Below are 53,639 nucleotides of genomic sequence, written 5' to 3'. Positions count from 1 at the left end.
GGTACATTGCTGTGGATTCTTCATTGAGGATCTAAGGTCCTGTACAAGACACAGGTCCACAGGAGCTACCTGAACAAGTATTGAGTATCACTGCCACCTTAGTATAAAGGCTTTCTGTGGTAGTGTGAAGCCAGCCTTACGCAGACCTTGGAAATATTTTTAGGTTGTAATCAGGTAAAGAATATATTAGTTTTATTTCTTTCATCAATTCAATGCCAGAAAGAGCCCTTTGTGCCAGATAGGGTCAAAGGAACCAAAAACAAATTTAGAGAATCAAATTATTGAATCCTCAGTTCTACATCTCCATGTTAAACACCCTCTTTTTTTGTGAATACCACAAAGTTGCTTAATATGACCACTGCATGAACCTGTAATAGTCAAAATCACATTGTAATGCCAGTCCCTGTGTTCCTTTATATTTTCATCTTAACTTCTTTGCTCTAGTGATCCTCAGGTCACCTTTCACTCTCCTGACAGAGACTAATATTATGGTGATCTATGTTTTATCCAAACAGTTTCTCCTCAGTATTTCCAATCCAGCCCACATCCCTGTTCATGGAGCAGCATTGACAACTTTAATGTTCTATTTCAGACCCTTTTAGAAGGAAGCAGGGGAGGCTTATGGGACAGTGTTTATAAAGTCTATAGTAGTATGCAGCAATGTCCTAGGCCTTCAAATTCACACACCACTCACTTATTGTCTCATCCAGAAAAACTTCTAGTCCTGTAAGCTCCGTTCGTGGTTAAGTGCCTTATACAGATATACCACTTTTTATCTTTTTAACCATATTTTACTGTACCTTCTCCATGTTTAGATATGTTTAGATGCAAAAATACTTACCATTTGTGCTTATAGTATTCATTACAATAACTTGCTGTACAAGTTTGTAGCCTAGGAGCAATAGGCTAGACCATAGAGCCGAAATGTATAAGGAAGCTATACAATCTATCTTTGTGTAAGTGCACTCTGTGATGTTTGCCTGATTAAATCACCTAACAATGAATTTTTTGAACATATCCCCATTGTTAAATGACACATGACTGTGTATGATTTGTAAAATTATCTCCCGGCCCAATATTTGACAATCATATCAATAACTATGATTTTTAATGTTTTTCATATGCTGGAAATTGTTCTAGGTACTTTGCATTTACTTAATTCTCACACCTACCCTGCAAGGTAGGTATTATACTTATTTACACATGAAGAAATCACAGCTCAGAAGAAGCTAATAGCATGCTCAAGGTCACAAGGTAGGAAATGGTAGAAGCAGGATGTTAGTCTAAGTTTATCAATACAAACATATGCTACTTTCATTATATCATGCTGCCTCTCCCTGCTTTTGTCTTAGGGCAATAACTAAAGTCTAAACAAACCTTCAGATTTCTAGGCAGCACTTGCCTACATCATTCATTCAGAAGCTTTCCCAAACAGCCTAGCAAACACTGATGAATCAGACAAAGTAAGCTGCATATGACTTTGGTGACTTAGAAAAAAGATTTTGAACCACTGAAATTATTGGTATCCTCAAGTGTCCACAAAAAGTCTGCTTTCAGAGCAATGAAATCAGGATGTCTTATTATTCATTTATTTGACAAATATTTACTGATCACCTATTATGTGGTAAGTACTAGGGTTTATAGTAATAAATAAAACATACATATAGTTCCTTCTTCATGTAGTTTAGAGTCTAGTAAAAATAGAAAACAAAAATATAAATAAATTTTAATTACAGATGGTGACAAATGCTGTGAAAGAAGACAGTAGGATGCTGTTAGAGAGTTAAAGAGCTGTCTTTACAAGGAGTGGTCTAGAAGAGCCTCTCTGGGGAAATGACACTTAAACTAAGATCTGAAAGATGAAAAGGAGCCAACCATAAGAAAAGGGAGGTGGTGAACATTCTAGGCAAAGGAAATGGCAGGTGTGAAGACCTATGCTGTGAAAGACCTTGGCTTAGTTCAAGAAGTTGAAGACCAATGTGGTTACAGCTTAGACTGTGAGGCAAAGAATAGAGAAAGATGATGCTGGAGAGGTACAAATATACTATCCTGTCCTCTCAAGGAGTTTAGAATCTCTTTCAGGACAGCTGGAAACCACCAGAATGGCTTAAGTACAGAAAAGCCATGACATAATGTTTGTTTTAATGAAAATATTCCAGTTATTATGTAGAGAAGTCATCCAACTAAACATTTATTACTAAACACTTAATAGTCACCCAATCTTGTATTAATTTCTGGGAGAAAATACTACATTGAATAAAATATAGTTTATAATCCAGCACCTTGAATCTAGTTGTACCGACACGCATTGTAACATTGTGATAAGTGCTCTAAGAGTGCTAAGTAGAGTGGGATAATATGAGATATGAGAAGTCTAGTCCAGGCAGCAGTGTTTCACATACCATATACAAAAAACATGGCATATAGGGACCCAACCATTCACTCTGACTCCATCAGAGAGAATGGCATGCTTAAATGCAGCTGGGATGTCCTTGGCATTTAGTGAAGGTGTTAACAATAAGTCTGTGATTAATAAACCTGTGATTCATAAGGCCCATCTCATTTGTTTATGGTATTTTTGTCAGGGAATGTGTTAGGAAGGAAATTCATGCCATGCAAACCATTTCAGTTATATAGAGGCATGGTTATAAAGGCATCCTTGAGGGTTTCTTGGTAGCACAAGTTACCTTCCAACAGACAAATCTACAAATTAATGGAGTGGTCTCTTTCTCAAAGATAACTCTTTGTATAGAATAAAACTACACCCATTGGGACTTGGTGGAATGCTGAACTGAATTAGAGAATTTGTATGAAATAATTTTATTAGAGGCAATGGCAGTCAATAAGGAGATATAGCCTATTGAAGAACCCAAATAGAACCGCCTTGTTCGGGAATCAGCCATGCAGAGTCACACATGTGATAGATAAGACAATGCTTTGTGGCAGTCCTCTTGGTGGTAGCTGGTTAAACTATCATAGAACAACAACATCGTGCTTGTTTGTTTTCCATAGTTGCAAGCAACTTTCTAATACAACCCATTTCCAATTCTATTAGTCTTCACAGCTCTCTGGGGAGATAAAATAAAACATTCATTCTCCATTTCACAGAAAAAGCTTTTTAGGCTCAGGGGAAAGATAAAATATGCTTAGCTACTCACTGAGTAATTAGAAGAAGAAAAAAATGAAAATATCTTGACTCTTGGTTCTGTGGTTGACTTACTTTAAAGGACAGGGATCATTATCCATATAGAAATCTGTTCCACAACATTGTATTCAATAGTTATGTAAAGTCCTCTGGCTACAACCATCTTCTATGAAATAGAGTAACTAATATTGCCATAGTACAAATAAACAAATAAGGTATTAGTCATTTATTTCTACATAAAAGATACTGATGGGCACAAAAACCTGTGTGTATAAAAGTCCAGAAGTAAAGGCATAATTACATAACATTTTTCTAAGTTTTTCAAGTGTATATAGAAGTGATACCTTAGCTTCATTTTACTATGGATATATTAAACTCTAATTTTGACTTTGAATTGATATGAAAACTATAAGGGATTGACATGCTATATTTATCTATCAATTTTTAAACAATCATATTTAGATATTTTTATAAGCATCTTCTGGTTTATTTAATAAACTACTAGGTTTTCATCCTTCTGAGTAATTTCTGACATTTCAATTGTTTATTACCTTTTTGCCAGAGTTAGCAAGTCACTCATTCTCTGTTGTATATGCAGATGTCCATATTGTCTGCCAGCCAATTCTCTAGAGTACTCATAAGCATTATTTCTACAGGTTAACAGAATTTGGTAGAATAGTGACCCAAAGGCTCCAATCAATTCTAAACTTCTTTCAGAATAAGCAAACAAAGATCAGATATATTTTTATTATTAAGTATACTCTATAACACCTCATTACCCCATTAAAGTTGATATTATATTAATTTTATATGCCAGCTCTCCAACCATGTGTAGTAGGATCTAATCCTACTCTCTTTGGTCACAGGATATCATCATCCTCTTTACCTAAGCAATGTGTCATGCAGTCTTCTTGATACGGACTTGCCCATTCCACAACAAACTGATATATTTTAGTCAAATGAGTGATACTAGTTAATTCAGTAGATCAAAAGCTCAAAAATCATGTAAATCCAAGTATCCTCTTAACTATTTCCACCTGTTTATTTCTTCAAATAAACTTTATAGTATTATTGAAAAACTTACTCAAAAAGTCTGTATTTTTTACATGTTAAATTTATAAATTGTTTTAACAAGGTCCATTATGCTAACAATGTTTTTTAATACTTTAATTAAATTTTTATTATTTTTATTGAATTTATTAGGGTGACATTGGTTAATAAAATAATATAGGTCTCAGGTGTATAGTTCTATAATACATCATCTGCATATTATACTGTGTGTTCACCACACCAAGTTTCTTTTCATCACCATCTATATCCCTGTATACTCTTACAATATCTCCCCAACATCCTTAACAATGTTTCTATTTCAGTGTAGGGCATGTATAAATCTCTATCTTTTCAAGTTCTCTCAGGAGAGCTTTGTAGTTTTTTTCTTCATAAGGCACATATGCTTCCTTTATTGGACAAAAAAAAATCCCGTATAAATAATCTGAATTAATTTCCTTTTGGTGTTGTAATAACATACCACAAACTGAGGAGCTTAAAACAACATAAATCTATTTTCTTACAGTTCTGTAAGTTAGAAATTCAATATGAATTTGTACTGGGCTAAAATCAAGGAGTCCCAAACAAGGTGGATGTAAAGAGGACCACACCAAGAAACATCATAATTAAAATGCCGAAGGAGGATGCTGAGATCTTCACTTAGCTTAGTGTGCCACAGGAGGGGTGAAGACGAAGTGTACTGTATGCTGTCCTTGTGTGTGTTTCTGTCACATGTGGATTTGCTTGTGTCTGGACATGCTGTGCTCGAAACGGCAACTACTGTTACTACTGTGACCGCATCAGCAGCTCTGGCATTGTTTCCAACAGACCCTGAAGGCCTAGAGAAGGGGAATGACAACAGGACATCAACCCCACCTTTGATAACGATGACAATTCACTGGGCCATACAGTGGTCTGGAGATCCTTGAGGAAAATCTGGTGATGGAGGCATTGGGGAGAAAACTGAGGGAGCAGCAGGTGGGACCCCTGTGCTGTCATACTTCTCCATAGAGCAGCAGCCATATTGCTCAGACAGACTACTCCCTGAGTGGCAGCAGTGTGAAAAGACACAATAGTCCTGCCCACAGGAGGGATTCTGCCCAGCCCTGACAGCTGAGGACAGAGTGACTAGGTTAACAACTGAAGGAGACAGACACAGAAGTAGATTCCTGGAAGTCTTTTAAAGGCTGCCTAAGGTCAGGTGGTGTCAACAGCTGGCATCATCAGAGACAGATCCAGAAAGAGGGGGTGGAGAAGCAGTCTCCTACCAGAGAATTTCGCACCACAGAGTCAGGAAGTCAAGACAGATCAATTCAAGAAGCAGAAGCAAAAAAGAGGAGTCTAACAAATAATGGAAAGAAAAAGAAACACCCCCCAATCGAAGGAAAAGGAGGAATCCCCACAAAGAGAACTAAATGAAATAGAGGTAATTAAACTAACAGATATTGAGTTCAAAACAACAGTTCTAAGGAAGCTCAATGAGTACAGTGAGCTCAAAGAGAATTACCAAAAACTACAGGGAAATTATGAGGAACTTATTGCAAACTATATCAGCATGAAAGAAGACATAGAAACTATCAACAAGAGACAAGAGGAAATGAAGAATACAATTTCTGAATTGAAGAATACAGTAAAAGGAATCAAAAACAGGCTTGATGGAGCAGAGGATCAAGTCAGTGAGCTAGAGGACAAGGTAAAAAAAAAAAAAAGCTCCCAGAAAGAGCAGAAAAATGAAAAAAGACAAAAAAATGAGGAGGCATTCAGGGAAATGCAGGACAACTGGAAACATACTATCATCCATATAATAGGGATACCAGAAGGAGAAGAGGAGCAAGGGAGAGAGAACCTGTTTGAAAAAGTAATGGTGGAAAACTTCCCTAATTTGAGGAGAGAAAATGTGACACAACTCCAGGAAGCACAGAGGGTCCCATTCAAGAGGAACCCAATAAGGCCCACTCCAAGACACATCATCATTAAAATGGCAAATATCAAAGACAAACAGAGAATCCTAAAGGCAGCAAGGGAGAAACAAGGAGTAACATACAAGGGAGCCCCAATATGGCTGGCAGCTGACTTCTCAACAGAAACACTACAAGCAAGAAGGGAATGGTAAGAAATATTCCAAGTAATGAAGAGCAAGAGCCTGCAACCAAGACTACTCTACACAGCAAGGCTCTCAATTAAAATGGAAGGCAAAATAAGGAGTTTCCCAGACAAAAGAAGGCTGAAAGAATACACTTCCACCAAATCAGCCCTGCAAAATATGCTCAGGGAACTGCTTTAAGATGAAGAAAAAGAGTGAGACAGAGGATCACAGGTACAGAGGAAAAGAATGAATAAGTACCTATCAATAATAACTTTAAATGTAAATGGATTAAATGTCCCAATCAAAAGATATAGGATAGCTAAATGAATACGAAAACATGACCCACACATATGCTGCCTACAAGGGACCCAACTCAGAACAAAGGACCTACACAGACTGAAAGTAAAGGGATGGAAAAAAATATTCCAGGCAAATGGACAGGAAAAAAAAGCAGGGGTAGCAATACTTATATCAGACAAAATAGATTTCAAAACAAAGGCCATAAAAAGAGACCCAAAAAGACACTTCATAATACTCAAAGGAAGATTCCATCAAGAAGACATAAACATTGTAAACATATATGCGCCCAACATAGGAGCACCCTAATATATATGGAAAATCTTGGAGGACTTTAAGAAAGATATAGACAGTAACACAATGATAGTAGGGGATTTTAACTCCTCACTGTCAAAAATGGATAGATCTTCCAAACAAAACATCAACAAAGATGTTGTGAAACTGAATGATGCACTAGATCAAATGGACTTAACTGACAGTTATACAACCTTTCATCCCCAAAAAGAAACATACACATTCTTTTCAAATGCACATGGAACATTTTCAAAGATAGGCCACATACTATGACACAAGACAAGCCTCAACAAATTCAGGAAAATTGAAATCATAACAAGAATTTTCTCAGACCACAAGGGCTTGAAACTAGAAACTAACCTCAAGGAAAAAAACTCAAATATATTCAAACTCATGGAAATTAAATAGTACACTATTAAACAATGAATGGGTCAATAATGAGATCAAAGAGGAAATCAAAAAGTTTCTGGAAACAAATGAAAATGAACACACAACAGTCCAAAACCTATGGGACACAGCAAAAGCAGTCCTGAGAGGGAAGTTCATAGCAATATAAGCCTACCTTAAAAAGATAGAAATATTTCAAATAAATGACTTAACCCTCCAGCTTCAAGAGCTGGAGAAACAACAACAAACAAAACCAGAGCGAGTAGAAGAAAGGAAATAATCAAGATCAAAGCAGAACTGAATGACATAAAGACTAAAAGAACAATTCAAAGGATCAACCAATTCAGGAGCTGGTTCTTTGAAAAGGTAAACAAAATTGACATCTTTAAGCAACTCATCAAGGAAAAAAAGAGAGGACCCAAATAAATAATATCAGAAATGAAAGAGGAGAAATAACTGATACCACAGAAGTACAAAGGATTCTAAGAAATTACTATGGACAATTATATGCCAAAATATTTGAAAACCTTGATGAAATGGACAATTTCTAGAAAAATATGACCTTCCAGCACTGAATGAAGAAGAAACAGAAAGCCTGAACAGACCAATAATAGCTGAGGAAATTGAAGCGGTAATCAAAAAATTCCCAGCACAAAAAAGCCCTGGACTGGACAGTTTCACAGGAGAATTTTACAAAACATTGAAATAAGAGCTAACCTCTGTCCTTCTCAGACTATTCCAAAAAACCCAAGAAGAGGGAAGACTCCCAAACTCTTTTTATGAGGCTAGCATCATCCTAATCCCAAAACCAGATAAAAACACAAGAGAGAAAGAAAACTACAGGCCAATATCCTTGATGAACATAGACGCTGAAATCCTCAACAAAATATTGGCAAACCGCATCCAGCAATACATTATAAAGATCACCCACCCTGATCAAATGGGATTCATCCCAGGGATGCAAGGATAGTTCAATATTCACAAATCAATAAACATAATACACTACATAAACAAAAGGAAAGACAAAAACCACACGATCATATCAATAGATGTGGAAAAAGGATTTGATAAGGTATGGCATCCATTTATGATAAAAGCGCTCAACAAAGTGGTAATAAAGGAGGCATACCTCAACATAATAAAGGCCATATATGAAAAATCTACAGCCAACCTCATACTCAATGGGCAAAAACTAATAGCTTTCACACTAAGATCAAGAACAAGGATGTACGCTTTCACCACTTCTGTTCAACATAGTATTGGAATTCCTAGCCAGAGTAATCAGATGAGAAAAAGAAACAAAAGACATCCAAATTGGAAAGGAGGAAGTAAAACTATCATCGTTTGCAGATGACATGATAGTATACATGGAAAATCCCATAGACTCCTCCAAAAAACTACTCAACCTAATAAGTGAATTTGGCAAAACATCAGGATACAAAGTGAATATTCAGAAATCAAAGGCATTTTTGTACACCAAAAATGAAATATCAGAATAAAAAATGAGGGAAAAAATCCCATTTGCTATAGTATAGTAAAATGTCCATACTACCCAAAGCAATTTATAAATTCAATACAATCCCTCTTAAAATACCAATGGCATATTTCACAGACATAAAACAAAGGTTTAAAAAATTTATATGGAACCATAAATGACCCCGAATAGCCGCAGCTATATGGAGCAAGAAACACAAAGTAGGAAGGATCACAACACCTGACATCAAACTATATTACAAGGCCACTGTAATCAAAACAGTCTGGTACTGGCATAAGAAGAGATGCATAGATCAATGGAATAGAATAGAGAGCCCAGAAATAAACCCATGTGTCTATGGTCAATTAATATTCAACAAAGGGTGCAGAAGCATAAAATGGAGTTAAAATAGCCTCTTCAACAAATGGTATTGGGAGAGCTGGACAGTTACATGCAAAAAAAATTGAAACTCAACCACCAACTTATACCATACACCAAAATAAACTCAAGATGGATAAAAGACTTAAATATAAGTCATGGCACCATAAAAGTCCTACAGGAGAACATTGGCAGGAAATTCTCAGATATCCCACACAGCAGTATTTTCACCAATATGTCCCCAAGAACAAAGGACATAAAAGAAAAAATAAACAAAAGGGACTTCATCAAAATAAGAAGCTTCTGCTTGACTAAAGAAAACATCAGCAAAGTTAAAAGGGAACCAACTGTATGGGAAAATATATTTGCCAATGATACCTCAGACAGGGGTTTGATCTCCAAAATACATAAAGAACTCACATGACTCCACTCCAGGAAGACAAACAATCCAATTAAAAACCGGCAAAGAACCTGAACAGACACATCTTCAAGGAGGACATGCACAGGGCCCAGAGACATATGAAAGGATGCTCAGCATCACTAGCCATCAGAGAAATGCAAATTAAAACCAAAATGAGATACCACTGTACACTGGTCAGAATGGCCATCTTAAATAAATCAACATACAATGGGTGCTGGCGAGGTTGTGGAGAAAAGGGAACCCTAGTACACTGCTGGCGGGAATGCAGACTGCTGCAGCCACTGTGGAAAACAGTTTGGTAGTTCATCAAAAAGCTAAAAATGGAATTCCCTTTTGACCCAGCGATTCCACTGCTGGGACTATACCCTAAGAATCCCAAAACACCAATTCAGAAGAACCTATGCACTTCAATGTTCATAGCAGCACAATTTACAATAGCCAAGTGCTGGAAGCAACATAAATGCCCATGAGTAAATGAGTGGTCAAAAAACTATGGTACATTTACACAATGGAATATCATGCAGCAGAAAGAAAGAAAGAGCTACTACCCTTTGTTACAGCATTGATGGAACTGGAGAGCATTATGCTCAGTGAAATAAGCCAGGGAGTGAAAGACAAATACCATATGATCTCACCTGTAAGTGGAACATAATCAGCAAAGCAAGCAGGCAAGGAACTTATGACCAGCAACATTGAAAGAAAGGAGACACTGAAGGGGATGGGAGGGAGAGCGGGAGGGAGGAGGGCAGCAGGGAGGGGAAGGGAAAGGGTCAGATCAAGGAACAAGTATGAAGGACACATGGACAAAGCCAAGGTGAGGAAGGATCGAGGAGGAAAGGTGGGGGTGGGTGGGGCAGGGGAAAGTGTTGATGGGTAAATGGAGACAAATGTATGTGAAAAATTTAATAAATTAATAAATTAATTTATTAATTAATAAGAAATAAATCAATAAAAAATAAAATAAAATATTTAAAAAATAAAATGTAGAAAATTAAATAAATAAAAAATAAAATGCCAAAGAATAAAAATAGATAACCTTAAAAGCACCAAAAGGAAAGCAGATAATTACCTAAAAAGGAGTTCCCATAAGCCCATCAGATGATTTCTCAAAAGAAATTTTGCAGGCTAGAAGGGACTGGCAAGAAGTATTCAAAGTGATGAAAAGCAGGACCTACAGTAAAGATTACTCTATCCAGCAAAGCTATCATTTAGAATCAAAGGGCAGATAAAGTGCTTCCCAGACAAGGTAAAGCTAAAGGAGTTCATCATCACCAAGCCATTATTATGTGAAATGTTAAAGGGACTTATTTAAGAAAGAGAAGATCAAAATTATGAACATTAAAATAGCAAGAGATACATAACTATCAACAGTTGAATCTAAAAAACAAACTAAGCAAACAAGCAGAACAGAGACAGAATCATAAATACGGAGAACATTGGGATGGTGGTCATTTGGGAGGGGTGTCTGGGGGAATGGGGGAAAAGGTGACCGGATTAAGAAGTATAAATAGGTAGTTACAGTATAGGCAGGGGATGTTAAGAGCAAGTATAAGAAATGGAGTTGCCAAAGAACTTACATGCATGACTCAAGGACATGAACAAAGGAGACAGGATCACTGGAGGGAGAGAGGGGTGCTGGGTGGATGGGGGGAAAAGGGGGAAACTGGGACAACTAATAGCATAATCAATTTTAAAAACATAAAAAATATAAATAATGAAATGGCAGTAAATATATATCTATCAACAATTAATTTCAATGCAAATGGATTAAATGCTCTAATCAAAAGATATATGGTGACTGATAATAAAATATGACCCTTACATATGCTATTGACAAGGATCACTTCAAACCAAAAGACATAAACAGACTGAAAGTAAGTGGATGAAAAAAAATATTTCATGAAAATGGGAACCAAAAAAAAGCTGTGGTAACAACACTTTGCCAGACCAAATAGACTTTAAAACAAAGGCCATAACAGGAAACAAAGAAGGACACAACAGCTCCACTTCTGGGTATTTACCCAAAGAAACCCAAAACACTAAATCGATAAAACATATACATCCATATGTTCATTGAAGTATTATTTACAACAGCAAAGATATGGAAACAACCTAAGTGTCCATCAAAGAGATGAATGGATAAAGAACAAATGGTGCATATATACAATGGAATATGATTTAGCCATAAAAAAGAATGAAATCTTGTCCCCTGGAACAACATAAATGGACCTAGCAGGTATTATGCTTAGTGAAATAAGTCAGACAGAGAAAGGCAAATGCCAGATGACTTCACTCATATGTGGAATCTAGAAACCAAAATAAACAAGCAGAACAGGAACAGACTCACAGATACAGAGAACGTTTTGACAGTTGCCAGATGGAAGAGGAGTTGAGGGGATGGATGAAAAGGTGAAGGGGTTTAGAAGTACAAATTGGTATTTACAGAATAGTCACAGGGATGTAAAGTACAGCATAGGAAATATAGTCAACGATATTGCAATGACTATATATTGTGTCAGATGGGTACTAGATTTACTGGGGTGATCATTTTATGTTATCAAAATATGTTAATATTTGTTTTTATGTTATATAAATGTCTAAATAAGGAGCTATACACCTGAAACTAATATAATGTTGTATGTCAACTGTAATTTAAAAAGAAAAAAAGTGGGGGAAAAGCTGGAACCACCCAAATGTCCATCAATATATGAATAAATAAATAAATTGTGGTATAGCCATGCAATAAAATGTTACTCAACAATAAAAAGGAACAAGCTGCTCATACCATAAAAATGCAGATTGACCTCAGAAACAACACGCAGAGCAAAAAGTAAAGGAACAGAAAAGTACATTTCGTATGATGTAATTTATATGAAATTCTAGAAAACACAAATCTAATTTTTAGTGACAAAAATCAGGTCCTTGGAGGCTCATGTGGGATAGAAAGATTGGCTGAGAAAGAGCTGAAGAAACTTTTTAGAGTGTTGGAAATGTTTTGTATCTTGATTAGGGAGGTGGTTACATGGTTGTATATACGCCTTTGTGAAAACTTGTCAAAATTTACAACTAAAATTGGTATATTTTATGTAATTAAATTTTACCTTGATAAGGTTTATTTTAAAATACATACTTAATATATATCAACCTTGATATTGTCAAAATAAATTACTCTAAGTATAAAAATTTAATTCAATATAAATAAAGGCTTAAACACATTGAAAAATATATTTGAGAGCAAGATTGAAACCACTATACTAAATAATATATAAATGTGATTTATACCTTCTCAGAGCCAATAACCCATAGAACAGTACAAATCAAGAAAATAGGTTCTCTCTCAACTATACCTGTTCCTGAAAATGAGCCTGTGCCCCAAATTATGTTCTTTTATTGGTGAAATCAGAAGCCTTCTTTAAACATTTCCGGGTTCTTTATCCTTACATGTCCTACCCTGGTCTTTTTTCTTTCTTTAAGTAATAGTTTACAAGTCCCTCTCTTTAATGCAAAAGTCTGCCCTGCTGCATGCCATTTCACCTAATGCTTTTGTTTATTTTGCTCTCTGATTAAAGATTTGGCCATAATTATATCTGCAATCCCAAGACCATCATGTACACAATTTCATGGAAAAAACCTGTTTCTGTCTAAGATGTTTCATGGCAATTTTTACTTCCTCATTCCTCAAACTGTAAATGAGGGGATTCAGCAAAGGGGTGACCACCGTGTACAAGACAGATACCACCTTGTCAAGGGGGAAGCTGGTATCAGGCCGAGTATAGATGAAGATACATGGTCCAAAGAAGAGGACAACCACCATAAAGTGAGCTGAGCAGGTAGACAGGGCTTTCCAGCGGCCTTCAGCTGACTGTTTTCTAAGGGAAACTAAGATGACTGTGTAGGAGGTGACCAAAGCCAGGAAACAGGTGAGGGAGATGGTTCCGCTATTGGACACCATCAGCATTCCCGTGAGGTATGTATCTCCACAGGCCAGCTTGATGACAGGAGGCACATCACAAAAGTAGCTATCAATAATATTAGGGCCACAGTAAGGCAGACGAATGGTCAAGAAGGTCTGCACAAGAGAATGAACAGCACCCGCCAACCAGAGAGCAAAGACAAGCTGTGTGCAGACCCTCATATTCATCACATTGGGGTAGTGCAATGGAGTGCAAATCGCTACATATCGATCATAGGCCATAATGGTCAGCAGAAAGATCTCAGCACAGGCAAACAGATGTAGGAAAAAGAGCTGTGCAATGCAGTTCTCAAAGGAAATGGTTTTTCTCTCTAAAAGTAAACCCTCCAGCATCTTGGGCACAGTGACAGATGAGTGGCAGATGTCAATAAATGACAAATTGCTCAGAAAGAAATACATGGGGATATGGAGACGTTCAGTAAAGACCACGGTAACTATGATGAGAATGTTCCCCCAGAGAGTTAGCACATATGTGGCTGAGAATGTCATGAAAAATAGTATCTTCAGTACCCAGTTATCAGCAAGTCCCAAGAAGACAAATTCAGTCACTCTTGTTTGATTTTGTGCATCCATCCACTGAGTTTTCCAAAGGACCTTGGGGTGGGGGTGGAGAATAAAAGCTAATTTAGCTTTAATATTATAGGAACGGAACTAACTGAAGTGATTCTGCATTCCTATCTGAATTTTTTATATATATTTTAGAGCTTTTATAATTAAGACCAATTTAATAATAATTGTTGTAATATACCCACCATGTATCAGGAGCCATGCCAGGCACTTTATGTCCACATTCTATTTAATCAAAACCACATGATGGCACAGGCATGACTGAGCCTGTCTTGCAGATGAGATAAACGAGGCTTATAAGAGTATGCCATGGCTTGTGTGGCTCAGTGAATTGATTGTTGGCCTGCAAACCAAAAGGTCACCAGTTCAATTCCCAGTCAGGGCACATGCCTAGGTTTTGGGCCAGGTCACCAGTCAGGGTCATGCGAGAGGCAACCAATTGACATCTCTCACACCAATGTTTCTCTTTCTTTCTTTCTCCCTCCCTTCCCCTCTGTCTAAAAATAAATAAAATCTTTTTTAAGAAAGAATAAGTTGCCAAAACCTTTAGACACTAGTTAGCTGGCTCTTTTCATTTCAGTCCAATCCACATATACCACTAAATTAATACTCCAAAATACAACTCCCTGGTAAATATCATTCTCTGCTTTACCATATCAAATTAAATGTACCTGCAAAGCCTACAACAGTCTGTTGCCCAATAATTTTCCCCACATGCTTTCTTTTCTCCAGCCAAGCAAGTTACTATGCTTCAGCCATGCTACCTCCACCTACTCACTTTCCTAAATCTTTGTCTTTATTGTTTCCTCAGCTCAGAAAACATACCCTTTAGTCAAGTATGCTCTTTTTACCTCATCACTGACTACTTATGTACTATTCATTTTTCAAGTTGATCTCAAAGACACTGTAACTTTAGAAAACTTTCCTGACACAAGCAAATCCTATCTCTGCCCTTTTTATATGGAACTTAACTGTAAAAGAAAATAATATATTTTTTTGTTCCCCATTAAATTGAAATTTTCTTTAAAAACAATAACCACATATGACTTATCCCTTACAACACTTAGCATTGTTCTTTGCACACAGTAGGTATGCAAATAATATTTTTATTTAAACTGAAGTAACCTGAAAAAGAATCCAATCCTTCCTTCACAAAAAAATGACTTAAAGAAACATAATTTTTTTAATTTTGTAACATGATTTGTCCCTGAGGACACATTATCCTATAAATACTAAAGTTATATTACCTCTAATTTCCTGTACTGATTAGCTAGCCAAAAACTGTAACAGAATTTAGGAAATAATTTCCACAAATTATAAAAAATATTTATGTTATTGATTCAATCATTTCACTTACAGGAATCTCCTAAGCATCAAAAAACATGAAAAAATACTAAATGCAATAAAATATTAATGCCCTGACCGATGTGGCTCAGACGGTTGGGCAGCGTCCCGCAAAGCAAAAGGTTGCAGGTTCAGTCCCAGGTCAGGGTGTGTACAAGAGACAACCAATAGATTTTTTTCTTGCACATCGATGTTCCTTTCCCTCTCTTTCTCCCTCCCTTCACCTCGCTCTAAGAATAAATAAATAAAACCTTTGGGGGGGGGAGAGAAAATATTAATTACATTATTGAAAATAACAGTCATGGGGCTTTTTCTGCTCTCCATCAAAACCTCAATGAGATTTTTTTTGAAACCTGAATGAATATAGTAGAACTTGTATAGAACTGTATACAGTTATTAGGAATAGTAGTAATAAAGAATTATCAATATGAAAAAATATTAAAATATTCTGAAGAGTAAAACTTGAGATAAAATTTGTTGACACATTCTCAACAATTTTAAATATATGTAGTATCATGTAAATTTTCAAAATACATATAGTAGACTAGAGAAAATATTGCAATCCGTCTGACCAAAAAAGAACTATTATCCAAAGGTCTCTTAAAATTTGGCAAGGAAAGAGAGATGGCAATTAAATATGGGGAAAAAATACAAATAGGCAAATCAGAAAAAATGCAAATGACAAACAAGTATGCATAAAAAGATGCTTACCTTCAGAAGTAGGTGAAAAAAACAACCAAATACTTTTTGTCTCTCTTCAGACCAGCAAACAGGCCATAGACTGCTACTGGAAGTAGGTATTATTAAGACCTTTTTGGTAAATAATCTGAAAGTACCTCTCAAAATTCTAAGTGCCTATAACCCCAGTCCAGGAATCCCACTTCCAAGACTATACAGGGCAGAGCAAAAGTAGGTTTACAGTTGTGAATATGCAAACACAAAGTTTATTTTCATATTATTATTTATTAATTATTGTATTATTTTCCATATGAACAAGTGTAAACCTACTTTTGACCCACCCTGTATTTCATAGAAAAAAGAAATCCATAATGAAGGATATATGTTTGTTTAAGTATTTCTAGCAAAACAAGTTACTGAAAATAAAAAAATGTTTATTAACAGAGAAATTGGTAAATTAATTTTAGTACAGCCACAATATTATGTAGCCATTAATAAGAATGAATTGGATCTATGTATATTGAAGCAGTGATGTTCAGTGCTTGAGGGGGGGTTATAAATTTTGCTGCCTAGTCCTCAGTTCAAACAGTTAATTCAGACCCATCAGTACTTTTAAAGCTCCTTGTTGATTCCAATATACAGCCAAGATTGCAAACTATTTTCATGGAATGTCAACAATATATTAAGTAAAAAGACCATATTATGAATATATTGTGAACCAGTAGAGAAGGAAGGGAGTGAGAAAGAGAGGGAAGAGAGAAAAAACAAACAAAGACACAGAGGAAGGAAGGAATCAAAAGAGTTTTTTATGTGTATATATACACACACATATACATATATGTACATTTGGACATATTTATACATATTCAAACATATATACTGTGCATAGTGATGAATTATGTTCAATATAATATTTATTCCTAAAACAACAGAAGATAGATGTTGAAGAATACACATTTATGTTAACATTGGTTACCTGTGGAAATATAGAATTCAAAGGAATGATAGGATTTTATTAATTTTTACATTAATCTCTGTGTTGTTTAAATTTGTATAATAAGCATGGGTGACCTTGTTTAAAAAACAAAGAATTAAAAGGATGCATTGGGCCTGGTTGGTGTGGCTCAGCCTGTTGGAGTGTTGTCCTAGAAACAAAGGGTTGTGGGTTCGACTTTGGATCAGGGCACATACCTGCATTGTACGTTCCACCCCTCGTTGGAAGTGTGTACAATCACTAGCCCAGGTGCCTATAGGAGGGAACCAATTGATGCTTCTCTCTCGCATCAATCTTTCTCTCTCCCTTCTTCTCTCTCTAAAAGCAATGAAAAAAACAATGTCCTTCAGTGAGGATTTATAAAAAAGGGGGGCATGTCTTGGGTGAGGAAACAAAAATGCTGACTGCATGTGATCATGAGTACATTTTTACTCATCTATGTCTAAGAGTTTATAATATGGTTGTATTTCTTATAAAGCAATATTCTTAAGATGGGAAGTTTATAGTTTCCCTATAAACTGCTAGTCAGCAATACATTAGTAGCAGAGTACCAAAAGTTGTATTGCGTTCCACTAGAAAGGAAAGGGCAGAGATTCTTCACAAGAGCACGTACAATGAAGTCAAATAACTGTGACCTTTGGCCTTCACCTCCTTAAGCCTCAGTTTTCTGAGTTATAGAATAGGAACTAGATGCAGCTCTTCTCTGTGATTAGATGTAGCAGATGCCTAGGTCTTCTGTTGAAAAGATTGAGATGCCAGGGAATGGAGCGAATCTCTGGCTTCCTTAGTGGTTCCGTGGCACAGAAAATCATTATTAAAAATTGAAGTTTATATGCATTTATTTCTATTAAAAAAAAACAGAATGTAGCTAAGGTTCTGAGGCATTTTATGGTTTGCCTTTCCTTTGCATGCGGAGCTGGAACTCTCTGTCCCAATTCTCCTGCCCTTAGGTTTCCACCACTCAGCAGTTGCCTTCAGAGAGCTGATGAGCTAGATTAACTCCTAACTCTCTTTTAGCATTATACTTAGATTCTTTTTAAAAGATTTTATTCTTCATAGAATACTGTACTTCTTTTTTTTTAAATATTTGCTTCGTCATAGTATGTCGTGATATTATCTACCTGGTTGTCAACCAAAACCGGAAAAGAAACCTCTGAGAAAGAAAGCTGCTCTGAGGTTTTTAAGGTGAGAATTGTTAAGGTAAGAACTAAATGGTGTCCTCTTCTCTGCATGCAGAGAAAGCACGCAACAGCATTTTTCCCAACGTTCCAAGAATGTAGTCATGGTGAGGTATGTCCCAGAGAGGGACTCTGAGTAGGGAAGCCCAGGGGAGCGGAGCTATCGGACCTCAGCTGTGGTCTTCCATTCTTTCTCCAGAACAGCCCAAATCTAATCTGCATGCTGGCTTTCAGAGCACAGAAAGGACAGGCTTTCTATGGTGGTAATAAGTACAGCCTTGTTTAAACAAACAAACAAAGACTGAATCACCATCTGCTAATAGAAGGGACACATTCTGTCTTCGAAAGGCTGTACCATGTTTAACATTCACTCTATAAATATTTGTGAGTGCCTAGTCGGAAACTGTGCTAGGGATTCAAATGCAAGGGGAAAAGGGGAAGTGTGTTGGTCTTGATCCCTTCCAACCCCCAAACTCCGTAATTCTATGACTTTTTTATTTTTTAAGATTTTATTTATTTACTTTCAGAAAGGGGAAAAGAGGGAAAAAGAGAGGGAGAGAAACATGAATGCGTGGTTGCATCTCAAGCGCCCCACTCTGGGTATCCGGCAGCAACCCAGGCATGTGCCCCAGCAGGGAATCGAACCGTCACCCCACAGTTCGCAGGCCGGCGCTCAGTCTACTGAGCCACACCAACCAGGTGTGACTTTTTTAATAAAGAGAAAAAAAGAAACATGTGCTATGGCAAAATCTAAAAAGTGACAAGTCAGAATCCTAGGCATTTTGAGGAATCTTGGAGAATGTGTATATGTGGTGTGTGTGCATAGATGCTGTCACAGAAAATAACACAATGAAAAAGTACAGTGAGTTGTGAGACAAGGGAAAGGTTAAAATAATTCTCATAAGTTAAAAGGCCTTCTATTAAACTTCTAAACATTACACACTTATGTAACATATCAGACAAGTGATTAAGATGGGGTCTTGCTGAACACTATGTATATATGTGCATACATGTGCAAACCCACAATAAGCATCACAGGCAAAGCAGGTAAAGAGGTAGTAAAACTTACCAATTTTCTCCAATTATGCAGGGATAATTCAGCTGATTGTTATAATATTCTTTAATCCATGTCTTTCATAATTCCTCCTGAAATGAAATAAAGAAAACAAAACATTTTTAAAAACAAAATTTAAAAAAACACTCTGATTTGGACATTAGTAACTGGTTGTCTGTTTAAATAGTTCCACCTTTTTAATGTTGGTCCTTGGATTTTTTTAAGTCCTTTCATTCTCTGCAATTTTTCATGTGTACTTTTCAATACCTTTGTTATTCTCTGTCCAAGTAAAGTAGAATAAGCTTACTTGCCATTCCTATTTTAATCAGTAATTACCATGGCACTAGAGAACTATATTTGAACTGGTTGCAAGAAACGTTTATTATAGAAGAAAAGTAATTATTTTTAGTTAATATAAGTAAATGGCAGAGTTTAAGAGATATGACCTTATACTAACTTTAAGTTTAAGATTTTGTATCATGAAAATAAAAAAGTGTTTTGCTTGTGGTAATCAATCACAATGTATACATATATCAAGTCATCACACCGTTACCTTAAATATATGCCATTTTTATCTGTCAATTATACCTCAATAAAGCTGGAGAGAAAAGAAAATATAAAAATTTATAAGAAGTTGTGTCAAATCAAAGCAAGGTAGTCTTTGGTTCTGTTGCTCTCCTGCTGAAGTAATAAACATTATTGAGTGAAGACCTATTTTGTGAGTTAATATATCTAAAAGTTTGGATTCTGCTTCCTTTTAGTCCTTTGATGAATACGTCTATCATATCTCTGAGTACTCTTGCGCAAGTCACTTTATCTTATTTTCATTATCTGGAAGACAGTAATAATTTTATTCCTTTATTTATTGTGATGGTTCATTTACTTTGTCAACTTGGCTAAGCCATGGCATCTAGTTGTATGGCCAAATATCAGTCTAGATGTTGTTGTAAGGGTGTTTTTTTAATGTGATTAACATTTAAATCAGTAGACTTTGAGTAAAGAAGATTACACTACATATTATGGGTAGGCCTGATAAAATCAGTGAAAGGGCTTAAAAGAAAAGACTGAGGTTCCCAGAAGGAGGAATTCTGCCTCCAGACTGTCTTCTGATTCGAGACTGTAAGACTGACTCCTGCCAGAATTTCCAGCCTGCTGGCCTGCCCTCAAAACTTCAGATTAACCAGCCCTCACAATGTCATGAGCCTAAAAGGAATCTCTCTCTTTCTCTTTCCCTATACATACAATTTATTTTGGTCAATAGATTAGATGATAGATAAATGGATGATAGATAGATGATGATAGGTAGGTAGATAGATGATAGATGATTGGTAGATAGATTATAGATAGATGATAGATTAGATAGATAGATAGATAGATAGATAGATAGATAGATAGATAGATAGATAGATAGATGATAAATAGATCCTACTGGTTATCTTTCTCTGGAGAACCCTGACTAAAACAATTACCTTCCTTGTAATAGTCTTAAAGATGGGAATGTGGTTTAGGTTTAGGAAAGTTTAGGTATATAAGAAGATCACTGTTATTTATCACTCTCAAGGGATAAACTTCCTTTGAAGATCTCATTATGCCCTCTTTCCCTACCACAACATCCACCTTAAGTAACTAACAATAAAGGTGAGGCAGAAAGAAGATAGGAAAACTCATGTAATCAAATCAGCTTAAGCTAGTAACTCTATTAAATTCTGGCTTGCTTTTAAAGGTTTGCTTGTTGAAAATAGATTTTCTGCTGACTTCAAACACTTACCCTAAACTCCTGCACCTCCTCTAATGATTCATTTCTCCTCTTATAATGTGTTACAAAAGTTGAGACTGTAAAATGATAGAGCACAAAATTCTGCACACAGTGGATTTCAGGCTTGAAAGCTTTGGGGTTTTTATCTACCTGACATAAGATTTAGAAGTGATCACTGAATGACTATAATTGAACTGGCCATCAATGAATACTCAGGGGTATTATTAAAAGTTTTCCATTTTAATGAATTTCCAGTGATTAATCTCATTCATTTACTAATTTAATAAGTGGACAATAAAACCAGCAGCCTCCAACTATGGAAAAGTTCCAGACTTTGGCAATTAGCATGACATCAGTTTGTTTAGCCACTGTACTAACCACTGAAATACACACCAGCGATTCAAAAGTCAGTAGCAAGTGAAACCTCACCCATGAATATTAAGTAAATTGGTACTGAGCAATGAGCTCCCAAAATGCCTGCTATATAGCCTAGAACTAACTTAATGTCCAGAAATATCTGACTAAACACCTCCTCATTTGTCTTTTTTACTCAATGAATAAAAGCTCAAAGCAAAAAATATATATAATCCACACTTTACAGATTGTCTGCACAAGGTAATCTCTTTCACTAAGGAAAAATATCAGGAGGTTTATTACCAGTTTTTTTTAAGATTTTATTTATTTATCTTGAGAGAGAGAGAAAGGGAGAAAGAGAAGGAGAGAAACATCAATATATGACAAATACATTAATTGGTTGCCTCTCGCTCATGCCCTACAGAGGACCTGACTCACAACCCAGGCATGTGTCCCTGACTGGGAATCAAACCAGTGACCTTTCAGTTCTCAGGCCTGTGCTCAATCCACAGAGCCACCTCAGCCAGGGCTAGTGTTTAAATCTCCTTAAATGAATTTTGACCACTTATAGCACAAAAATAATAATAATACATTGTGGAATTTATAACATGCAGAAGTAAAATATATTAAAATAATAATAAAAAGGCTGGGAAAAGAAAAATGGTAGTTTGAAAGATTCTTATATTATGTAGGCAGTGGTATAATATTATTTGATTGTATACTACGTTAAAGTTATATACGGGTCTGTCCAGAAGGTATCCAGCCATGTAATATGAAAAATAGAGACATTTATTGGAGGAGATACAAGATACAAGAAACATTGTATATAAAACAATGACATCTCAGTCCCCTTCAAAGTGGGCACCTTGGAAAGCCTGGAGTGGGGCTGGGACCCCTCACTCCTGAGATATCGCTCCTGAATTTTCCTCCACCACACATGGGTGTAGGAGCAGCCCACTCCATATCTCCATGTCTCCACACCCCCTACCAGTCTGGATGTATATGGTTTCTTTAATTCTGTAGTTGTCAAACTTCCATTCAACTTGATTTCTGACAGTTCTGAGTGATGGTTGTTCTAGAGTTTAGTTGTAGTTTTGATGTGGTTGTCCAAGGAGGCGAGCCATGTTTACCTATATTTCCATCTTGACCAGAAGTCCACACATGAGATTTTAAATGTACATGAATGTTCCCTGTCTTTGGCAAAGGAAGAAGGCAGAAGATGAAGCCAAAAGATTGCAAACATGAGAAGGACTTGAAGTGCTGTTGCTGGTTTAAAGATGTAGGGGATTATGTGAGAAGGAATGCAGGTAACCTCAAGAAGGTGAAGATGCCCCAAGCCCACAAACAGCAGGAAAATAAGCACAAGCACAAGAAAAAGAATTCTGACAGTAATAGAAATGAACTTGGACAAAGGTTCTGAGCTCCAGGTAAGAACTCAGCCAGCCAACACTTCGACTTGCGATATCCTCTGCCTGGAACCAGTTGAAACTGCCTGGACTTCTGACCTACAGAACTAAGTAAATATATGGGTGCTGTGATAATTTGTTATGCAGCAGTAGAAACTAATGTACCTTTAAAATGTTCCATTGATCATAACTTACTTAAGATTGTTGCCCATATTTTGCCCTAATGAATAATGATACTATATAAGCCCTCTAAAGTCCAGTACCTCTAACCCTAATCCTCTTTTCTAACCTGTCTCCCTCTTTTTATTTAAAGATTTTATTTATTTTTGGACAGAGGGGAAGGGAGGGAAAAAGATAGGGAGAGAAACATCAATGTGTGGTTGCCTCTCGCGCACCCCTCACGGGGGACCTGGCCTGCAACCCAGGCATGTGCCCTGACTGGGAATTGAACCAGTGACCCCTTGATTCGCAGGCTAGCACTCAATCCACTGAGCCACACCAGCCAGGGCCTAACCTGTCTCTCTTTTAGTGAGAATTCAAAAATAGGATTACCCAGAAAAAGAAATATGAATATTTTAATGCCTTTGATTCATAATGTTAGATTGCTTTCTAACATGATTATGTCCATTCAAATTCTACCTCAAAAGTTTACCCAAAGAGCCCTGGCCAGGTGCCTCAGCTGGTTGGAGCATCATCCAGTAAAACAAAAGATTGCAGGTTTGATGCCCGGTCAAGGCACATACCTAAATTGCAAGTTCAACCCCTCATAGTGGCACATATGGGAGACAACAGATTGATGTTTCTCACATCAGTGTTTATCTCTCTTGAGAATCAATTTTTAAAATCCTCAAATGAGGATTAAAAAAAAAAGTTCACCCAAAGAGAATTTTGTTTAATCTTTGATACCAAATTATGTAAGATATGACTTAACTATACCTTATTTTAACTTGAGTGGCCCTCACTTTTGATACCCAAATAACCTACAATGTGACCTTCTCAGTGTTGGTCGGCCTTGTCTTGAGTGGGAACAAAGCCACACAATGACTATTTATTCTCTAAACCTAGTTGACAGTAAGGCTGTAATGTTTAACAAACTTCATTGAAATTTTGAAGACAATATAAAAGAATTACAATGCGAGAAAGGGTGCTCTTAAAATGGACTGCAAGTCCAAGCAGTCTGGTTCTAAAATCCCCTGTCTTAATCCGTAGCAGGCATACACTCAGGAAATGTAACTTCTCAGTGCCCTGGCTGCCTTTGAATTTTAGTGCAGCTGAAGGGGCTTCACAGTCACTGTGTCTCTCACAGCACAGAAGTAAGAGGCGGAGTCTTTCACCTGGGGCTCCTTCAGAAGAAGGTAACTGTAAGTATCAGAGCGACTAAGGAATGAGGAAAAATGACCCCCTTTCTCCAAACCATCCAGAACATTGTAAGAGAGAAATACAGTTGTTCCGCCGTCACGTTGTTGGTACCAGAACAGCCCATTGAACCCAGACGTCTGGTATGTGCAGTTGACCCGGACAGAGGCTCCTTCCATAGCTTTCACCACAGCGGGCTGCTGAACACTTTGTCCAGCAGTGCCTATGAGAAGACACATGACTGTTACCAAGGCAGCACTCCTGGAAGCTACATCATTATTTAAAAGGTTAGTTTCCATGCAGTCACAAGAAAACTGCTATTGGTAGAAAAGTCCCTTAGATAGAAATAAACTGTGGTAAAAAGGACAAAGGAAAGGACAAGGATGAAGACGAAGACAATTAGCACCACATAAGGAAAATGTCCATGGGGAAACATTCTTTTATTACAAGTATGAGAAGTTGCAACTATTTAATTTAGCCGTAAGAAAGTTATTTTGAAAATTCCCAACTATGTTTCCTATTAACTTGAGACTTACCTCCCACTGTCAGAAAAATAGAAAGAATGAAAATTCCCCACATCTGCAGCAGGACACCATGTGCCAGGCACTGCATCTCAGTCCTGAGCCACTGGAGCCACCAAAAGGTCACTCCCTCCCTCCTGTCGGGGAGGGACGAAGTTCAATCTGGATGCAAAACCCAGAAAATACACAGGGGGAGGAGCTTCTTTCCTGAAGGGGTGACTTTCAGCTTCTACCTAAACTGCTCTGGGTTCTCTTATTCAAGTGTATTTACATGAATATTTTCTACAGATGAATCCACAGGTTTTAGTCTAAGTGATTCTGTGAACATTGAACAATAGAATTGTGTGTAAAGAACAGAGATGAGAAAAGGGAAGATGACATAAAGCAAAGGCAAAAGTGGTCAATTTCTCTATACTGAATTTCTCTTTCTATGCACATGTTTGTGTATGTGTGTGTGAGAGAGAGAGACAGTGGTGATGATGATATTTACAGAAGAGATGGGAGAGGTTTTCTACCATCTAAATGTATCTCCCAACAGTCAATGAGATATGTTTTAAATATCTAAAGAAATTCAATATATATGAATATAGAATAAAGGAATGTGAAACAGGAAAGGAAACTATTAACTTTAATTACTACAGAAGGTTGAGAGTGAAAGGAAATGGTCAAAATATTAGCCTTTTTTTCACATCTCTATTTCCTTTGACTTGTCATTTTTTTATGTAACAAAATAAGAACATGAAAACAAGGAAATGGGAAGAAAGGAAGAAGAGGTGAAAACTACAAGGGAAGGAAGGGAGGAAGGAAGGAAGAAGGAAGGAGGAAAGGAGGAAGGAAGTTTTCAAACTATTCCCAATTATCACAAGAGGAAATTATCTCTTTCACACTTAGTTTTCCCAAGCTAATGTAGCCCTCACATACAGTATTTTTGCTAAAGGAATTTATATCTTTTATGGGCCCTCTGGATTGATTATTTCTATTTGCTCCAAATAGAGGACACAGTACAGTACTTCATTTTAACACAGATAATACTGTCATCTTGTGGTAAAAAGTAGCTTTGCAATGTTAAACACACACACAAACCAAATGCTAATCCTCCTCCTCCTTAGTAATTTCTAATTCAAAAGAATCTTAAGAATCACGCAGTCTTTATCCAGTTCCATCATTTTACAGTGGAGGCTCTTGAAGCTTATATGACACTCCGGGCTTAATTTCTTCACTTCTAACCAGTTCCCCAGTATTACTCAGATTAACATTAACTTTTTTTTTTATCCTCACCCGAGGACATTTTTTTCATTGCTTTCTGAGACAGAGGAACGGAAGGAGACGGAGAGAGAGAGAGAGAGAGAGAGAGAGAGAGAGAGAGAGACATCAATATAGACCTGGCTATGTGCCCTGACCAGGAATCAAACTTGCAACCTTTCAGTCAACCAGATGACACTGGCCAGGGCAGATTAACTTTTGTCAGATAAACTTTTGTCAGATAAATAAATGAATACCCAAGGCTACTGGCACAATATGTGCACACAAATGTGAGAATCAGTTTAATATCAAATTGACTCCTGGTAACTTTAAATTAGAGGTTCATATTTGAAAGCACAGCTTTCTTTTTCTGCCCACAGTGTTTAATATGTGTGGCGATTTCTCTTATTCACTTATTCAAGTTTTTCTTGAGACCCTACTATGTGCCAGGCAATGTACTAGTGTTGGGGTTTCCATAGTGAACAAACCAACCCCCTCTTGTGAAGCCTACATTCTAGTGAAGAGAGACAAACAATAAACAAAGATATTCCCCACAGCCTAATTTCCAGAAATCTACTACAAATGTTCTCTCTCAAAACAAAATAATAAGGATTTGGGTAAGGAAGTTCTCATTAAGGAAATACTTTAGAGTAGTATTTCTCCTGAGGGCATAATTTTATTTCAAATCTCTTGACAGTGGGTTTTTTTTTCTTTTATTCAGAGCAACAGAGGTAACAGGTGATGAAAACAAATATAAACTATGACTCAAGTGATATAGAAGTCACATTCTTCCAAGAGCTCTGAAGGGCAGGTGCTCTCAGAGATTCTGAATACTTATTTGCCACGTAAACTCCTAAAAGAATTCTAAAGCCTTTCCAAAACAGACATAGAATCTCTTCACCATAGGCTAAATTGAATCTCCGAAGGACACCTCTCTCTCTGCTGGACCATCCAGTCAAGGTCAGCCAGCCTCCTGCACAATTTCCCAGCTCTGTATATGTGAGTCTAAGAGGATGGAAAAGCAATCCTGAGACCAGCTCCTTTCAGAATGGGGTCACTAATTTTGAAACTTTAAAATTTTCTGGTTTTTTGTTCAAATGTTAATTTAAAAGGTCTCCTCCACCTTCTTCCTCAACTCTTCATCAAATGGCTAGAACTAAGTTCCTTCCTTCCAAATGTATGGAATTTCTTTTTTATATTGAAAAAATGACTCAAAAGATCTTAACACTATTTTCTTTTAAGTTCCTCTCTTTTTATTTTTTTAGTGCTATGATAAAGGGCAAGTTTGGGCAGTGATAAAGTCATAGAGGTTGTGAAGAAGATTCATTGGTAATTCTGCAAACACAGACCAAATTGGTAACCTTTTCTTTCTCCAGTATGGAGGACACTAAGTGCTTTTCCTTAAGTAAGCTCTCTCTCTTTTTTTTTTTTTTAATTTTTGGTAGAGAGGCAAGAATATCCTCTAGTGGAAAAAGATAAAATATGTCTAGACTACCCCAAACTCTAACCATTTCCCTAATTCGGCCCTAGCTCTACCAGGATGTCTAACAATGAATTAACGTGAAGGAAAAGGAATCATTCTAGAAACAGATTTGGATTGGGTCTTCTCCCAAGGGTAAAAGGAAGTCCTGTCCTAGTATGTCTAACACAACACTGGACCAGACTTCATTCCTCACCTCATAGCTCTCATAACTGTCCCCTGATGGCCCAGATCCCAAAGTTCACTACAGAAATCAAAAGGGGTGTTTTTTTTTAAAGATTTTATTTGTTTATTTTTAGAGAGAAGGGAAGGGAAAGAGAGAGGAAGATGTCAATGTGTGGTTGCCTCTTGAGCGCCTCCTGCTGGGGACCTAGCCCACAACCCAGGCATGTGCCCTGACTGGGAATCAGACTGGTGACCCTTTAGTTCTCAGGCAAGCATTCAATCCACTGAGCTATACCAGCCTAGGTAGAAATCAAAAGCTTTAAATAGCAGTATGTGCTCACACAAAATTGGCCTGATTGGGAGGGTTGGGGGGAAAAGATGCACAGAAAGCAGCCTATTGCATAGAGTTCTATACAGTCTCTAAAAAGAGCTCTTGGCACCACCCCAACTTGTCCTTGTCATCTCAACACCAGTCTTCACCCTGTCCCCGCAGCCAATCTCTAGAGCTTCCAGGATTTCCTTTTAAACATGTATTGTTTTTCCTCTAATGTCACTGGGCCCTTATTTTCGGATAGTTTTTATATTGAATTTTAACCTTTTTCTATTTTTCTCTGCTTTTGTATTAAAATTCCAACTGTTATACATGATTTTAGCAACATCAAATGGTCTAAAACCTGGAAAATTTTAAAATTCTTTGCCCTGGCCGTGTGGTTCAGTTCACTGGAGCATCATCCCATACAACAAAAGGTTGCGGGTTCAATTCTCATTCAGGGTACATGCCTAGGCTGCAGGTTCGATCCCTGGCTGGGGTGCATATATGAGGCAACTAATTGATGTTTCTCTTTCACATAGATGCTCCTCTCTCTCTCTCTTTCTCTCTCTTTCTCTTTCTCTTCCCACCCCCCACCTACCTCTCTCTGAAATCAATGAACATATGCTTAGGTGAGAATTTAAAATAATAATAATAATAAATAAAAATTTAAAAAACAAAATAATTTGCCTATCTAATTAGAAAGGATAGATATACTAAAATTATTTACATAGTGACATGTAAATCTAGCAGAAGGAGAAGGGGGAACAGCAGGGACTATGGAAAAGGGACTGTTCTCTCCAAAAATCCACCTGCAGGGCAGAATCATATTTATGCACAACAAATGGGGAAAATAAGACTGACAAAGCAGATAAATTAGGGAAAACTTTTTCACCATACATAAATATGTATTATGGAAATCCTTCAAATAATTCCCCAAGTAGTACAGTTTTATCTCATTTGATATACAATTATTTTTTGTTTGTTTGTTTTCTCATGTTATATTGTTGCCTCACTAGGTTTTCAGCCATTTTTTTCCTGCTGCTAAATACTTTTTTTATTATTTATTTATTTATTTTTCTTTTCTTTTTTTTTAATTTCTTCTTTTTTAATTTATTTTTTCAAATACATTTGTCTCTGCCTCCCCCCCACCATTTTCCCTTGCCCCCTCCCTCCTTCCCTCTCTCAGCTCTTCCCCTTTGGTTTTGTCCATGAGTCCTTGCTATATGTTCCTTGACTTTCCCCGTCCCTTCCTTTTCACCGTCCCCCCTCCCTCCTTCCCTCTTGTCTCTGTTGGTTTCTTTTCCTTTCAGTGTTGCTGGTCTTATTTTCCTTGCATCTTTGTATTGTTGGTTAGGTTCCACTTACAGGTGAGATCATATGGTATTTGTCTTTCGCCCCCTGGCTTATTTCACTTAGTGCAATGCTCTCTAGTTCCATCCATGCTTGTAGCAAAGTTTAGTAGTTCTTTTTTTCTTTCTGCTGCGTAGTATTCCATTGTGTAAGTGTACCATAATTTTTTGATCCAGTCATCTACTGATGGGTTGCTTCCAACACCTGGCTATTGTAAATTGTGCTGCCATGAACATTGGGGTGCATAGGTTCTTTTGTATTGGCGTTTTGGTATTCTTAGGGTATAGTCCCAGCAGGGGAATCACTGGATCAAAAGGCAGTTCCATTTTCAGCTTTTGGAGGAAGTTCCACACTGCTTTCCACAGTGGCTGCACCAGTCTGCATTCCCACCAACAGTGGACTAGGGTTCCCTTTTCTCCACAGCCTCGCCAGCACCTGTTGTTTGTTGATCTGTTTATGATAGCCATTCTGACTGGTGAGAGGTGGTACTTCATGGTGGTTTTGATCTGCATTTCTCTGATGGCTAGTGATGCTGAGCATCCTTTCAAATGTCTCTGGGCCCTCTGCATCTCCTCCTTGGAAAAGTGCCTGCCCAGGTCCTTTGCCCATTTTTCGATTGGATTGTTTGTCTTCTTGGAGTGGAGTCGAGTGAGTTCTTTACATATCTTGGAGATCAAACCTCTGTCTGATGTATCATTAGTGAATATATTTTCCCATAGGGTTGGCTCCCTTTTCATTTTGCTGATGTTTTCTTTCACCATGCAGAACCTTCTTATTTTGATGAGGTCCCACTTGTTTATTCTTTCTTTTATGTCCCTTGCTTTAGGAGACATATCAGTGAAAAGATTGCTGCATGGGATATCTGAGAGTTTCCTGCCAATGTTCTCCTCTAGAACTGTGATGGTGTTGCAACTTATATTTAAGTCTTTTATCCATGTTGAGTTTATTTTTGTGTATGGTGTCAGCTGATGATCCAGTTTCAATTTTTTGCATGTAGCCGTCCAGCTCTCCCAACACCATTTGTTAAAGGGGCTATTATTACTCCATTTTATGCTTCTGCCCCCTTTGTCAAATATTAGATGCCCATAGAGACCTGGGCTTATTTCTGGGCTTTCTATTCTGTTCCACTGGTCTATGGATCTGTTCTTATGCCAGTACCAGATTGTTTTGAGTATAGTGGCTTTGTAGTATAGTTTGATGTCCAGTATTGTGATCCCTCCTACTTTGTGTTTCTTTCTCAAAATTCCTGTGGCTATTCGCAGTCGTTTATGGTTCCATATAAATTTTTGAAATGTCTGTTCTATTTCTGTGAAATACATCATTGGTATCTTAATAGGGATTGCGTTGAATCTATAAATTGTTTTGGGTAGTATGGACATTTTGATATTAATTCCTCCAATCCATGAGCACGGTATATGCTTCCATTTATTTGTGTCTTCCTTAATTTCTTTCTTCAATGTTGTATAGTTTTCTGTGTACAGGTCTTTTACCTCTTTAGTTAAATTTATTCCTAGGTACTTTATTTTTCTTCTTGCTATATCGAATGGTATTTTTTTTCTGATTTCTTCTTCTTCTATTTCATTGCTGATGTACAAAAATGCCTTTGATTTTTGAATGTTGACTTTGTATCCTGCTGTTTTGCCAAATTCACTTGTTAGGTTGAGGAATTTTTTGGTAGAGTCTACAGGGTTCTCTATGTACACTATCATGCCATCTGCAAACAATGATAGCTTTACTTCCTCCTTTCCTATTTGGATGCCTTTTATTTCTCTTTCTTGTCTGACTGCTGTGGCTAGGACTTCCAATATAATGTTGAAAAGAAGCGGTGAAAGCGGACATCCTTGTCGTGTTCCCGATCTTAGTGGGAAAGCTTTCAGTTTTTGCCCGTTGAGTATGATATTAGCTGTAGGTTTTTCATATATGGCCTTTATTACATTGAGGAATGCCCCATTTATTCCCATTTTGCTGAGTGTTTTGATCATAAGTGGGTGCTGTACCTTATCAAATGCTTTTTCTGTGTCTATCGAAATGATCATGTGGTTTTTGTCTTGTATTTATGTGATGTATCACGTTTATTGACTTGCATATATTGAACCATCCCTGTATCCCTGGGATGAATCCCACTTGATCGTGGTGAATAATCTTTTTAATGTATTGCTGGATGCAGTTTGCCAATATTTTGTTGAGGATTTTAGCATCTATGTTCATCAGTGAAATTGGCCTGTAGTTTTCTTTCTTTGTAGGGTCTTTATTTGGTTTTGAGATCAGGGTGATGCTGGCCTCATAGAAAGAGTCTGGGAGTCCTCCCTCCTCTTGGATTTTTTGGAATAGTCTGAGAAGAACAGGGGTTAGCTCTTCCTTAAATGTTTTGTAAAATTCTCCTGGGAAACCGTCCGGCCCTGGGCTTTTGTGTGCTGGGAGTTTCTTGATGACTGCTTCAATTTCCCCAGCTGTTATCGGTCTGTTCAAGCTTTCTGTTTCTTCCTCCTTCAGTGTTGGAAGATTATACTTTTCTAAAAATTTGTCCATTTCATCAAGATTTTCAAATTTCTTGGCATATAATTGTTCATAGTAGTTTCTGACAATCCTTTGTATTTCTGTGGTATCAGTTGTTATTTCTCCTCTTTCGTTTCTGATATTATTAATTTGGGTCCTCTTTTTTTCTTGATGACTCTGCTTAAAGGCTTGTCAATTTTATTTATCTTTTCAAAGAACCAGCTTCTGGATTGGTTGATCCTTTGAATTGTTCTTTTCATCTCTATTTCATTCAGTTCTGCTCTCATCTTGACTATTTCCTTCCTTCTACTTGCTCTGGGATTTATGATATACAATTAATTTTTATAAATCATTTCAGGAACATATCATTTGCCTAAGCAGAAACACACTGGTACTATATGTCTGTTTTAACAAAAAAAATTACTTTGGCTAATTAGTAATATTTCATGTATAATCTTAATCCCAACTCTATCTCTTTTCTATAGCCTAGCTAAAGAAATAAAAACTAGTCTTCCCATCTATTTTCAAATAAACTGTGTTCTCCTGAAACTCTGAATCTCAAGCAGTAAAAATCTGGTATTTCTTCTTTCTTTGCAAACAAAGGGCATGCTTAACATTTTCTATGAACCCTGAAGAGACAACTGTATTAAGTATTACTATTACCATTAATAGCTGTTTAATGTTAATATAGGAATTAAGTAATCTTAGAAAATAACCAATATAAAATCTCTTGGAATTTTCTGATGGAGATTACATTGGCAAACATATGAATGTTCATGTTATTTGTATTTACTCTGTTATCATTTTACTTGCTTCCTGAAAATAGTCATTTAAATTACAAAGATATTTTATAGTTAAATGACAGATGAATGTATCTCAAAGCCTAGTTGGGGGTATCCAACAAAAAGAATGAAACAAACACATTTTATTCCTCTATCTTTTGTTATCATCTGAATTAGGTGTTTCAAATTCTTTCAAAGTATATATATCACACAAACTGAAGAGCAAGTCCTGCCTTAACCAATACTTTTATAATAAATAATAATAATTCATCCATAACTCTATACCAGAAAATCCAACCTAAACCAATGGACCACATAAATCTATCAATGAATATAAACAATATCCTGGAGTAATAAAAAAAATAATTGTCCATTCAGTTTGTTATAATAAAACTAGACACAAATTGCATAAGAACATGATGGTCCATTGTCAGCCAGGTGGGCCAAGGGTCAGGTGAAAAAGATCAAGCCAAGAAAGAAGCACTGTGTCAGATCAGTGGGATTTGGCAACATCCATTCAGTCATTCAGAAAATAATGATTTCTTGTACAATATTAGATGGATGACTAATAGTGGAAACATTAAGAAATTGGGCAATGACAATATAACGAGATACATGCTCTGGAAAGTGTAAGCATGGTCCTTGGGAATCAAGAAAGCCTTCTTAAAGGAAACGTGATGAAGGGAGCATTTTGTAAGTGAGGAAGCAGAGAAGGCAGTGGAGAGGAGCATGCTACTGAGAAAACTTTTAGGAGTCCTGTGCATCTGAACAATAACAAAGAATTGTAAAGGGTGAGGATAATATGTAAAAGTCATGTGATGGAGTGGTAAGGGCCAGGTAATGCATATGTTTGGAAGTTATTGTGAGACGGAATTTTAGCCAAGGGCAAAGAGCAGGCACTGCAATGATAGTAAGTGGAGGGAAAAGTAGATGTAGTAAATTGTGGGGTACTCATTCCACACTGCTCAGCCTCAACGTTAGCCCCTCACTGGTGAACACTTTTTGGTTGGAGTTATAAGTCCTTCTCAATCAGTTCCTTAATCTGTCAAATTCTACTTCTAAGTATTTCCCAATAAATAAGTTTCTATCCATCTAGGAAACTAATCAGCATCTTGACTGTTTCTTTCATCAAGTAAACCAAAATAACTAATGGCAACACCACCTCTTCTTTAAAAAAAAATTTTTTTTACTAGTATTCAGTTTCTCTCAGAACTCTTAGGTATTATTCATCAGACAAAAAAAGCATTATTACCACCTTCCCATGTTGTATTTCCTTTGCCTGACTTCACCATTCATCTTAGCAGACTACAGAAAGACATGAGAAAGACCACAAACACATCTCTGGACACCGTGGTGACAAATTTCATTCTCCTGGGCTTATCTTACCCCCCAAATCTGAGGACCCTCCTCTTCCTGGTCTTCTTCATCATTTACATCCTGACTCAGCTGGGGAACCTGCTCATTCTGCTCACCGTGTGGGCTGATCCAAAGCTCCATGCTCGCCCCATGTACATTCTTCTGAGTGTGCTCTCATTCCTGGACATGTGGCTCTCCTCAGTCATTGTTCCTCGTTTAATATTGGACTTTACCCCTGCCAACAAAGCAATCCCATTTGGTGGTTGTGTGGCTCAGTTATATTTCTTTCACTTTCTGGGCAGCACCCAGTGTTTCCTCTACACCTTGATGGCCTATGACAGGTATCTGGCAATATGCCGGCCCCTGCGTTACCCTATGCTCATGAATGGTAAGTTATGCACCATTCTTGTGGCTGGAACTTGGGTGGCTGGCTCCATCCATGGATCTATCCAAGCCACCCTGACTTTCCGCCTGCCCTACTGTGGGCCCAACCAGGTGGATTACTTTATCTGTGACATTCCTGCAGTATTGAGGCTGGCCTGTGCTGACACCACCGTCAATGAGCTTGTGACCTTTGTGGACATTGGGGTAGTGGCTGCCAGTTGCTTCATGTTAATTCTGCTCTCCTATGCCAACATAGTCCATGCCATCCTGAAGATACGCACTGCAGATGGGCGGCGTCGGGCCTTCTCCACCTGTGGCTCTCATCTGACTGTGGTCACAGTCTACTATGTCCCCTGTATTTTCATCTACCTCAGGCCAGGCTCCAAGAGTCCCTTGGATGAGGCAGTGGCTGTGCTATACACTGTTGTTACTCCATTACTGAACCCACTCATCTATACTCTGAGGAACCAGGAAGTAAAGTCTGCTCTGAAGAGAGTAATAGCAGGCCAAGGGGCTGCAAGTGAAAATAAGTAGCTATAGGCTGAGGAACTACCAATGTCTCCATTGCTATGCTCTTTTCAGCTACTGCTGCATGTGACGAACACTCAACAAATAGATTTTAGTTTAAGCTTAATGGAATGTAACTTTACCATGAAGAAGCTTCTGATGCTATGTTGAACCTCAATAAATTGGCCAGAACTGCTTTACACTTTTCTGGCCCATCTCTTGGGAGAAAGCACATGCTACACAAATGTCAACTATGAAGAATAAGTGCTCTATTGATGAAGAAAGTGGATCATTCCAGGCAAATTTGGGAGAAACCAGCATGATGCTGTCCCACCACCCTTCATCCATTTGCTTACTCTTAATTTCCCAAGCCACTAGACATTCAGGATTGCTTTGCTCACATCAAGTCAAATCTATCCTCTTAAGCACTTGGTATGAATCTGTGTGTGGATTGTTAGTCTTTCCTTCCGGGCCCTCTCTATCCCCCACATGGTAACTAACCAAATTCTGTTCACTCTGTCTCAGGAATATCTCTCTGGCTTCCTAAGTGGTCCCCTTGCTTTCCCTATCCTCATCCATATCACTACCAGAGTTTTCTTTCTGAAAAAAATATAGCCAGTGAATATTCACTGGCTCTCTACTAAGTATAGGTAGATAAAGCCAGGCCTCTTAGCTTGGAATTCAAAGTCCTCCACAATCAGATCCCAAATATCTTATCTCCTAAGATATCTCCACCTCTCCCCTCCTAGCCCTATTAATTTACCTGCCACTCTTTAAACATTCTCCTTACTTTGGGGCCTCTGAGCCTTTACTTAAGATATTCCTATATCAGAAATATTCTTTATATTGGTAATTTGATATTTTATGCTTCCTTCATGGCCCAGGAAAAATTCTTATTCCTATTAGTTTTTTCCAATTCTCCCACTCAGAATTTATCTCCTCCTCTCTGTGTTCCTATAGTCCTTTGAATTTTATAAGAACAATTATCTTAGTCTGGCCTGTATTATAATTTAGATCAGAGTCCCTGAAGGGCAGAAAGAATGTTTTCTTGGTGTTTGTGTTTCAGCCCCCTTTTACTTAATAACTACCAGTAGGCACTCTGGTAGAGATGGCTAACTGCCCACCAAAATCCATTCTCTTCTTCCCTAGTCAGAGAACTGTAGCTACAACATGCCTGCTCCACTGTGGATATTTCCTAGTCCCTCTTGCAGTCAGGCGAATTTATATATCTAAGCTCTCCCAAAGTGAATATGAAAAGAATTTATGTATATGTGTGATACTTCCAAACCTGGCCCTCAAACTGGCCCAGAAACTTTTCCATGTTCTTTTCCTGCTCTGAGGTGGAATGGCATATGATGGGAACCCAGCTCCATCAGCAGTGGTTCGTAACCAAGTGGAAATGAGTCATCTGCCAACTTAGAACACACACCTCAGAATTTTAAGTGAGAGGAAAATAAGACACTGTAACTTCTTTAATCCACTAATTTGTCATTAGGTTACATTGTTATAGTAGCTTCACCTCATCCTAATTAATACTTCACTTAATCAATAATTTTTAAAAATTAAAACAGCATCAGGAAAGTCTTTTGAACTGCATTTGAATTGTCCAAAGCATCCAAGAAAGCTTTTGGTAAACTATCAGAATCTCAAAAGCCAAAGATCCAGACACTACCTAGTCTATCATTCATTGGGCCAATCAATCATGCAATGTCCTTCTGACCTGGCCACAGTGTGGTAAATAATCTTAACTTAAACCCTGTGACCTTTAATAGTCTTACCAGAGAAACAAGCATTTAAAAGAAATTGGAAACAGAGAACTCAAGTGCAGGGCAGTATAAGAACAAGTGTCAATAGCTCCTTCTAGAAAATGAAGGACCAGGTATATGTATTCATTTATTGACAGTTTTTTCACTCAGCTAGAGGTACAGGATTATGCTTGCCCAATTTTTTTGCAGATTTTTTTATTGTGGTAAAATACACATAACAATTATCATATTAACCAATTTTAAGTATACAGTTCAGTGATATTAAATACATTCACACTGTTGTGCAACCATCACCAACATCCATCCCCATAAGTCCTTTCATCATGTAAAACTGAAACTCTATGACCATTAAAAAATACTCTTCATTCTCCCCTTCCTCCATTTTATCTTCTGTCTCAATGATTTTGACTACCCTTAAATACCTCATATAAGTGGAATCATATAGTATTTGTCTTTTTGTGATTGGCTTATTTCAGTTAGCATAACACCTTCAAGTTTCTTTCATGCTGTAACACATTGTGGAATTTTCTTCCTCTTTGAGTATGAATAATATTTCATTGTATGTATATGCCACATTTTGTTTATGTATTCATCCATTGATAAATACAGGGTTGCTTCTACATTTTAGCTATTGTGAATAATGCTACTATAAGTATTCAAATATCTCTTTGAGACCCTGCTGTCAATTCTTTTGGGTATATACCCAGAAGATAATTTTTTTAGGGAACTGCATGCTGTTTTTCATAGTGGTTGTATCTTATACTTTCCTACCCACTGTGCACAAGAGTTTTAATTTCTCCATATAGTCAACACTGTTGTCTGTTTCTGTTTGATTTTTTTGTAGTTAGCTGTTTTAATGGGTATAAAGTAAAATCTCATTGTAGTTTTGGTTTGCATTTCCCTAATTGTTAATGATGTTGAGAATCTTTTCATGGACTTTTTGACCATTTATATAACTTCTTTATAGAAATGTCCATTCAAGTCCTTTGCCCATTTTTGAACAGGACTGTTTGTTTTTTTGTGATTGATTTTTAAGGGTCCTGGATATTAATCCCTTATCAGATAGATAATTTGCAAATATTTCCTTTCATTCTCTGAGTTATCTTTTTTTAAAAAAGATTTTATTTATTTATTTTTTAGAGAGGGGAAGGAAGGAAGAAAGTAAGGGAGAGAAACATCAATATGTGGCTGCCTCTCACGCACCCCATACTAAGGACGTGGCCTGCAACAGACGCATGTGCCCTGACTGGGAGTCAAACTGGCGACCCTTCAGTTTGCAGCTTGGTATTCACTCCACTGAGCCACACTAGCCAGGGTATTCTCTGGGTTATCTTTTTACTCTGTTAATATTGTCTCTTTTTTTGTAGATTTGATTTATTTATTTTTAGAGAGAAAGGAAGGGAGGAAAAAAGAGAGAGAAACATTGATATTCAAGAGACACATAGATCAGTTGCCTCATGCACACCCGCTACTGGGAACCTGGCCCAAAACCCAGGCATGTGCCCTGACTAGGAATGGAGACTTTCGGTTCACAGGCCAGCACTCAATCCATTAAGCCACACCAGATATGGTTGTTTATAGTGTCTTTTGATGCACAAACATGTGTAATGTTTATGAAATTCAATTTGTCTATTTTTTTCTTTTGTTATCTGTGCCTTTGGTATCATAGCCAAGAAATTATTGCAAAATCCATTGTTGCGAAACTTCTGTCCAGTTTTCTTCTAAGAGTTTAATTGTTTTTGGTCTTACATTCAGGTTCTTGATCCATTTTGCATTAACTTTTGTACATAGTCCCCCTTTATTTATGGGGAATATGTTCCAAGACACCCAAGTGGATGACTGAAAACATGAATAGTACCAAACCTTATATAGTCTGGGGGGCGGGTTATATATATGATAAAGTTTAATGTATAAATTAGGCACAGTGAGAGATTAACAGCAATGACTAACAATAAAATAGAACAATTATAACAATATGCTGCAAAAAAATTTATGTGAATGTGGTCATTCTCTCCCTCTAATAACCAATCTGATAACCAAGATTGCTGTTAAGTGACTAACAGGCAAGTAGCATAAGCAGCATGACCACACTGAACAAGGCAAAATTTATATCCAGGCCAGAATGGAGCAGGATGGCACAAGATTTCATCATGCCATTCAGAACAGTGTGCAATTTAAAACTTATAAATAGTTTATTTCTAAGTGTTGGAAGTAACCCAAGTGCCCATCAGTAAATGAGTGGATCAAAAAACTATGGCACATTTACACACTGGAATACTACACAGCAGAAAGAAGGAACTTCTGCCCTTCGTGACAGCATGGATGGAACTGTAGAGCATTATGCTAAGTGAAATAAGCTATGGGGTGAAAGACAAATACCATATGTTCTCACCTATAAGTAGAACCTAATCAACAAAACAAACAAGCAAGCAAAATATAACCAGAGACATTGAAAAGAAGAACAAACTGACAGTAATCAGAGCAGAGGGGGGAGGGGATAGCAGGGAGAAAAGGGGAAGGGTCATCAGGAACATGTATAAAGGACACATGGACAAAGCCAAAAGGGGGTAGGATCAAAGGTGGGAGGTTGGAATGGGTGAGGAGTGGGGTAGTGGTGGGGGGAAAATGAAGAAAACTGTACTTGAACAACAATACAAAAAATGTAATTGTTTATTTCTGAAATTTTATCATTTAATATTTTTATAATATTATTCAGTTACAGTTGGTCACAAGTAACTGAAATCACAGAAAGTGAAACAATAGATAAGGGGAGAATATACTGTATATGTTGTTAGGTAAGGGTCCAACTTCATTCTTTACATGTGGATATCCAGTTTTTCCAGAAACATTTGCCAAAAGACTGTCTTTTCCCCAGTGAATGGTTTTGGCACCCTTGTCCATAATCATGTGACCATATTTGCAAGAGTTTATTTCTAGGATATCTTCAACTAAGTTCAGGCTTCAGTTGTCCTGCCTTTACTAGCTCCCTGAGATAAAAGGTAAGCTGTTTATTTCAAATCATTCTTTTGTCTTGATGTAAGCATTTATTGCTATAAACTTCCCTCTTAGAACTGCTTTTGCTACATCCCATAAGTTTTGATATGTTGTGTTTCCATTTTCACTTGTCTCAGGTATTTTCTTTATTTCTCTACAGTTATATCTTTATACATTATGTGCCCAAAAACATAAATTAATAATTCATTTACATGCCTTAGTCTCTTAAATTATGTAGAAAACAATATTTAGAGTTGCAAACCAGTTACAGTAATACTAGCTTTTACACCAATAATTGTTTTTATCTCTAAATCTATTAGTCTCTTAAATCATATAAAAAACAAAAAGTGCAGTTACAAACCATTGCATTGCTATAAAAATACTAGCATTTATAATTCCCCTTTGTATTTACCTTTATTTAGATATTTTTTTCTCTGCATGGCTTCTAGTTATTGTCTCATGTCCTTTCATTTCACCCTGCAGGACTCCTTTGAGCATTTTTTACAGGGCAAGTCTAGTCACAAAACCTGAGCTTTTGTTTATCTGAGAATGTCTTAATTACTCCTTTACTCTTGAAGGACATTTTTGCTGGATATAGGATTCTGGTTGACAGGTTTTTTTCTTTTAACACTTTGAACATATTGACCCATTATCTTTTGGTCTCCAAAGTTTTGGATAAGAAATTTGTGGATTTTATTGAGGATTTTATTAAGCATTCCTTGTATGTTATAATTTACTTCTCTCTTGCTGCTTTCAAGGTTCTCTCTTTGCAATTGGCTTTTTAAAATGTGGTTATAATGTGTCTCAGTGGAGATGTCTTTGATTAATTTTCTTTGGACTTCATGGCACTTCTTGGATGTTTATACTCAGGTATTTCATCAAGTTTGGGAGGTTTTTAGCCATTATTTCTTCACATACTGTCCCTGCCCCTTTTTCTCTCTTCTCCTTCTGTGATTTCCATGATGTACATGTTCACCTACTTGACAGTGCTCTGCAGGTCCCTTAGACACCTAATTATTCTTCAATCTTTTTTTCTTTCTTTTTTAAAAAGATTTTATTTATTTTCAGAGAGAGGAAAAGGGAGGGAGAAGAACATTGATGTGAGGAAAGAACATCAATCAGTTACCTCTCGTACACGTGCCAACTGAGGACTGAACCCACAATCCATATAAATGCCCTGACAAGGAATCGAAACTGTGACCTTTTGCTTTTCAGGATAACAACCAACCAATTGAGCTACACCAGTCAGGAACATTCTTTGTTTCTTCTCTTTCTCAGACTTGACAATTTCCGTTGTCCTACATTAAGTTCACTGATTCTTCCTTCTGATTGTTCAAATCTACCTTTGAATCCCTCTAATAGAATGTTTATTTTAATTATTGTAATTTAAAGATCCAGAATTTTTTTTTTGTTTCTTTTTAAGTTTTTTATGTCCTTATTGATGTTTCTATTTTCTTCAAAAACCATTTTTTGGACTTCACTCTACATCTTCTTTTAGCTCTTCAGGCATCTTTTAAACAGTTGTTTAAACTTTTTGTCTAGTATATTTTTGAGAACAGCTCTTATTGACTTATTTTTTTCTTTCAATGGACCATACTTGCCTGTTTTTTTTAAAAATATCTTACAACTTATTTTGAACACTGCACATTTGAATCTGATAATGTGGTATCTCTGGAAATCAGATTCTCCCCCTTCCCCAGAGCTTGCCAATTTTTGTTACTGGTTTTGGTGTTTTTGTTGCCATTGGTTTTGGTTTGGTGGAGGAGGGGGAGTTTGTGTACGTATATGTGTGAGTGTAGTAGGCTATCTCTTCCAAGGATCAGCCTGAAAAGTAAACTTAAAATATTTTCATGCCTTTTTTGAGCCTTTCCCTGGGCATACACAGTCACTTTCTGATTTTCCTTATGTGTGCAGTTGCTTTTTAACACTTGTTTCTTAATGTCTAGATCCTGAAAGGGTAAAAAGCAAAAAAAAAAAAAAAAAAGGAAGAAGGAAGAGAGAAAGGCACAAACCCTCTAAATCCCCTGGAAGTTAGTTCATTTGGAGAGGGAGAGGTTTGCAAACATAGATGGAGGTGCAACAACAATGGCTGCCCATCTCTTTATCTGCATCTCTCTCATAAGAAATAATAAAATTGCCAATTGTGACATGAGTAAAACACTATTAGATAGAAACCAGAGTTAACAGATATGTCTTTTGTTTATCACTTAACCTTGAGGACCTCATTATGGTTGCCAGAGGAGATGAGATGCTGTGGAGCCTATAAGATTTAGGGATTCTGTGCATATTTAATCTATAAAATCTAACTATTCCATTAGGGATTACTATAATTACTAATTTAACCAAAAAAACATAACTACTACTATGGAAAAGATCCAGAACTTTTGTGGACGAGATCCAGAAGTGTGTCAACTGAAATTATGAATTTACAGGGTCCAGCAGAATTAAGGCTTGCTTCAATGTGATTGGTCAGTTAATAACATGGGTGTAATAATTTATAGTTTTAATTTGAACATTTCATCTAAAATGTTATATGGTGTGACTGAGTGTGATATTCTTACTTTATAGAATTACATGCTTATGGTTTTGTAATTTAAAAAAAGGGCATTATTTGTGCCAGACCCAGTAGATTAAGCTATCAACAACTTAAGAAATCATGAACTTGTACTTCTGCAGCCCTATTTCGCAAAGTGCTTCTTCACATACATTCTGGTTGCAATATACAAACCTAGACCCATAAAATTCAACAGTTTCCTTTCTGAAACCCATTTCAACTGCAATTATGCTTTCTGGAATAGTGGAAGCAGCAAAATATAAGAAAAGACCAGGCTGTGAATGGTAAGACAAACATTTTTGCCTAGCTCCATCTACTCATACACACCCCTTTTGGCCAGCTCTTCTCATTAATTCGTCATAAGCACGTTTTGTTTCTTCCCCTAATCACCTCTATTCACTTGTGGTCCAACTTTGAACTGCTACCTGTTTTTGGTAAACCTGCAAGCTATGAATGGTTTTGCATTTTTTTTAACAACTGAAAAGAAAAAAAAGAGGGATAAACTTTATGAAACATGGAATTCACATAAAATTCAAGTTTTAATGTCTACAAATAAAGTTTTATTATAATGCAGCCATGCCCATTTCTAAGTGTACTGTTTATGGATGCTCTCATGTACAATGGCAGATTTAAATAGATGCAACAAAGACTATATGGTCTTTAAGGACAAAAATAGTTATATCTGTACTTTACAGAAAAAGTGTTCCAACTTCTGCACTAGACACTTCAACATCAAGGCGACTTGAGAGCTATAGAGTTCACTGCAAAAGTTGGGGGCACGAGGAACAAATAACATTCAAGGTATTGTCTTAAGACATAGACCATCACTAGATATCTGAAGAAAGTCTGAAAAAAGGAGTCAGACAGTTTCAAGGATCAGACAAGCAGAAAAGAAGTCAGATCAATTTCAAAGTATTTAAAGAAACAGAACTAAGAAATACTAATAAAAATCACTGTTCGGGGGGCATAACAAAATGTTGTACATGATAGTTAAGTTGGATAACTTCTCATGTCCCTCTAACCCTGAGGTTCTATGTTTCTCCTGGTCTATGCAGATCTATGTAAGCACCTTAGTAATTCAAAGAAATAGGAGTTTCATTAAATGTGAATGTACCAATAAAACAGTCACATTAGCTTTTTTCTTTTTTTTCAAAATTTTTTCTGTTTCTGCTAGTATAATTTAAAGCTAAAACCAAACAGGTAGAGAATGCTAATTTGGCAAGGATTTGGAACCATGCCTGGTGGGAATTTAAATTGGAACAACCTCTTGAATGCACATCTTTTAAACCCACAGTTCCACTGCTGGGCATATACCCACCAGAAATGTTCACCAAGAGACATACAAAAAGACACATTCAAAGGCGCATAAAGGATTATAGCCCAAATTAGAAACTTCCCAATTGCCCATCAACCATGTAATGAATAAAGTAAGTTTTGGTACAACCACCCAATAATATACACTGTGTGAGCACAAACGCTTAACATGAGATCTACCATCTTGACAAGTTTTGCATGTACAATACAGTATCATTAACTATGGGTACAATTCTATAGCCAGTCTCTAGAATTTATTCATCTTGTATAAGGGGAACTTTGTACCCATCGAACAGCAATCCCCATTATCCCTCTGTCCAGTCTTTGGCAACCACTATTCTACTCTTTCTTTGAGTTGGGCTATTTTAGATGCCTCATCCAGGTGAAACTATGCACTATTTGTCTTCTGCCTGGCTTATTTCACTTAGCCTATTGCCCACCAACTTCATCCATGTTGTCGTATGCATGTTATCTTTTGGAAGATAAATCACAGACATGCCATCATCAACACACCCTGTTAAGCCCCACAGATGATGATACAAAATTCAAAAAAGCTATAAGTAATGAAGTTTCCCAGAAAACAAACCACCAATATTGATCTTGTCTTATCACAAGGGTGCTATTATAATGTTCCCCAAGCTAAATATCTCACACACTATAATTGCCTCTGGGGAAAATAAAAGAAGTAACAGAACACAAGAGAGACCAACCTTAGTACTTATCTTCAGTGGGAGCCACAAGTGTTTTCCCAGTTTGTATGGACACTGGAGAAGGACAGCTACAAATAAGCAGGCAAACAATAAATTAAATTTCATCAGTTTGGTCCTTCAGCCAGGACTAATTGGGTCTTCTGCCATGAGCTCTTCACAATAACTACTGCTGACCCCGTGAGACCCAAAACCATTGAAATTTTTCTAGGAACAGATTTATATCCCTTCTTTCAGGCTGCAAAAGGATTTTCTGTGGATACGGACAACCCCAGGTGAAGGTGATTCTCTCTCCTCCAAGTAACACTTGCCATTGTCCTGTCCCATTTTCCAGAGTTAAACGTCATCTACAGGACTTGATCACTGACATGGAGAGGTGCTGAAAGAGAGGAAGGTATTCCCAAATATAGATAACCACAGAGTAAATTTCAGATATAGATAAACGTTTGGTCCAAATACTGTACAAAGGGTTTCTTCATTCTCAGTCACTTTATCTCTCAATGTCTTTTCTTGTTTAATTATTCAATATATTTCTTTCTGCTCTCACAGAAATTTTCCTCACTGTTCTGCTAAGTCTAACAATGCAGTTACCATTAGGCCATTTTATATTGTGATAACATTATCACCCAAGCCTTTCATTGGCTACATCTTTCTCTAAAGCTGCCCTTCTTCAGAGATTCATTCACTGCCTAAGAAGGTAAGAGTATCTTGGAGTTCTGTGGTAGTTCTAACTTTATTCCTTGCCATTTGGTTCTTGTGAGTTCCTTTCTCCCACCTGTAATACAGGTTCCCTGCCCAAAAGGTGGAGGATAGATGTGAGTAAAACTGTAATCTGATCTCTGTGTTAATGAGTATTTTAAACAGACAGTTCATTGCTAATAAGGGTTTTGTTGTTGTTTTTTTAATCCTCCCTTGAGGATATATTTATTGGTTTTAGAAAGAGAGGTAGTGAGAGAGAGAAACATCAATCACTTGTCTTCTGTACACTCCACGACCAGGGATAAAACCTGGAACCTAAGTATGTGCCTTGCCCAGGAATCACACCTGACACCTTTTGGTGTACAGAACGATGCTCCAACCAGTTGAGCCACCTGGCCAGGACAGGGTTTTATATTTTAATGGAAACTTGTAGTCTCATTTCTCAAACTTAGTAAATCAAATTTTTCTCATCTCCAAAGTTACTTCTCTTCAAGTTGTTTTCAGTTTTACATGTCTTATTGTAAAATTCAGAAAATGGCAATAGATTACATGTTTTCTGAATATTTAAGATGCTTTTTATAAATTAAAGGAAAGTGTTTGAATTAATTTTCAAAAAATAATAAAAAATATTTAAACTTCCTTCATGGCTTTTGAAAGATAGATGACTAGATGTAGGTATGTAATTTGGGATCAGAATTAAGCAAAATTCGTCTACTGTAATAGGGTCAAGCCTGTCCTTTCCTCATAAGCAAAGGAGCCTAATAACTTGGGCAAATTGGTCACTAACCATTTTTAATGATCACCATTATAGATTTATAAACCTTTTGTGGTCCACTAATGATTCCTATATCTTTTTCAAACATGCTTGTACTAGATGACCATTTGTATTTGATATAAGATGACAATTCAAAAACATATTGCCTCAATACCTTCACAGTCTAAATCCCTGTAAAATGAAAATACTGCCAAGCACCCAGGCAATTATCTACTTTTTAAAGAAATGCATTAGTGTGATGATGAAAGGAGATGGGCCACTTCACAGAATCATGGTAACAAAATTTGTTTGATTTTAGAACATGCAATTAATTCTACTACATCTAGGTTTAGAAGCAGGGCAGCAACACCAGTTTAGAATCTTTGACAGAATAAACCATCAAACTGTTAAAATCATTATTCAGATCATAGACAAAGCTATGACTTCAGGACACTGACGATTAATGTTGTCAATAAATTTTTAAAACTCCTAACAATTTAGCAACCTAAAATAACATGATTTACTAAATTATTTTGGCTTATTTGTGGGAAGGAATATTAAGTAAAATGTAGAAAGACTCTTAGACTGGAAATCATAAAACCTAGTGGTAGTGCTTACTCTAACACTACACAGCTATGGGACTCCTCTGTCATTTAACTTCTGTAAGGATCATGAGATCCCTATGCATGTAAAATACCATCACTATTTTGTGAGTTCATATCACCCTTGTCCACTGAGGTTTCATAGTGCCATGTTTCTTTTTGTGTCATTCCCTCTCTCTCTCCCCTCTTTCTCTCTCTCACCCCCTCCCATCACCACCATCCCATTTTTCTCCAATTTTGTTATTGAAAGGAACTAAGTGATCTCAGAGCTACACCTGGACTATCAATGAATCAGAGTAAGTAGAGAGGTATTCACTCAACGAATACCAAATTTCATGCCTGGAGATCTATGATGATGGCAGTGGCACATGGAAGGAGGTCATGACAGATCAAAGGTAAAAGAAATTTGTCTTGTTAATATTCATACTAAATGGGGAAGAAAATTGTTAGAAAAATAAGTAGAGGAAAATTTAATTGCAGCTGGAATGAAACCACACCTAAATAAAGACAGTATTACAAAAAGGGTTACATGCCTTCTCTCTTCAAGATAGTTTCTCTCGGGTTGAATAAAACAAGTCAGCATATAAAATTATTGAATAATTGTTACACATGTGAAACTAATATAATGATATATATTGATTATATCTGAATATTAAAAATTAATTTTAAAGATGTTAAAGTTCAGGTCCTATGAACTAACATGTTAACTTGGTAGATTTCTTTTTTGGTAGAAAATTTATCTTCAAAGGGTATGGTTTCATTGCATTGTAACCAGTTTTACAATGCTCTAGCAACCTTATGCCCGCTGTCTTTTTTTTTAAGTGTCTACAAATACCCTGTCCTTCAAATGCTCTTTGAAGCTGTAGTTTGCTCATTCTCAAGTTAATAAATCTTTGACATTTTTTTTTTAAAAACACAATATTCAGCACACTATGTGTGGACTGGAACTCCCTATCTACAGGAAATTTCCCAAAAGAAATAATACTTCCTAGAGAGTAATTCAGAGAACAAAGAATATTCCCTAATGCAAATAAGAAAACAGTATGGAAAATAAATGAGGAAAAATAATCAAGAGATCCCTAAAAAGTTCAGAAATGTGATGAAAAGAAGAAAGCCATTGGAAATAATAAAGGCATAATAATAAAAGAGATATAGACTCAGGAAGAAAATAATTAAAGTTTTGTGAATATATCTTCACTAATGCCCAGAAGAAAAAAATTCATGTCTGAAGGAAAGAATGAAATGTAAAGGTACTTGTAACTTACCAGGTATAATTCATTGAGAATATCAAAGCCTAAAGTATGTGTTCCATCAAATTCCCTTTGCTCTCATTGAAAACTCAGAAATATATATCTGATTCTTAATTTGATTTCCAAGGGCCTTGATCTTAGTAAACTGTTGTTCTGAGTAGAAGATACAACATTTCAGCTGTGGGAGTGAAATCTCCCATTGTAGGTTAACAAGTTGGTTGTCTGGTTTACAAGTCATTCTCTCAGGTATTTGAATAGTGTGAACTGATTTCCCAATGCCTGGTTCCCTAAAGAGACCTGACAAAATCAGGCTTCTAAATCTACAGAGTTTAACATCAGGTCTTTTCTGGTCAGCCAGACCAAAGCAGCCACCTGACTTCTCACTATGGCCATCCCTCTTTGCCATCCCTCTTTGCTCCCTCCTCTTCCCTCTTCCTTTACCATGTCCCAAGATAAAATTATTATGTACAAAGGAACCAAAATACATAGCATCAAGTAAAGCACAACTTTAATTATATGCTTTCAGCCTCCTGGGCATTATTTTTCTTTAATTGTGAAGAATTTGGAGAGTAGACTTATACAGCATCAAGCACTGTCACACAAAACTAGCCATTGAATCCATATTCTATTCCATTCTGTCTACTACAAAGGGGACAAGGAATTTTCTCACTTCCTATCTGCATACTCCCCACTCTATAGCCAAGTTTATAGCCTGACAGAGATAAGAATGAGGCAGTGTGTCATGGAAGTTTTTGAACTGGCAGAACATCTAACAAAAGAAATATCCTTTCTCACTCATATCATTTCCAGTAAATCCTTGATCTTTGGCAAAAGTTCTCTAGGTACAAACTTCTGAGTGCAAACATTTTCTGTAAATGTTCAGAGAGTGAATGTTTTAAGGTTTCCAGGACAAATGCAATGACTCCACTCCGCCATCATAGTACCAAAGCAGCTCATTACATAAGTAAATGAGCATGGCTGTGTTCCATTAAAACTTTATTTACAAAACAGGCCAACCCCTGCCACAGAATATATTTCCTCCCTATTTGTAACTTCTCCACGTAAGAGAGAAACTTCTCTGCCACTGTCCTGGATTTTTACAATCTCTTTCTCTAGTTCCTCCTTACTTTCCTCTTACCTCTCTGCTAAGTCCTGCCTTGTCCATTCTCTAGGTAACAACTCTCCAGAAGATGGAAAGAGTCAACAACACATTGTTGACTGAGTTCATCCTGACAGGAATTCCCTACCCACTCAGGCTAAGGACATTTCTTTTTGTATTCTTTTTGCTGATCTACACCCTGACTCAGCTGGGGAACCTGCTAATTCTGATCACTGTCTGGGTAGACGTGCACCTCCATTCTCATCCCATGTACATCTTTCTTGGTGTTCTTTCCATCATCGACATGGCCATCTCCACCACCATTGTTCCTCGCCTCATGATGAATTTCCCTTTAGGCATCACACCCATCTCATTTGGTGGCTGTGTCACTCAACTCTATTTCTATCACTTCCTGGGCAGCACCCAGTGTTTCCTCTACACGTTGATGGCCTATGACAGGTACCTGGCAATATGCCGGCCCCTGCATTACCCTGTGCTCATGAATGCTAAGCTGACTACCTTACTTGTGGCTGGAGCTTGGGTGGCAGGGTCCATCCACGGGGCTCTCCAGGCCATCCTAACCTTCCGCCTGCCTTACTGTGGGCCGAACCAGATAGAGTACTTCTTTTGTGACATCCCTGCAGTTTTGAGGCTGGCCTGTGCTGATACAACAGTCAATGAGCTGGTGACCTTTGTGGACATTGGGGTGGTGGTTGCCAGTTGCTTCACCCTGATTCTCCTCTCCTACATACAGATCATCCAGGCTATCCTGAGAATACGTACAGCTGATGGGCAGCGCCGGGCCTTTTCAACCTGCGGAGCCCATGTAACTGTGGTAACTGTGTACTATGTGCCTTGTGCCTTCATCTACCTGAGGCCTGAAACCAACAGCCCCCTGGATGGGGCAGCTGCTCTATTCCCCACAGCCATCACTCCTTTTCTTAACCCCCTCATCTACACTCTGCGGAACCAAGAGGTGAAGCTGGCCCTGAAGAGAATGATAGGAGGCCTTGGAACTAAGAGACAGGTTTGAAAGTGTCTGTCTGCAGCTGAGGAAACCTTCATATTTACAATTTTTTCTAATGTTTAGATATCAACAAGGGTTTTTTTTCTTCTTGCTTTTTCTACTTTAGTAACCAAACAATATCAGTACATCAAGATCAAACACAGTTTAAGGTAAAATACTACTTTCTAGCAGTTCTTTAGTATCCCTTCCAGTAAACAACTCAGTTGCTCCAATAATAGTGAGATTAAAGCCATTCAGAAGATAGCAAGATCTGGCCTATATGACATCCAGAGGATTAGCATACCAAAAACATCCAATGGGCTTTTTAGTCTCTAGGCTTTCATTGGTCAAGGCTTCATAGGATGAACTATTTTCGTTCTGATGGGAGAATGTTCTTCAGCTCTATTCCAACTGGGTATATACCTTAGGAGCTAGTGCTAGAAGAGAAACCATAGATGTCTTGCTGTGTGCATTTTAATAGGCCTGGATCGTGGAGCTTCCTGAGGCCTCTGTGGGCTATGAAAAGAAACTAAAGAACTTTTTCTACCATGCCTGCTAAAGAAATAAAACTTCTCTATTTTTATTATTATATTTTATTGACTATGCTATTACATTTGTCCTGATTTTTCTCCCTTTGCCTCCCTGCACCCAGTGTCCTCTACTCACTCAGGCAATCCCCCTGCTATTGTTCATGTCCATGGGTTATGTGTTTAAGTTCTTTGGCTACTCCATTTCCTATACTGTATTTTACACCCCTATGGCTATTCTGTAACTACCTATTTGTACTTTTTAATACCCTCACCTCTTCACCCATTCTCCCCCTCCTCCCTCTCATCTGGAAACTGTCTGTTAACTAATTTCTTTTCTCTTGCTCTTAAGAGTCTCTCTTTATCTTTAACCTTTGGCCTTTTAATAATGATATATCCTACTCTGGTTTCTCTTCAAATCATATAAATCTTTCGCCTTTTAATAATGATATGTCTTAGAGTAGTCCTCTTTGCATCCATCATAATTGGATTCTCTGCGTTTCCTGGACTTGCATGTCTATTTCCTTCACCAAATTAGGGAAGTTTTCTTTCAGTGCTTTTTTCAGAGAGATTTCCAATTTCTTACTCTTTCTCTTCTCCTTCTGGCATCCTTATGAGGCGAATGTTGGACCTCTTAAAGTTATCCCAGAGGCTCTTTATATTATCCTCATTTTTTTTTTCGGATTCTTTTTCCTTTGTGTTATTCTGCACAGTTGTTTCATGCTTCCTTATGTTCCAAATCATGATTTGATTCTTGGCTTCATCCATTCTACTATTGTTTCCCTGTAAATTGTTATTTCAATTAGTGTATCTTCTACTTCTGACTGGGGTAAAGCTTCTCTTAACTGGTGCTTACACAAACGAAACCAAATTAAACAATTCAAAATAAAGTATAATAAAATCTTTTCGAATGTCTCAATTATAAATTTCTCCACACTAAAAATAAAGCTCTATATAAAATTTCCCATTAAAAATAGGACAATTAATCAAGGCACCAAGATAATTTATCCAAACTAGTATTTCACATCAATTTAGACACATAAAGTTGATCGGCTTTCACTGAGTTTCACTGAGTTTCACTCAGTGAAAGCCAAGTTAGTCCAAGGCCTAACCAATGTGGGCAAATTTTGTGCAATATTTTTCATACTTCTGATCTTAACCTATTATGCTTCTGTCTCATTCTCAGCTTTTTATATTAAATGCTTGTTTTATCCATAAATTAAATCATGTTTTCAATAAAGCAAAGTCACCCTGGCTGGTGTGGCTCAGTGGACTGAGTGCCAGCCTATGAACCAAAGGGTTGCAGGTCCAATTCCCAGTCAGGGCACATGCCTGCGTTGTGGGCCAGGTCCCCAACTTGGGGGATGAGAGGCAACCACACATTGATGTTTCTCTCCCTCTATTTCTCCCTCCTTTCCCCTCTCTCTAAAATAAATAAATATTTTTTAAAATAAAGCAAAATCGCTCAGTCATAGCAGACAGCCAACAGTTTAGTCATATGAATGTTCATCTCCATAGAGACTCATGAGTCCACCTAATCAATATAGGAAACAGAAAACTAACAATTCTCAATTTCTCAATATCCTATTTAAAAAATCCACTTGATATCAACTCCTTCAAACTAGAAAATTATTTATTAAATAATTTTAACATATTTAACAAATAAAATAGTTGACTAATGAATTATAAAAATAAGCATAAATCTATAGTTCATGAACCAAAAAAAAATTTCCAAAGGCTATCATACATCTTGTTCCTGTTTTCCAACATGTTTAGCACAATTGTTATCATAGCTCTTTTCTTAACAGTTAATAAAATAATATTATTACATCTCTTTACTCAATTCCATGGGCGGAGCATTTTGGAGTTCCCAGGTGAAAGCCAGAGTGATCAACTCAAACCAAAAGAATAGGGTTTTGGTAAACCACATGGGGGCAGGTCTTATCTAAGAGGCACAAAAGAAGAAAGCAGTAGGAGACAGAGAAAAACTATTGACTCCTGACCAGTGTGGCTCAGTAGCTTGGGCATCATCCCGAGGAGCGAAGCATCACTGGTTAGATTCCCTTGGTTGGGGCACACACCTGGGTTGAGGGTTCAGTACTCAGTCTGGGCACATGCAGAAGGCAAACAATTTATCGTTCTCTCACATTGATGTTTTTCTCCCTCTCTTTCTCCCTCTCTTCCCCTCTCTCTAAAAATAAATAAATAAAATCTTTTTTAAAAATGGTTATAAACATGTTCAAGGAATTTAGTGAGAACTAGAAGGAACTGGTAAGAATTACAGTAGTATGGAAAATAACATACAAACCATAAAAAAGAACCAGTCAGAAAGAAAAACACAATATCTGAAATGAAGAATATACTAGAAGAAATAAACAGAAGGTTAAATGAAGCAGAGGATCAAATCAGTGATTTGTAAGACAAGGTAGCAGAAAACACCCAGTTAGAGCAGCAAAAAGAAAAAAGAATATTTTTAAATGTGGATAGTTTAAGGGACCTTTGGAACAACATGAAGCATAAAAACATCATATCATAGGGGTACCAGAAGGAGAAGAGAAGAGTAGAATAAGGAATTGAAAATGTATTTGAAGAAATAACGGCCAAAAACTTCCCTAACCTCGTGAAGGAAAAAAACATACAAGAAGTGCAGAGAGTCCCAAACAAAATGAACTCAAAGGGGCTCACACTAAGACATATCATTATTAATATGGCAAAATTAAAGACAGAGAATGTTAAAAACCACAAGAGAAAGACAGTTAGTTACTACAACAGAGCTCCCATAAGACTGTCAGCTGATTTCTCAACAGAAACATTTCAGGCCAGAAGAGATCAGCATGAAATATTCAAAGTGATGAAAAGCAAAAACATGCAACCAAGACTACATTACCCAGCAAGCTTATCATTTAATATTGAAGGAGAAATAAAGAGCTTCCCAGACAAGAAAAAGGTCTAAGTTGTCCAGCCATAGAAATAGCAAGATGCTGAATGATTCCTCAGACTTATTTGTGACATTTTAAAGATGCAATAAAAGTCATGTATTTTTAAAAATCAGCATGATACTGGCATAAAAACAGACATATGAATCAATGGAACAGAATAGAGAGCTTAAAAATAAACCCATGTGTTTATTTGTCAAAACCAAGGAGGCAAAAACATACAATGAGGTAAAGACAGTCCATTCAATAAATGGTGTTGGGAAAATTGAAGAGATATGTACAAAAAAAAATGAAACTAGACCATCTTCTTGTACCATGCACAAGAATACAGTCAAAATGGTTAGAGAATTCAATGTAAGACTCGAAACCATAAAAATCCTAGAAGAAAACACAGGCAATAATATCTCAGACTTTGTCAAAGCAATATTTTTGTTCTGATATATCTTGTTGAGCAAGGGAAACAAACAAAAAATAAACAAATGGGATGACATCAAACTAAAAAGTCTTTGTACAGCAAAGGAAACTATCTACAAAATAAAAAGACAATTCACTGGATAGGAGAACATATTTTCCAGTGATATGTCTAAGGGGTTAATATAAAAAAATTTAAAAGAAATTATAAAACTCAACACCAAAAAAACAAACA

The 53,639-nt window shown here is 36.9% G+C and overlaps 3 protein-coding genes across 3 annotated transcripts; 2 read left to right on the top strand and 1 right to left on the bottom strand.

Moving 5' to 3' along the window:
• Positions 1-13,133: 13,133 nt before the first annotated feature.
• LOC129071899 (olfactory receptor 1509) lies at positions 13,134-14,090 on the bottom strand. The gene has a single exon (XM_054575262.1). The coding sequence runs from the start codon at positions 14,073-14,075 to the stop codon at positions 13,134-13,136; it is 942 nt and encodes a 313-aa protein (XP_054431237.1). The 5' UTR covers positions 14,076-14,090.
• A 19,765-nt stretch (positions 14,091-33,855) lies between these two features.
• LOC129071898 (olfactory receptor 10G2) lies at positions 33,856-34,812 on the top strand. The gene has a single exon (XM_054575260.1). The coding sequence runs from the start codon at positions 33,856-33,858 to the stop codon at positions 34,810-34,812; it is 957 nt and encodes a 318-aa protein (XP_054431235.1).
• A 13,803-nt stretch (positions 34,813-48,615) lies between these two features.
• Positions 48,616-49,557, top strand: LOC129071897 (olfactory receptor 10G3). Its single transcript, XM_054575259.1, has one exon. The coding sequence runs from the start codon at positions 48,616-48,618 to the stop codon at positions 49,555-49,557; it is 942 nt and encodes a 313-aa protein (XP_054431234.1).
• Positions 49,558-53,639: the final 4,082 nt, after the last annotated feature.

This window comes from Pteronotus mesoamericanus, unplaced genomic scaffold (genome assembly GCF_021234165.1).
Source record: "Pteronotus mesoamericanus isolate MK-2021 breed Mesoamerican mustached bat unplaced genomic scaffold, CSHL_Meso_final contig_272, whole genome shotgun sequence".
Classification (NCBI taxonomy): Eukaryota; Metazoa; Chordata; class Mammalia; order Chiroptera; family Mormoopidae; genus Pteronotus; species Pteronotus mesoamericanus.
The sequence above is the reverse complement of the archived record's forward strand: the minus strand, read 5'-3'. Positions and strand labels throughout refer to the sequence as shown.

Bases quoted from the DNA above. Each gene is read 5' to 3' on its own strand.
- LOC129071898 (XM_054575260.1), top strand. From the start codon at position 33,856: ATGAGAAAGACCACAAACACATCTCTGGACACCGTGGTGACAAATTTC.
- LOC129071897 (XM_054575259.1), top strand. From the start codon at position 48,616: ATGGAAAGAGTCAACAACACATTGTTGACTGAGTTCATCCTGACAGGA.
- LOC129071899 (XM_054575262.1), bottom strand. From the start codon at position 14,075: ATGGATGCACAAAATCAAACAAGAGTGACTGAATTTGTCTTCTTGGGA.